Raw genomic sequence first — 62,093 nt, 5'->3', positions numbered from 1 at the left:
ATTCGTAAGCATCCGAAACCCCCCCCCCCCAAAAAAAAAAAACAGGAAAGGGTTCATTTGTAACCATTTTATTTTACATTATCAATAATTCCAACATGACTTCTGAATAAATGTAAAGAATGTTTACCCCTATGAATGAATTACTAAAGTAAAACTAAAAAGCATAGATTTGTGTTCATGTACCTGTAACCGCTGGTTTACCAGTTATATTATTTTCTGCTATCATGCTCTCTAAAGACTTTGAATTGGTATATTGATACAGCAACTCTGTAAGGTTGTGATATCACTTTGTAGGTGAACCATTCATTTTAAAATAACACTAGCTTTTTATGATGGCATAGATTGACCAAAAAGTCTTCATATGTTGCAGAACTACACATCCCATGATGCTTTGCCAGCCTTCAGGATGGTATATAATCATGTTAACAGTCCTAAAAGCATTGAAGGATCTATCTTTTGGTCAATGCTAGTTTAGAGCAGTATCGTGCTTAACGGGTTAAAGGATCAGAAATATTTAAGCTGAGTGGCATGTACATGTTCCTTCTGAGCTCCTCAGAGTTATGTCAATAAAAGAATATCGGTCATATTAGTCATTGGTCATATTGTGTCCAAAGACAGAGTCAGCTCGTTATTGTTCTTTTACAGAATAAGGCATTGTTAATTGTGCACTTGTGTCAAACTAACCTCAGACAGAAAAGTTTTAAGCCCTTATCTACGTTGCTTTCATTTTGGAAATCAAGAACAAATGACAACAGATTACTTTCTACCCAAAAATATATCCCTGATGTCCACATTAGGAGTTATTATGCAACTCCAACTACCAACTCGAGGTTGGATGTATCAAACAAGAACACAAATATACTTTTCAAAAAAAGTAAGATCCGACAGATGTTGCAATGTATCCAAATAGTTACCACAATTTATAACTTGATAATAATCTCCACAGAAATGAGTATCGATAGAAATTATTCTGAAATAAATCTTATTGGAAATAATACTGCGATTGTCCTGAGGCCACTTTTAGTCTGTTCATGGCCGTGGTGTGTCAATTAAAACTGTAACTGTCTGCACTCACAAACTCACTGAGAGAGGGATCGACCACTCCAAAAGAAAAGAACTTGCCTTAAATGAGAAAGAACCAGTCTGTGTGTATTTTCATCTGCTCCTGTAACAAACAAACTTTTCAGCCCTCAAACAATGCTTTTCAACGCATACACTGACCAGCAAAGGCGGCCCTCAACGTGTAGAGGGCACCGGATCCAGGGCGAGGCTGGCTCCATGAGTTTTAGTCCCCTGGAGGAGAAATCTACACCATTACAGGTGGGGCCTACTCCGGCGGTGAGTGGAGCGGTCGGCCGCTGCTCCAGTATCCTGCCTAACGGTGCTCGGAACCGAGAGGAACTTGCCCTTTCCCCCCCCCTCTGGACCGGTGGGGGTGATCCCAGTGCTCTCCCTGGGGCCCCAACTACAGCAATACATCCCAGGCCCAACTATGCCTCCATCCCGATCCGCAACCCAGGCACTTCACTCAAGATGGCGAAGGCCATGTGCGCCAGCGCTTAGGTCAGAGGGGTCGGAAGATATATCCCTGCACTCACAACAACCAGCGCGGAGAGCAGGCAAAGGCTGACCAGGTACCCACGACAGCCAGTTCTAAACAGGCACTCCAAAGCCACCACACAACACTTACCTCAGAGGCAGATCCAAAACAGGCGGGAGAAAGGGAGATACAGGAGACCAGTGCGAGCTAAACGGCACAGACCGCCAGAATTACACACGCGACACCCTACTCTCCAGATCCACCGGAGCTCCGGCTCCCCAAGCCAGAAGCCACACACCAATCTCGGGCTGTCATGCAGCCACCCCCAATCAGCCCTGCAGGAACCGCTGCACTCCCAGCCAATCGGACAGCAGCGGGAACACGCTATGCCCACAGAAGGCATAGGCTAAACAGGGACTTCCGAGGACACTTCCTCTGATATGACAACTCAACCATATAAATCCTACAAATGTGGAGCAGTGAGGGGTCCAGGGGTGAAAACCTAAATCAAAGACAAACTAGAAATGTTTTAATTAATGCCTTACCTAACCTAATATGTCATAGCAATGTATGCATGTCTACCTTACTCGGCTAATCCTTACACCTAACCCTAAGACACACTAGCAATGTTTAACTCAATGCCTTACCTAACCTACTATATGTCAAACTACTCTCACTATTCTCACGCTAAACTCGTTAGTAATACTACAAACGTTAATTTTTATACAGCAGTGAGTTACTAGATGCACCTACATATATTCTTACCAATTCTCTTGCAGATGATATAGGCAAATGTTATAAGCAAATGTTACAACTTTATTCCACCTTGCAAGACGCATTCCCATGTTTTCTGCTGCCCTGGTTAAGCTCCTATCTGCCTCTCAAAACACATCTCTCATAACACTGATCCCAGCAAGCTCTCATGGTATCTTTATGTCTTGAATTCATACACAGAGCTATATATGTCTGCTTAACCCTCGATAGATGCAGATAGCATAACAAAGAGCCAATAGGTACTAACAGGGAAAACGTATAATGCATGTTGAGTGTGCTGCAGTATCATTCTATAGACATAGCTACACTAGCATAATGCTTTGCTACGCCACATAAAACCACACTGTTAGATCAATAGCAATTGCCTGTCTACCTGACTAACGACGTATACCTGTAGATGTGTGCCTGTATCAATCGTGAGAAACTAACCTAACTCAAGCTCTGACCAAACATGTATGTAGTATAGGTGTAAACGTACAGTCGAACCTACGATGCTGACATGATGCTTATACTCTTAGACCATATTTATAATCTACTATGGTATTCGTATGCTTAAACCTGTTTATAATGTAAAATTGTGCATGTTACTCTTGTGCCCCGCATGTTCCGCGTGGGAAAAAGCTGGAGGACTGCCTTTGGGGAACCTCTCGCCTGTTTGTGTCACATCTATGCACTACAAAAAAAAAATAAAAAAAAAAATAAAAAAAATTCTAATATAGTGTGGATTTGCTATATCACTAAACCAAATTGCTATATTGTACCGGCTGTAAAATTAGCATGTTTAGGTTAATAAAATAAAATAGGCTCATGCAGTCAGATTATGTGGCAGAATACATTTCAATACATCCTCACTGTTTTTTTTTATGTTAAACAGAATGCCAGAGATGGAAGGCAGAGCTACTGCCAACGTTTTTATTTAAACTGTGTACGTGGTTATCCTGGCAACCAAATAGCTTTTTGCCCTTAAAGGGCAGTGTCACCTGAATATTATTGATCCATAAAATAGTTTACGAGAATAATGCAAATAGATCAATATTATTTTTTTATAAAAGCAAGGTATTGAACTTGGTGGAATTGACATTTCTTATTTGACATTTTATCAGTGTGGAAGCAGCCATCTTTAAATTTTGGAACCATTTTCAGTCCTTCAGTGACATTTACCAATAAACAGACAAGGCTGCAGAGAGCGTGTGATGTTGGCAGCCAGTCTGAACCTATGATTTGCAGAGTGCCTCCCAGTTCGCTGGCTTTTGTTTGTTTTTTTGAATTTTCTGGTAATTCTCTGATGATACCACAATTCCTAAGGTTAGTAGGATATCTATTAATTGAAATTTGTATTTAAAAAAAAAACAGCACAAGGACAGACAGTTTCTAAAATGCAATGCAATGATTTATAGACTTATTTTGATGATAACAAATATTTTATTAGGTTTTTTTAGGTGCTATGTACACACACACATATATGGATTACTGCACTGTTGCATTAATGCTATCAGCAAGGGAACAGGCACTCAGCACAAGATCAATAGAGTGGGGTCTACCACACCAGACAAGACCCAATGTGCAGACTATGCAAAGAGGCCTCTGAGATAGTCCAGCACATGGTATCCGGGTGCAAGATGTTAGCTGGAAAAGTATACACTGAGAGGCACAAACAAGTTGCTGCTCAGAATATGAACTGGACCTGCCTAAGTCCAGATAGGAGATACCAAAAAGGGTAGTTGTGAATTACAGGGCTAAGATCCTTGTGGTACTTATAAGTAGTACAGGAAAATTACAATTCAGGGTTGATAACCGATCAATCATTTTGTGACTTTTGTCCACAATTGCAAGGTAGTTTTAAAAGTAATTACAATCCAAAATTCATTTTTAGTATTGCCGCGGCGGTCCGAAATTCATTTGGTATCACAATATCACAAGTTTAATGACAAAAAAATTAAATTTGTGCCATTGTATGGTTTTATCACAGGCACAGCTTGTAAACAGCCAGGCGTATGAATGACGCTAGCAGGTGATAGGTGTGTGATTAATACATTATGTTGAGTGTGTGTTTATTTTTTGTAAGAGGATCGTGATCACAGAAACCCCTTAACCCCTTAAGGACCAAACTTCTGGAATAAAAGGGAATCATGACATGTCACACATGTCATGTGTCCATAAGGGGTTAATGTAAGATTTAGGGCCCTTTTTCACAGAACTGATAACGGCGAAAATAGTGCCCAAAGGTATAAAAATTGGTGTAATTGTGTATGCTTTGACATCTGACCATTGAAAGCCATTTTACCCATAATCTGAAAACATAAAATGTCATCACTGTCCTTCAATTGCTCAACATAAATAATGGCACTTCTCTACTTAGTATTTGTAACTGTCATTGTACGTTTTGTGATGCAATTTGTTTTTGTTTGTTTGTTATAATCTTATAATAATCTAACTGAACGGTGCAAAAAGGGACGATTGATCCAACATAACTTTGCACTATATTGTGCTTTCAAATTAACAACGGCTCAGGTCAGCCAAAAATTTTTTTTTTCTCTTCTTTCAACAATCTTTGCACCAAAAGTAGAATGTGAATGCCATACACACGTCCATTTCAACTACCAAGATTTAATATCCAATAGACTTGTTTTACTTTCAAATCAATTGCAAATTCAGAATTTTGGACCATTGAAGATTTGTCTAAAATTCCAAACTATATGGACAAATTATGAAACAAACAAAATTAACAAAAGACAAACTGTTTTGTTTGTTTAATAATTTGGAGTTCTCTCCTTAAAACCCTGAAAAATAGATGATGGATGAAAAAGATGATTGATAAGTAGGGGATAGCCGCTAAATGTTTTATTCACAGAGTAAGTGAGAACTGACCAACAGTGGAAAAATATGAAGGAGCAATATAAAATTCTATATTTAATAAATATATAATGCTTAAATATATTATAAATTAGCAAATTTAGTTTGTCCCCAATCGATTTTCCAAATTGTTTTCCCCAAACTGAAATACCATATGGACCAAACACGAATCCCCCAGAACAATTTTTTTCTCCGGACGAGTCAAATCAGACAAACACAATTTTTTCGTCATACATAATTTTAATATACACAGTTACAGAATTTCTCTCATTCTATGAATTTACAATTTTTTTTTTAACAATCAACAAATAGAACAGAATCAACCCAAAAATAAGAGTATTTAAAGAGCTTCCTCTTCATTTTCATTATTTGTTATGATTTCTTTTTAATTGTCTATAAATTTTGTTTTACTATTTCAGATTTTTTTTTACCTAGTTTCTCAATTGCCTTATTTCAGTACTAAACGCTGGCGCTTATAAAAGTACTGAGAATCTTTTAATGCATCAGCATATTTTTACATATTGTTCACATTCCATTAAAATGCAAGTTTCTTATAAAATCTTAAAACTGCCGGGAGCATTTTTTTTTTAACAATGTACATTTCAATTGTGGCCAACTACCATTTCTCCCTCTTCTCTTTACTTAATTGTTTCTCAACTTTAGGCAATTTTCGTCTAAAACCCTCTATTTTCTTACATACTTCAAGAATTTCATCATCATTAAAATATCGTAAGGCAGTGAGCGGTATCTACAAAACTCTTTAAAATCAATTGCTTGGCATATGAAATGCTAGCAATATGCTACACATGAACAAAAAAAAAATCAAAATTAAAACATTAAAATTGTTTACTTTAAGGTGATACAAGTTACTTTGAAGTGGAAGAGCTCAGCTACCACATTATATTAAACAGAATAAATACTGTGAAATATGTATGAAAAATAAAGTACACATAATGATTTGTAAAATATCATTTTAATTGGTTCTCAAGCTTCGATGTGTGTTCCTGGATCTTGTATCCACATAATTATATACTTCGGTTATGTTTTTGGTTAGTAAAGGTTAGGTGTAAACGATCGCTGGCCGGAGGTTGGGTTTTAAAATACCCATTTAGGAAAAAAACAACCGATTTTGGATTTAATTTTGATATTCATGTTATACAATAATGCTATATGGTGTGCAATATAAAACACAGGTTCATTTTTATGAATTCTCACAGCTTGCCTTAGAGCTGCCTTCTAACACACTAGTAGATTCTTAAAGGGACACTATAGTCACCAGAACAACTACAGCTTATTGAATTTGTTCTGGTGAGTAGAATAATTACCTTCAGGCTTTTTGCTGTAAACACTGTATTTTAAGAGAAAATGCAGTGTTTACGTTACAGACTAGTGATAACTTCACTGGCCACTCCTCAGATAGCTGTTAGAGATGCTTCCTGGGTCATGACTGACTAAAATGCATCGAAACATTCAGTATCTCCTCCCTCTGCATGCAGACACTGAACTTTCCTCATAGAGATTCATTGATTCAATTCATCTCTATGAGGAGATGCTGATTGGCCAGGGCTGTGTTTGAATCATGCTAGCTCTGCCCCTGATCTGCCTCCTTGTCAGTCTCAACCAATCCTATGGGGATGCATTGTGGTTGGATCAGGCCACCACTTCTGATGATGTCAGCAGACAGGTTTTGACTATTCTGAGTCAAACAGCATGCAGAGCAACAGCTTCAGGCTTAAATAAAAGTAAGATTTTGCTATTTTTAGGGAGGCATGAAGGGCCATGGTGGGGGTAGATGGTGGTTTTAACACTATAGGGTCAGGAATACATGTTTATGTTCCTGATCCTATAGTGATCCTTTAAAGGTTAACTTTACTTCCAATTCCATAGATATTACATTAGCCACTCCCACCACCGCAGCCACTTGCTTCCATATGTAATTATGTGATCCATCAAAATTAAGAATGAGAGATAAGCATACATTACATACCACCAAATATTTACAGATTAATCATACATTATTTTAACATACGATGTTTGTTTAAATCTCAGAAAGTGAAAGAGTGTATAAAAGCTACATTAAGAGATTTTTTTGTTTTATTTAAACCTGTACTTAGCTTATTAAAACATCACTGCGAGTTTAGCTGATCTTGGAGCCTGTTGCTAATTAAGGATGCGTGACTTGACAATTAATATGCATCGCAGCAGTTATACAATCTGAAAGGTACATACAGTACTGAACAATATGACACCGTACTTTAATTATAGTTGATGTGCCCCGATAAAATATAATTCAGAGGTATTTATAACCCTTGCAGAAGTATTTATACTCCCACAGAGATTTATGTAAATGTTATGAATATAAACCTTTAGAAATAAATATATATATATTTTTAATATTTACACTGCTCCTGTAACACTTTCAGATACAGTAAAGAAGGAAAAATTAAGCCCACCGCCATATTAATGTTCCATGGCTGACAACATATTCAAACAGCTTATGTAAAACTATCATTCCTTCTTATAAAATAAGTTTGTAATTAAGGGGGCAGTCTAGGTATCATAACTACTACATTCTGCTGTAGTGGTTATGGTTATGGTGCCCACAGCGCTCAGTGCTGTCACATTGTAAGTAGACAAGCCAAAAATGATTGGGGGAACACGTTCTGCAGTAATGGTGCTGCCTAATGACCAATATTCATATATAATACAAATTAAATTACAGCGCACACATAAAAATACACTTGTAAATCTTATCAGGCTTCTTAAGATCGCCTAATAAAACAAATATGGGGATTCAGTTCCACCATATGGCCATATTTAGCACTAGCACTTTTTTATTTGTCTCCCACATTAGTGTGGGACCCACCGATATTGGGGAACTGTGAAGTAGTGGTGGGCTCAGTGGCGGATCCAGGTGGGGACAATGGGGCACCCTTGACACACACCCTGCCCCCCATACAAATGCACTGCACCCCTCACACACACTACCTTCCATACACACACATGCACTGCCCCCATACACACACCTATTGCACCCATTATACACATTGCACCACACACCAACACACTACAGCCCTATCCTCTATTACTGCCCCTATCCTGGCCATCTTTAATAAAGAGAACTGGTGGAACCCTGTCCAGTCTGTGTCTCCAATAACAGACTCCCCAATACAGCTCAATGAGAAGTCTTTGCAAAGCAGGTGCTCTAGGCAGTTGCTACCTCTTGAGTTTAGTTCCACTAACATGACTGGCTGTCAAATTGACAGCATGGGGTGTAACAAGGTTAATTTATAAAAGTACCAATTTATATTGAAATGAGCACTTTTTGTAAAATAAAAAACAAAAAAAAGACACTCTTCATACATAAAGCACTTTAACAAGCAGTCCTTTAGGGGTCTGGGGTGTCCCTTTCACGTTAATATACTCGGAAAGGGCCACCAGTCATTGTATCATTTAGTTGTCCCTGTAACAGGTAAGCACTGGAAGAATTTCAGTCATTACAGAACCCAGCAAAAGTGACCTAAGCAAAATAATAAGGTTGGTGCAGTACCCAAACACCACATTATGTATACATTTGAAAAAAAGAAAAGCGATTGCATTGTTATAAACAATACATAAATTCCATCATTGTGTCTTTGAGTCCCGGGGCACAGTGTCCCAGTGAGTTTGAAATCGTGGGAATCAGCCATCTGGGGAACAGCTACAGGAAGTGATGAAATGTTGCAACATATTCTATGCCATCTGATATATATTAATGCTACTCTCAAATTATCCCGTTTGGTGGATTTATTTAGATAATGTTTTGGACTTTAAAAGTTATTTTAATCACTATCATCTGGTCTATTTTCTAAAGAAAAGGTTAAATTGTAGTATTTTGTCCCTTAAACGTGTATTTGTAATAAGTACACTCTGTTTATTAGCAAAAATAGAATACCTAAAAATAGAAAATTTTTTGGACACCGAATTTCGTAAGAAAGTCCATTCAGATCAGCAGAATATCTAAACTGAATCAGAACAAAAAAATGGTAAGAAAATAGGTCAGGGTGTAGTGAATATATATACATCATATGTATGTATTTTGCATTATGCTGGTAGGAGCATTTTCCTGCATGAATATAAGTAACCAAAATAGGGAAAAACAGGCAGAGCAAAAACAAATAAATCTATAATTATTAAAAATATATTTCCCTCTCTCTCTCACTTCTCACTTGATCTATGAATACAATCCCCATTTAGTGAATGCCTTCAAGCAATTAATCATCTTTTTTCCCCATCAATCATCTAATTGTTTGGCACAACTTAGAATCACTAACCGAAATGGACATGCTCGGCCGTTGCGCTAGTCGTTTGGTTTGTGATTCAGCACATTATGGTTTAGAGTTCAGAAATTCGACCGATCGCCCAATTGGCCCAAATCTACACTCCAGGGCATCTGTATAAACTCTCCAAAGACTAACTGTACCTTTACTAGTTAAACACTTTGATTAGGTTTTTTTTGCTGACTATTGAGACTTCACTTGGAATATCGTGTTCGGGAGACCCTTTCATCTGAAGGATATAAATAATTAAAAAGTCAAAGAGAGAATAGGAATTAGGAACGGGGTATTACAAACAAAATTTCCAATATTTTAACATATACTCCAGGAAGGAGAGATGGGAGTGAAGAGACGTAAAAGAATGATCTAAATGCATCAAGGGGTTAAATAAGGTTGAAGAAAGGAGCATTTGTAATGAATGGGAGGCAAACTTTTCAAAAGTGAAGACTAAGAAGTAGTTTGAATAATTATTACTTTACTGAAAGGTTCATGGAATGGATCACAAAGTTAAATAGTTAAATGCTTAGTATCAAGAAGCAGCATCCAATAGCTGAAAGCATTAAACGGCCTCCAAGAGCAATACTGCTACCTCCAATAGCAGAGAGTGGCTTCAAAGCAGAGAGATAGAGGGATTGCAGAGAGATAGATGAGACGTGTCTGTGAACTCTGAAGGAAATTGCATTGTAGGAGCAGTTATTGTATCACTTCCCAACTACCACTGCTAGCTGGATTCAGAAGAATGGAATGTCAGGTCACTCACACATCACTAGGTGGCAGCACCCGAAGAAGTCTTCAAAGAGGTCCAGGCAGCAGAATTAAAATATAAAAAGAGGGATTGGTTTAAAAAAATAAATACAAAAAATTCCGAAACAAAAATAAAAACAATCCGCGAACTACAGAGCTGTAAAAAAAAACAAAAAATAATGTATAACGTGTCTGCTGAATAATTATATGATAAGCAAAGGTAAAATAAACATACCTGCAAAATAAAAAGTTTTTAATGAGCGAAAAAATATTTTTTGCAATAAATTGCACTCGAGAAAGTAATAAATAATAAATTCCATATACTAAATTAGGCAATTGGAGCCTTTGCTCATTAAAAATTTTGTTTGTCATTTCTATAAAGTATTAGGTCAGGGACACTCATCGTGGGACGAGAATCTAATCGAGATGTATTCTAGAAAATATTGATCCTTTATGGAGACGGGTGAATGCCCCCATTTCATAACTTTAGCTACATTTGATGCCAAGAAGGATGCAGTTCCTTAGTAAAATTTTGACTAAACTTAGGGTAAGGTGTCTGGAATATGTAACATATCAGCTCACAGTGAAACATTTACTAAGGAAGACCTCAAATTGTTAAGTATAATTAACATGCTTGAACTGTTGAACATATAATGAATAATACTGTATTCACTAGAGTACAGTGTTAATATTGCACCATTGAGACGTGCATAGTTAGAGTGCAGATTCCAACAGTCTAACTGTAATCTCTGTGAATAGCATTATTACCTACAATCAAGCCCTAACCCAATTATTAACCTCCTACCCCCACAATGGACATGGGAATGTGGAATCTGTAACACCCATAACACCTAGAACATGCTCTGGCAGGCTGCGAATGGTGGGAAGCGACAGTTCAGTGCATCTTGAATACAGCGCCATGCCATTATGCTGAAGTGGTTATGGTGCTTAAAGTGACCTTTTAAATGTGATCTTTCTCCTTCAATCTGACCAAAAAGCCAGCATTAACTTATTTTTTGTTGGAAATATTCTCAATGTAGATAAAGTTATCAAAAATAATGTAAACATTTGTCGGACAGACTTTATTTTATACTCATTTTAATACCCTTGTCTATAAATTAACTTTATGGGGTGCCTTTAACAGGAATGGAAAAATCTTGCTGAGATTCAGCGCCCAGCACGGAAGGAACAAGTCACTAGTACAATCAGCTTTCTACTTTTAGAAATATGTCATAGTCTGCTCGTCTGATGGAACTTTAAGATCATCTTAGGTGGAAATTTGCAGCTCAGTCGTTCATTAGAGGAGTGATAAGGCTTTCATGGTATGCCACCCTATTGCTGATAGCCAGAATTTCCTACTTGAAACCAGCAAGTCTTAAAGGGACACTCCAGGCACCCAGACCACTTCTGCCCATTGGAGTGGTCTGGGTGCCAACTCCCACTATCTTTAACCCTGCAACTGTAAATCTTGCAGTTTTCATAAACTGCAATATTTACATTGCAGGGTTAACGCCTCCTCTAGTGGCTGTCAACTAGACAGCCACTAGAGGGCACTTCCTGGTTTATAGCACAGCTATAGCGTCGCTGGACGTCCTCATGCTATGTGAGGACCTCCAACGTTGCTGAAATCCCCATAGGAAAGCATCTTTAAATTGCCGCGCATGCGCATTAGGTCTCCCCCGCCGCCGGCCACGCATGCAAAATAGGTCTCACGCGCCGGATGACGTCGGCGGGGGAGGAGCGTGGGCGGACCCTTAACCAGTGCCAAGGGACATCGGTTTTAACCCCTTCAGCAACCTGGGATGCGGGGTAGGAGGGAGAGGGGAACTGCATTGCCAGGAAAACTGATTGTTTTCCTGGAACTGGAGTGTCCCTTTAACCCCTTAAGGACCAAACTTCTGGAATAAAAGGGAATCATGACATGTCACACATGTCATGTGTCCTTAAGGGGTTAAGCAAGGGAATTAACCAGAGTATGAAGGAATAAGAAAGCATGAATTGGCTACATCAAATTGAAATAGAAATTGATTGCATCAAATAAGGCAGTTCCCCTTTAAAGAGAAACACAGGTTAGTTTTTTTCTAGGGTTTTTGATTTTGTCTCCATCCTGTGAGCATATCATTGGCTTACTATGTAACTATGTATGAGTGTATAACAGAGCCCCAAAGCAATCATGCTCCCAGTAATGTGTCTTTAAACTACAATAAGTGTGTTTAGAAATCAGTCTGTGTAAATAGGATACATTGTTTGTGTTCTAGATTACATTTTGAATCAACTGTTATTAGTAAGTTACCTAAAATGTCTTTAATCAGCCCCCACCCCTGGCCACACACCCCTAAATTTAAAGTGTCCCTCTATCTCCAGTTGAAATGCAGGAAGCTACGCAACAGTCACGTAGTCCTCTGATAATATCACATTATTAAACTGAATGGATTGAGGGTGGCTGGAGTTAGACTTAGTAGATAGAATAAAAGACTTAGTAGATAGAGTTGCTCACAGTTGTTACAGCAGAGTCAGTGTTAATAAGGTTATGGTCACCTTGTCACAGGTCATAGGACAGTGATGACAACTCTGTTCTGCCATTAATTTATATGATAGACTGGTATATGACTGGTGGCATGTGTGCCAAATGCCCATTGATCTCACAATATTAATAATGAGCACAGATTCCTTGTGTAAAAAGAAAGGCTTATTATTACAAAAAAAGTCCTACAGTATAGCATTGATTTTATAATGATACTCCTGGCTGTATGTAAGCTGATTTGTAATGCATTATCTACATTAAAAATATATCGAAAGAAAAATACATAAAAAAAATAAAAAATACCACACACAAATTAGGCATGAAGCAAATCTGTTTGCAGCTTCTGTATTGTACTTTGTCCAGACCTGAAAATGGCTCAATCCATCAGAATGTTCAATGAAATTCGAACACTATATATACACACGTTATTTTAATTGTTATTGAACTTTACTTTTAGGTTGTTTTATTTTTCTTATTTAATCAGTGATTTATTCAGTTGTCTTGGTCTGCTAGGCTCAGACTAGTATATGCCACATATTATTGGCACCTTATTGCAAACTCACCTGTAAAAAGATATATATATACTGTTTAAACAGTTATGTATATATGTAAAAACTTACCTGGTAAGTCTAGAATCCAGACTCAAGAATGTTCATACGATTGCATTACCACTCTATCAGCGAACAGCTGGAAAGGCAACGACTTGAGGAAGAACAACAGCTACAACAGTTGTGAGAACCACTTCAGCAAGCATGATCAAGGTAACAGTCTGATACATCAAGTCCTATTATATATAACATATATATATATATATATATAACAATCTAACTCCTCATCTAGTGAAATATATATTGTATATTAGCAGGAGGTACAAGGATAACTAACAAATCGAACAAATTTTCACTACAAAACAAGACACGCAGAGCTACATTAAACATAACATTACACTTGAGACTTGTGCAACAATGAATTTAAGGTGGCACAAACATGTCAAATTTCTGTTAATCTAAGCCTGAACAAATCGATCCATACAGGATTTAACTGTAGAGTCTTATTCAATAAATAATAATTGTCTCCAAAAACACTATGGGTTGGTTGCACCATATCGTTCAGTTTTTAACTGTAGGGCCTGGGTAACTGTTATTTTTGTATAATTCTACAACAGAAAGTAGTGGGCCATCAAATACTGCAATTTCTTTTAGTAGTTAACCCCTTTGCGACCAGACCGTTTTTCAATTTTCAATTTTTTTTTTCAATTTTTTTCAATTTTCTTACCGTTAAGGACCAGGGCTCTTTTTACATTTCTGCGGTGTTTGTGTTTAGCTGTAATTTTCCTCTTACTCATTTACTGTACCCACACATATTTTATACCGTTTTCCTCGCCATTAAATCTCCTTAAAGATACCACTATTTTCATCATATGATATAATTTACTATAAAAAAAGATAAAATATGATGATTTTTTTTTTTAAACGCACGCATTTTCTAACTTTGACCCCCAAAATCTGTTACGCATCTACAACCGCCATAAAACACACCCATGCTAAATAGTTTCTACATTTTGCCTGAGTTTAGAAATACCTAACATGTTCTTAGCTTTTTTTTTGCAAGTTATAAGGCAATAAGTACAAGTAGCACTTTGCCATTTCCAAACCATTTATTTTTCAAAATTAACACTTATATCTGTCAGGAATCCCTGCATATGAATAGTGTCCAGTTGGATCCCCAAAGATTGCATGCTAGTGTCTGGACCCAAAGTCTTGTGCGGGGAGACCGGGATAGTGAGGGATTCAAACAGAGCCAACATGTTTTTTAAACTACTTGGGGGGAGTGTATTATTCTCAATCGTGAGGAAATCGTCCAGGTAGTGAATAACCGAAGGACATTTACACACATTAAGTAAAAACCAACACAAGGATTCTGCAAACGTGTCAAAAATTCTTGGGCTGCTTTTGGACCAAAAGTGAGACGGGTGAAGAAATAAAACAACCCCTGCCATTTAATGCTGTGTAGATGCCATAGGGAAGGGTGCATGGGAAGCAATTTGAAGGCATTTATCACGTCAGTTTTGCTTAGCCATGCCCCTGTGCCAGCCTTTAAAATGTCCCCTATGGCATGATCGATAGTGGCATAGTGTAATGAAAATTCTTCGGAAGGTATGAGTGAATTAAGGCTGGGGACAGTGGAGGAATGTGGTGCAGAGAGATCAATTATCAGTCTAGGTTTGAGTGAAGTCTTCCCTGTGACAACCCCTATGGGGTTGGTTCTCCAGGATGTGAAGGGAGGGGAAGAGAATGGACCCAACCAAAACCATTGTTTCACCTCGGTCATGATAAGTGTGTGAACTAACTGTGGATCATCTAATGTGGATTGTAGATTATCACATTCTAGTGTACCAGTAGGTAAGTGTACCGACCCGGTGTGAAATCCCTCAGTTAGTCCAGTAATAAGGTAGTCAACGAAATGGTGTGAATGATGTCATCATAACAGTGTGGTCAATAATGTGAGGTTTACGCACGTGTGGCATGGTTTTGGAAAAGCTTTATTTGGGCACATTGTCGTAGAATGGGCCCTGAAACAGTGGGAACACACATGCATCAGCCTACAGGAGCTGAAATACAATATCTCTACCCAGTTTGTCCTTCAAGCCTCTAGTAGGTCTTTGGAAAATTTGCTTACTAAATTAACATGTATAATTGTCCAAAAGCATACTTTGTAATAATTAAATTCCAACCAACCTAGAAAGAAAACACAATTTGATACAGATGTTAGTAATCACAATTTTTTGGAATCCGAAAGTATGCAATCCTTGGTATGCTATCAGTTTGTAACATCCAGTCTTCATCACCTATATATTAACCCCTTAGTGGAATTCAAATTACTGTAATATCATCTGTTACCAGCAGGGGCAGAAGTTAAATTGGCAAACTAGGTGAAATTCGTGCCTATATCATGAGTCTGGCTGTAATCACCGAAAGAAAAGAGGGATGCATGAACAGTTGAATCATACGAATGAATGCATCTCCTACGTGCCGTTCGAATACCGAAAAGATTAAACAGTAGTATGTGAACGAACGGTCGCGTCCGTGTAAATAAACGATGTGAAACATGCATACATAGACAGATATGCGTACGGGAATTAGCCGAACGGTGTGAGAGTATAAAATGCATGAAAGTATAAGCTGAACGCTCGTTTCAAACGAACGGAGCCCCACTGTGAAAGCTAGCGAGTTTGCGGCTGTTGCTTTACGGTGGGGCCAGACTTACGGTTTATCCCAGTGTTAGAGCCGAGAACAGTCTGTGCAGATGCCCGCGATGGTTGGCAGAAGCTGGGAAGCACCGGACCAGGAGACCACGAGGAATACAGGTAACTGAAAATCCAAAATGGCGGTCTGAACTGGAAGTAAACGTTTCAGACTCGCCAGGCCAGCAACGGTAAGGTGAGAGCGGATTAGCAGCCCTTTTAAAGGGGATTCAAGCCCCTCCCACAACTACAGGCCAAGACTTTAAATATATATATATATATATATATACACACACACACACATATAATACGTGTGTATGCAATATATATATATATATATATATATACACATACATACATACACACACACACACACACACTTTTATTTCATATATATGTAGAATATATTATAAAATAAAGTATTTGATAATATATAATGCATATATATATATATATATATGATTACATTATGAGTGTATTTTGAGATATATGTGTATATATTTGAAAGTACACTTATAATGAAATCATATATATGCATTATATATGTATAATATATTATAAAATGCTTTATTTTATAATATTTTTATTTTATTATTAACTTTTTAGGTGTCAGGGGGACTGCCTGACAGCTCCATAGACTCCTATTGTGGCCATGTGATCACATGACACTGGAGGACCGCGGCGGCCAGAGCTGCTGCAGTGGGACTGCTGGGGTCTCGGGCAGTCCCTCCCGACCAGGATCGCCGCTCCAGGTAAGTCCAGGGCTCCAGTTTGCAGCGGACGTACCAGGTACGTCCAAGGTCGTTAACTACCGTTTTTTGACGAACGTACCTGATATGTCGGCGGTTGAGAAGGGGTTAATACCGTGATATTTACAATGAAGACTATTTGCAAAGTAGCATTGCGCCTTTAATCATAAAGGGTTACTCCAAGCACCATAACCACTAGTTATTTTAAGTAGTCATAGTGCCTGGAGTCTGTAGGTGTAGCATTTCGCTTATCATTCATTGGCTGAGAACGTTTAGCCAGCAAGTGAATGAGCAGCAGGATCGCCAACTAGCTTTTGCAAAAGCTGGATGTCATTACAACTGTTGTCATTCAGGAGGAGAGGGCCCTCGTAGCTCTGCAGGACCATGTAAGGGCACAAAAACATTGCTAAATTGTTTGGAGTTAGGATACTCCTGACATAATTACTACAGGAGGCTAGACTATGCATTGTGCAGGCAATTCAGCTAGTAAACGTATGGATTGGGGGAAAAACTATTTAAAATAGGTCTATTTTTCAGCATAGACGCTACGCCGAAGAACTGATGGAGAAGGGAGAGCAGAAAAGACTTCTCACAGAAGTTCATTCTGCTCTCAACACATAGCAACCACAGCGCATGCACTTACTTATGTCAGGTCTGAGCAGTTGCATTCATTGGCTGAGATCTCCGACAATGAAAGGCCAGCTCTGCACAAGCTGGATGCATTTTACCAATAAATAAAAAGATTTCTAGAACTAGTTCAGAGTCTCTGTGGCAGCTCAGACTTCCCAAACCAGAGTCTCTTCCTTCTGGCCCAAGCCAAATATAGAAAGGGAATGCAGGAAAGCAGCGTCTTCACAAGTGTCCCCAACTCACATAAAGACAGAACGATATGCAAAACAAGAGGACAAATAAAACTGAATATGGTGTAGTATTTTTGATGTTGGTAACTATAAAAAAAGAAAGGAAATGCACTTACAATCTTCTGGAGTTTGAAATTAGTTCCAGACATATGCACTTGTGCGGTACAATCCCAGTCTGTGGATATGCTGATCTTTGTCTTAACCATATGTGGAAAGGTAGCCGTAGGCTGGTCAACGTTTGTAGAAGTTACATAGGCTAAAAAGAGACATGTGTCCATCAAGTTCAGCCTTCGTAACATTTGTTTTTTGCTGTTGATCCAAAATAAGGCAAAGAATTTTTTAAAGCACTTCCAATTTTGCAACAACCTAGGAATAAAACTCCTTCTGGACCCCAGAATGGCAGTCAGATTTATCCTTGGATCAAGAAACCCTACAGTTGAGAAACTATATCATTGAATATTCTGTTTTTGCAAGTATGCATCTAGTTATGGTTTAAATAGCTGTACAGACGCTGATAAAACCACTTCTTCAGGCATAGAATTCCACATCCTTATTGTTCTTACGGTAAAAAACAAAACAAAACACCTTTCCTTTGCCTTAGGCTAAATCTTCTTTCTTCCAGTCTAAACGCATAACCTTTTTTCCTATGTATAGTCCTGCTTGTGTATACATTTCCATTCAATAGTTTGTATTGACCCAATATATATTTGTATAATGTCATCATATCCCCTCTGAGTTGACGTTTTTCTAAACTACAGAGGTTTAACTTTGTTAACCTTTTTTCATAGCTAAAATGTTCCATTAATTTGGTAACCAGTCTCTGCACTTTTTCCAGTGCCAGAATATCCTTCTTTAGAACAGGTGCCAAGAATTGCACATTCAAGATGTGGTCTTACCATTGATTTATATAGAGGCAAAATAATATTCTCATCCTGAGAATTAATGCCCTTTTTTATACATGCCAATATCTTACCGGCCTTAGCCACTGCTGATTGACAGTGCGCATTGTTCCCTAGTTTGAGGTTTATAACAATTCCCAAATCCTTCTCGTGTGTTATCCCTAATTCACTACCATTTAGGGTATAAGTTGCTTGTGCATTCTTTACCCCGAAGTGAATAACTTTGCATTTTCTACAATAAATTGAATCTTCCATTTGAGTGCCCAGTCCCCCAAAATCCCTCTGCATCAAAGTAATATCTTGCTTACATTGTATTACTTTACAGGAGTTTAGTCACCTGCAAACACTAAAAATTGACTTCCAATGCTTATTTCAAGATCATTTATAAATATATGTTATATAGAAGCGGTCCCAGAACAGAACCCTGAGGGACACCACTTACCACCTCTGTCCAGTTTGAAAATTTACCATTAATGACAACTCTCTGTACTCTATTTTTTAAGTCAATGTTCTAGACCAATTTCTTTTAGTTTGAAGACTATCCTATTGTGAGGAACCGTATTAAACGCCTTGGCAAAATCCAAGTATATCACATCCACTGCACCACCCTGATCTATACTTCTACTTCTTCTGACATGACCTATGTTTCATAAAACCATGCTGATAACCATGTTCTTCTCCATTAATGCCTGCATATTAACCCCTAATAACTTTTTAAATACTTTCCCAACCAAAGAAGTAAAGCTCACAGGTGTATAATTTCCAGGCAAAGATTTTGAACCCTTTTTGAATATAGGAGCAACACCTGCCTTCCGCCAAGCCTTCCTGAACAATTTCTGAAAGAAAATAATCTTTTAGATTAAAAATAGTGGTTCACTTATTTCCACAATTAGTTCCTTATGTACTCGTGAATGAATGACGTCAGGGCCTTTAACTTTGTTTATTTTATTTTTTCTTTAGTTGCGGCAGCACCTTGTCTTAAGTCATCCAATTACAATTTTCCTGCATGTTTTTGTAGCAATGAATGCATATCTATATCCATGGGTTCTTCCTTAATATATATATTGAGGACAAATAGTTATTTAAAATGTCTGCCTTTTCCTGGTCTTCATTAACAAACACCCCCATCCCGGGTTTCAGTGTACCTACACTTTCATTTGTTTTGTTTTTTTTAGAATTTCTGTACATGAAAAATACTTTGGGGTTACTTTTGCTCTCTTTGGCTATCATTTGCACATTTTGTAGTTTAGCAAATCTAATCGCCTTTTTGCACACGTTATTGCCTTTATATCATATCTTTTATAGGATGCCTCTGATTTAAAGGCTTTAAAATACCTTTTCTTATTTTTAATTTCTTGATTTACTTTCCCACTAAGCCATATTGGTTTTGATTTGTTTATTTTACATACTGATAAATGTAGCTTTCTTATTTGAAGATGTTCCATTTATCCTCAGTGGTTTTTTTTTGACTAAAGAGTTTATGCCAGTCAATGTATTGTAAAGCTGCTATTATCTTACTGAAATTGGTCTTTTTAAAATTATATTATGAATCAGTATACCCCATGAGCTTTTGTTTTTTTGGGGTTTATTTATAAGGACACTATATTGTGATCGCTATTTCCCAAGTGTTCACCTTCTTGAATGCTGGTCAAAAGATCAACATTGTTTGTTAGAACCAGGTCCAGACAAGCGTCCTTTCTAGTTCATGCTTGTACAAATTGTGACATGAATGTGTAATTTAACAAGTTCAGGAACCCAATTCCCTTTGCTGAACTACAAGTCCCTCTGTCCCAATTTAGGTCCAGGTAAAGCCTCCAATAATGTTGCCCAGATTTGCAGCTCTCTCAATTTGCTCAAACAGCTGTTCTTCCTCACCAATATTAACATTGGGAGGTTTATAACATATCCCAACCAAAAACTGAATTCCCTTCTCTTGAATTCCCCAAACAGATATCTACCCATAAAGTTTCCACATCGCATTCCACTTGCTTGAGATTTGGCTTTAACTCATGATTGACATACAAACATACTCACACCACCTTTCCTGTTTTTCTATCCTTCCTAAGTAGTGTGTAACTATGTAAGTTAATTGCAAAGTCATGTTTCTCATCCCACCATGTTTCTGTTCTGCCTATTATGTCATATTGTTTTTTGTATGCAACTGCCTTGAGTTCCCCCATGTGATTATTTAGGCTCCTTGCATTAGTAAGCATACATTAAATATCACGAGTCACATGTATTTTATGTGAATTTTTATTACTATTACATACCTCCTCTTCTGATCTCAACACACCCTCTTGTACTGAGCTAAAGCCCATCTCTGTCCCATCTTCTTTTTTGCAGATTATTATTCTGCTCCCCCCCCCCAAAAAAAAAAATCTCCTCCAACCTTCGAGCCATACGGTCATTGGTACCAACATGAACCATGGCCCTCCCAATAATACATGCACTCTGTCAGCAACATGCCGGACCCAAGCACCCGGGAGACAGCAAACGGTCCAGTTGAGCCGATCAGAGCAGCAGATTGCCATATCTAGTCTCTTAATAATAGAGTCCCTTACCATCCAAACATGTCTAAGCCATCCTTTCATTCTGATCCCCACCCGTACTAAAAACAGCAAGGTTTGTTTAATCAAAATAATAAAACCAAAAAGTATAGTGTAACCTTCACACAGGTTTTTTCAAAGTGCATGTTACTGGTCATTAGTGAATTCTCTGTGCCTGGTGGGGACCCAGGTGAGAGTGCTAAGTGTCACAAAATGGTTTTACCAATTACTAGGATGAGGGCTAGGGTACTCCCAGCATCATAACCACCATAGCAGCCTGGTTTAACATTTTGACCCACTAAGCACATTTGCTCTAATCATCTACTATGCATAAACCACGTCACAAGCCAATTGTGATTTGCTTGACTTATTCTAAGTAAAGTTAATCTATGCTGGCTTTTGTCTTGCACGTTACTACACTATAAGTTAGCTGTGGTATTTGCTTTCCAAAGGGAAGCCTTTAGTCGTTATGGTCAGACTTACAGACCTACAGTACCAGATTTCCTCCATACAAATGCCTGAGCAGAATCTAAATAAAATAGTGTAATAAGACCGTTGCGCACCGACGGCCTCCCTCCATTTAATGGCTTCTTCCCCAATACTACATATATGAACAACTCATTGCCCTTACAAAGTATTACTTCATTCTGTAATATCCACATCACAGCAGGAGTTATAGGTTTCTGCAAGGATTAACATTGTGTACTATATGACGATTCTCAGATAAGCAGGGGTTAACATTGTCCTTTAGGGGACAGTACGGGTTAAAGGACCACTATAGGCACCCAGATCACTTCAGCTCAATGAAGTTGTCTGGGTGCCAGGTCCATCTAGGTTTAACCCTTTTTGCTGTAAACATAGCAGTTTCAGAGAAACTGCTATGTTTACACTAGGGTTAATCCAGGCTCTAGTGGCTGTCTCATTGACGGGTGGGGGCACCCTCAGGGGAGGAAAAATAGTTTGTTTTCCTGGCATATAGTGGTCCTTTAATGAGGACATTAAATGATCGATGCAGAGGTCAATACGGTTATCTGGATCACAGCTAGCAGCAGTGCAGGGGTTAACACTAGTTACTAGATGGACCCAGGCATTTTATGAGTTATGCCAAACTGCTCTTTTCCCAGCACAGCAGGTGTTACCGCGGACCATAAGATGGCAGACCCAGCTTTGAAGGGGTTAACGCGGTCCAATGCGAAGACAGACCCAGCATTGAAGGGGTTAATGCGCTCCATGAGACGACAGACCCAGCATTGAAGGGGATAACGCGGTCCAAGGCGAAGACAAACCCTGCATTTTAGAGGTTAATGTGCTCCATGAGCCGACGGACCCAGCATTGATGGGGTTGATACAGTATACTGGGTGACAGCTCACAGCTTAGTATGGGTTTATGTCGACCACCATTCTGGTTACCTAGGGTTAATGCCCCCCTCCCCGTGGTAATTGAGGGGTTAATGCCCCCCGTGGCCCAGTAGTTGAGGGGTTAATCTCCCCGTGGCCTGGCAGTTGAGAGGTTAATCCCTCCTGTGGCCTGGCAGTTGAGGGGTTAATCCCCCCCGGCCCGGCAGTTGAGGGGTTAATCCCCCCGGCCCGGCAGTTGAGGGGTTAATCCCCCCGGTGGCCCGGCAGTTGAGGGGTTAATCCCCCTGTGGCCCGGCAGTTGAGGGGTTAATCCCCCCCATGTGGCCCGGCAGTTGAGGGGTTAATCCCCCCGTGTGGCCCTGCAGTTGAGGGGTTAATCCCCCCGTGTGGCCCGGCAGTTGAGGGGTTAATCCCCCCCGTGTGGCCCGGCAGTTGAGGGGTTAATCCCCCCCCGGCCCGTGCCGGAGTCCTGCCGCCGGTAGTGCCGTCATTTCCGGTGCTGCTGGAGGAAGATGGCGCTCACAGCTGGCAGCGGCGGCGGGGAGACCAGGCGGGGGAGCCGGACCTGGCACTGAGCCCCCCCAGCCCAGCCCCGCCGGACCCCCGAGTCCGCTCCCCGGACACCCCGCGCCCGCCGCCAGGGGAGCCAGGTAGGTCCGGGCGCTGACAGGGGCCCCGGGGGAGGCGGGAGGCGGTGGCCGGGGGAGGGAGGGCTGGCCCGGGAGGGATATGGGGGGGCTCGCGGTGTACCCCGACATTCCGTCATGCCCGGGCCGGAGTATTGGGGGGCTCCCGGGAGGAGCAGCTAATCGCGGGAACGCGCATTGCTCCCCTCAGCCCTGCGCGCCCCCGCGGCCCTATTTCCCTCTCAGACAGTATAGCCTTGGCTAGCCCCGCCCCTCCCACTGACTGACACGAGCTGCGGCCTATAGAACGCTTGCAGATGGAGGGGCGGGGCTAGCGTGCTGGTCAGTGTGAATGGCTGTGGGCGGAGTGTAGTCAGGGGGCGTAGTTTCAGGCCAGGTGGGCTAAAACGGTGCAGCTGGAAGGGGTCTGGGAGTCAGGTTCCTGCTGTGTGAACTCTATCAGGCTATATATAGTAATACAGCCCATGTACCAGCCTGGCCTTATCAGTGAGCTCTATCAGGGTATATATATAGTAATACAGCACATGTACCAGCCTGTCCTTATCAGTGAGCTCTATCAGGCTATATATAGTAATACAGCACATGTACCAGCCTGGCCTTATCAGTGAGCACTATCAGGGTATATGTAGTAATACAGCACATATACCAGCCTGGCCTTATCAGTGAGCTCTATCAGGGTATATATAGTAATACAGCACATGTACCAGCCTGGCCTTATCCGTGAGCACTATCAGGGTATATATAGTCATACGGCACATGTACCAGCCTGGCCTTATCAGTGAGCTCTATCAGGGTATATATAGTAATACAGCACATGTACCAGCCTGTCCTTATCAGTGAGCTCTATCAGGCTATATATAGTAATACAGCACATGTACCAGCCTGGCCTTATCAGTGAGCTCTATCAGGGTATATATAGTAATACAGCACATGTACCAGCCTGTCCTTATCAGTGAGCTCTATCAGGCTATATATAGTAATACAGCACATGTACCAGCCTGGCTTTATCAGTGAGCTCTATCAGGGTATGTATAGTAATACAGCACATGTACCAGCCTGGCCTTATCAGTGAGCACTATCAGGGTATATATAGTAATACAGCACATGTACCAGCCTGGCCTTATCAGTGAGCACTATCAGGGTATATATAGTAATACAGCACATATACCAGCCTGGCCTTATCAGTGAGCACTATCAGGGTATATATAGTAATACAGCACATATACCAGCCTGGCCTTATCAGTGAGCTCTATCAGGGTATATATAGTAATACAGCACATGTACCAGCCTGTCCTTATCAGTAAACTCTATCAGGGTATATATAGTCATACGGCACATGTACCAGCCTGGCCTTATCCATGAGCACTATCAGGCTATATATAGTAATACAGCACATGTACCAGCCTGGCCTTATCAGTGAACACTATCAGGGTATATATAGTTATACTGCCTGGCAGCCACAGTACATGTAATAGTGAGCAGGGCACCACATCCAACTGTGCAATGTGAGCCAGCACCTGGCATTTACCTCAAGTGAGCCAGCCCCTGGCAGTAACCCCATAGAGAGCCAAGTCTTGGCATTAACCCATGGTTGGGCAGACTGGATGGGCCGAATGGTTCTTCTTTGCCGTCATAATCAATGTTTCTATGTTACTGAAGAGCCAAGGTCTGGCATTAGCCCATGAAGAGCCACAATTTGGCATTATCTCATGGAGAGACAATCTGTTATTTCTCACAAGAATGACAGCATAGCAAGTCCAGGGATTATTTAACCTGTTGCTTTGCATGATACAACATTATTGAATGCTGCTTAGAGTTGTCAGTTACACCAGGCTGATGATCCGGATATGTTTTTTTTGTTATATATAGCTTTCTATAAACATGCTGCAGGATTACTTTTTAATTATAACACTGATTTGCATTCTACATGCTGCAGGACTTTTTATAAGTGCAGCCCAGCAAGATATATATATGTAATATGGGTTCTGGAAAATATGTTTGACCTGTCAGTCATTTGTTTCTGAGTTTTAACCTGCGTGTATACTGTCACTTTTAATTCAGGAAGGTTTCCAAAGGTACATCACACAGGTTTTGTTTAGTTTTTGGTGAAATAAGATTTTTTTAATTTTTTTTTATGCTGACAAGCATCTAGTAACGTGCTATCCCAGCACATTGGGGGATATTTGTAAATATGACTATAGAAGTATGGTGTAAAGATCTAGCACAGGGGTGGAATGCCAAATCCACAACTTCACCTGCCAAAATGCTTCAACAGCTAGGTATCTATCCAGCCCCATTTCGCAAAGTTGAACAGTCACCACTGAAACAAAATGTTTTATTCGTTTCCAGGGTGATTGCACTAATCCTATAACTCACACTTTTCTCATATATTGTAAGTCTGATCAACCTGTCCGTTACTCTTAAAATGTATTTCTAGTGATTGGGTGACCTTTGGGAATGTATTGGCATCTGCGGATCTTCATGCGCCTTTTCTTGCGTGTACGATAAACTCACAGTGAGTTCACATTGAGTTCAGTGTGCAGCTCTCCAGAAGATTCCCTTGGTGTCATCCATCAAAGAGTAAAATATGGGTTAAAGGGCAGCAGCAAGGTGAGGTAGGAATTTTAATGTTTTTGACTTGTCTTGTTCAATGCTAGGAACAAAACCAGTTTGCCTTTTTAGAACTTTTAAATGAATTGGATTTTAAAAAATACTTTACGTGGTTTCCAATAAAGTATTCGAATTTAATAAAAAACTAAAAATGACAGGTGTGCTTTAAATCCACTTATCATAGCTGTTAACTTTATTAAATCTGGTAACATTTCTACAACTACATGCACCTTCATTGTATGACATCAGAGGTGCAGCATGAACTTGTGATGTCAGACGTGAAGTATAGCTTTTTGCTTTACTTGCATGGAATCTTTTGTGCTGTGTGACCTGTATAGAATCTCGTGTTCTCCGAGAGATCCTGTACAGCAGCTGTGTGACTGCAAGTAGCCCAATTAATGAAACATGTGAGCGAACCAACAATGCAACTTCAGTAGTTTCATTCATGCAACTCCATGAATAAAACTACCTACACATTGGATCATTTCCTGCTGTGGGATATGAACAGTGCTTCCAATGAAAACAAGGAGGGGTTAATGATTGACCGAGAGAGAGAGCATTTCCTGGTCCTTCCATTATTTATGGGAAATTGGCTATGAATACATTATCTTTTTATATTTGAAATGTGTATTTCACAAATTTTTCTAAGTATGTCAGGGTTTGTTTCCCCATTTCTGCTAATGTCCCCGATTATAGGCTCCATGTGAAATCGAACAGAAGTTCGTGCCGCTTTGGCCTTGTACCAACTCAACAGCTGTAAATTCTCCATATTTCGGGGGCTACGTGTATAGTGCTGTCTAGCAATATTTAGAATTAATGTGGTGCCATTAGTGATGTATTCATAATTGCAGTTTCTATGATATCCTGTTAAATTAAAGTGACTTCCACTTGAATCATAATTGTGTCCAGTCTTGCAGTACTGGCACAGTCAAGGCACACAGTGCATTGCAGAAGTAGAAATATTGGGGGAGATGTATCAGTGTTCTTTAAAAGGTCTTTTTTTTTGTGGTGGGTTAGACCTTAAACTCTTCATATTTACAAAATTGTTTGAAAAATGGTCTTGAAAGTTAACTTAAGTGCCACCATTTTTCAGAGAAATAGTCATTTCAGAAATACCCACCAAACCACAGATTTAAATTGTAGCATAAACAAAAAGCTAAGATTGCAAGATAATCAGGTGTGGATTTCTATATTTAATTTTATTTTCACATCTCACAAATAGATATATACTTAATAAAAGATCTTGGGAATGGACAAGTGTCCTCTAAAACGGGCTGAAAGTGTTTACTCTGCAAAGTCAACATTCAGACTCCGACGTCGCGACGTGTAATTCTAGTTTCTTCAAGCGGCTTCTCTCACCACCATAACATATCTGAGTATTTAATAAAGATAGAAGTGATTAATTTCGTTGGAATTTCATTGACAACCCAAAACAGTCAAAAGATATCAAGACAAAGTATTGACAAAACATTACAAAAAGTGGAGCTTCTGCCGTCTAGTTCTGTCAAAATCTCACAGGTGTCATACATACCTCCCAACATTTCAAAGAGGGACACATCCATTGTGGGGTGTGAGTGTGGATGTGGCCAGGAGCAAGGCTGCTCTGAGACATTTTAGGTGACTTATAAACAGTTTATACAACTAAAATGTATTTTAGAAACAGAAAGATGTATCTTATTTAAACAGACTGATTTCTAAGCACATTTATTGTAGTTTAAAGACACATTACTGGGAGTATTATTGCTGTGGAGCTCTGTGATACACTCAGACACATTACTGGGAGTATTATTGCTGTGGAGCTCTGTTATACACAGATACATTACTGGGAGTGTTATTGCTGTGGAGCTCTGTTATACACTCAGACACATTACTGGGAGTATTATTGGTGTGGGGCTCTGTTATACACTCAGACACATTACTGGGAGTATTATTGCTGTGGAGCTCTGTTATACACACAGACAGAAAAGAGTACAAGTTCCTATAAAATAGAGACCGAGTGATATGGGTCAAAAATAGGGACTGTCCCTCCTGAAGAGGGACCATTGGAAGGTATGTGTCACTAGTAATCATGACTGTGCGAAGCGGCATATTTCTGCGCAATGCACAAGTTGGGCTGCGTAGTATATTGATTTCAGTCTTGCAGAATCCGCCAACAGTGACGTGAGATCGTGAAAGATAAGTGCTGCTTCATGTAAGCATGAACAATTCATCTGCAACCCCTGGGGCCGCCACACTCCTAGTGGGGATGTTCCTTCAGTGGCCGTAGCAAAATATGCACACATAAAAACCCCCAAAAGTTGACAAAGCTGCTTTAAAAATTTAATTTATTACTTAAAAATGTTGTTTAAACATATTTAAAATTTGGTAACAGACAAAAATAATAAAATGTTATCTGTTTTGCTAATAAGGTTTGTTGTGCTTTGAACAGTCACCTGCTTGTGACATCATACAAAGATACAGCACAGTACTTATATTAATCGTAGATTTGCTATATATTGAACAGAAACAGGACCAATATGACAACTTACTATGAGAACCTTAGAAAAAAAAAAAATAACAGCAGATTTAAATTCGGAATATTTTATTATTTTTAGGTAGCATTTTAAACCAAACCTTTTCCTTTAAGGAAAAAGTGCTCCGCAGCCCTGCATTTTTTTCAAATGCAAATATAATCCGTAAACTGACATATAGCTGAGCGTCTGGGCCTGCCTATACATTTTTAATAAGAGTCTGTTATGGATGGAAGATTTTTCTGCAGAGAAACATGGAAAGAGAATATTTTAAATTATACATGTGACTCATCTGAAGCCATTTGCAACATTTTGCAGCAATCTGTATCTGATGTTCAAGGTGTCTTAAACGGACACTATAGTCACCAGAACAACTACAGCTTAATGTAGTTGTTCTGGTGAGTATAATGGCTTCCGTCAGGCATTTTCATGCAAACACTGCCTTTTCAGAGAAAAGGCAGTGTTTACATTGCCCATAGGGACACCTCCAAGTGTCCACTCCTCAGATGGCCACTGGAGGGGCTTCCTTGCTCAGGGTTGCACAGTAAACAGCTCTGCCGTTCAGCGTCTCCACGCTCTGCATGGAGACGCTGAATTTTCCTCATAGAGATGCATTCTTTTAAGTCCTGATTTGCCAAACTTCCCCTATGGGAAAACATTGGGTTTGCTAAAAATCGGCCATTTTGATGAAATAAGGGGAGTTTAAAAATAGGGGGGGGGGGGGCAAGCCACTTAAATGGTGGATTTAGCATTATAGGGTCAGGAATACATGTTTGTGTTCCTGACCATATAGTGAACCTTTAAAATAAAATAAATACTAAAGGAAAATAAGCTTTAAACAGCAATATCGTACATAGTGTCATAGTTTGATACGTCTGTTGTAGTTTCTCAGCATGTATTTCATCATTTTACCGTTCCAGTCTAGTCCTCTTATTGTTGAAAAGAGAGACTAGACTAAACACTAAAGTGTATCTGTGAAGCATAACATGTCTTGGATGTCTCTCTAAGTAGCATAGAACTGAATCTGTGTATTCTGCTAGAACCCAATATAGTTAACTGTAGTGGTTACAATGTTTGGAATGTCCCTTTAATTTATCCTAAACTAGGCATGTGCTCGATGTTCATATTTGGACCTAGATCTTAGTCTGGAGAAAACATTGTATTAGAAAGTTAACGTTTGGATTCAAAGGGACACTATAGTCACCAGAACAACCACAGCTTATTTTAGTTGTTCTGGTGAGTATAGTCAGTCCCTGCAGGCTTTTTGATGTAAACACTGCCCTTTAACCCCTTAAGGACACATGACGTGTCTGACATGTCATGATTCCCTTTTATTCAAGAAGTTTGGTCCTTAAGGGGTTAAGAGAAAATACAGTGTTTACATTCCTTACTAAGAACAGTTCAGTGATCACTCCTCAGACAGTCACTAGAGATGCTTCCTGACCTCTAGTCATGCTTTGCATGCAGATACTGAACTTTCCCAATAGAGATGCATTGATTCAATGCTTCTCTTAGAGGAGATGCTGATCGGCCAAGGTGGCATTTGGATCTGCCTCTGCCACACCCCCTTGGCTGTGATCATCAGAATTTTCTATCTCATCAAGCTTTCTTTTGGGATCATCAATTAAAAGGAGGCTGATCGGGGGTGGAGCCAGCGCCAGCAGACCTGCATGGCTCTGGAAATAAGGTGAGTTTTCTAGTTATTTAAAGGGTGTCAGAATATTTATATCGGCAGACATTTTGTGCTAAGATAGAAATTCAAAGTGTATATTGCCAGAGTCACTCAGAACAGAGCGGACTCCATTTTGGATTTCCTGAGCTAAGGAATGCATTATATAAACAAGCCAAGTGATAAGCAATGAAGCAGGGGGATGGAAGGCTCTGTCTAAATGTTAATAGAACAGAAATAATTTTAAACACAGACACTAGTGACAGAGAAGACTAAGTAATTCATTTTACTTTCTAAATTTTACAAGGTCCCATCGTAAGTAAGGGGTGAAATTGAGTTTAGACATGTCAATCCTAGAAATTCCGATCAAAGTCGTTGCCACAAAGACTGAGGAAAGCTCTTTGAACTGACAGCAAATTTAAGTTAGGGTAGTCGTTTTAGATAAGCCAGATGATGTCAAAGTCGTCAGCAGGAAAAGTTAACTCTTTCCTGGATAGGAAAGTTTAATTAGGCAATTGCGCCCTCTATGGACGAACAATTTAAATTGTGATCTGCAGGTTGACCACACCTTCAGTATCCTATTGGTTCTACCAACCTAATGACGTACAGAGAGTCTGGCCCTTTAAAAAGTTAGGATGAAGGGAAGAGAGGGGTTAGTTTAGGCATTCAGATTCGGACATTCAGAGATATTCAGGACACAACTCAAGAAACACTCCTTGACACTTAGAATTTTACTCTTACTTTCTAACCAACATCACTTTTCTCTATTACTTACACACCTCCATACAACCAATCATACTCGCATTCAAGTTCCTGGGACTACCTACTCATCTGATGAGAACATCTACAAAACTGGTAATTATGCTGGTTTTATTTAATTAATCTAAATTAACTAAAATCTAATAGCATGATATATGACTGGATAAATCACGGTCAGATTTCAATATTTAGAAATCTTAGTTAACTAAAGAATATATAGTTATAAACATTCCATTCTGCAGGTGGAATTAAGAATAATGATATATTAATGTGATATTATAACGTGTTGGCATACCGCTGTTTTTATCCAGGTGTATTGATTTGCTCTAAAATAAGATAAGATATCTTTTTAGGCAAATTAAAATTCTGCTTTTGTAAAATCTGGTAGATTATTCTTATTGGATGGGTCCAGGAAATGATTAATGAGCTGGTTTGAATGTTATTTTAATTGAAAATTACATGAGAATAGGATACTATATGCCTAGGAGGATCTAGCCAGCATTGAAAGGGTTATTCAGTTGATCTAACTGTTAGCCAAGGTTTTACGACTTTTCGCTGTGCTGTGTGAAGTTTAGCTTTTAGTGTCTGTGAAGTACCCTCATAAATCAGTTGATGCTGTAGCTTTGTACTATGTTTAGCCATTACCATTGTATACGACGTTATACAAAAAATATTCACTGATTATTATCATCCATGTTGCCTAATATTATTATTATTTTATTTGTCACAATAAATTATAGCTATTTTTATAACAAATTGTGATTCTATTTGTATGGAATACATTTCACTTACATGATAACGATCTAAGATAATTGAAATAGTGGGCAATTCCCAACTGTATAATATTATCATCCCATAAATATCCCCACAAGGGACACTCCAGGCACCCAGACCACTTCTTCCCATTGGAGTGGTTTGGGTGCCAACTCCCACCACCCTTAACCCTGCAAGCGTAATTATTGCAGTTTTCATAAACTGCAATAATTACCTTGCAGGGTTAAGTCCTCCTCTAGTGGCTGTCTATCAGACAGCCACTAGAGGGACTTCTGGGTTCTTAGAACATGAAAAGTGTTTTAAATGATGCTGGACGTCCTCACGCTATGCAAGAGGACCTCCAGCGTCGCCAGAATCCCCATAGGAAAGCATTGAATAATGCTTTCCCATGGGGAGGTCTAATGCCCGCGCGACCATTGCGGCGCATGCGCATTAGGTCTCCCTCACCGGCTGACGCCCCTGACGTTTTAACCCCTTCAGCAACATGGGATAGGGTGGTGGGAGGTGGAGGGGCACTGCAGGTTCCTGCAGTGCCAGGAAAACAGATATGTTTTCCTAGCACTGGAGAGTCCTTTAAGGTTTTTTTTTAACACTATAGGTTCAGGAATACACGTTTGTGTTCTTGACCCTGTAGTATTCCTTTAATCTCATTTAATTTCAGCCATTCCCAAATTGCATAGGTATATACCCAGGGATGTCAGTCGGCTTTGCAAGACCTTTTCATCCTGTGTTAATAAGGGAGATAACGGTATACTGTAAAGGTTCATGGAGAACTAGTTGGCTAAATAATAGGTTACTCTGAGTTAATATATCAATTGAGTCTCGTAACAAAATATGTAACCTAATGGTAGGTCTGCGGTTTTTATTTTTAATTGTAACAAAAACGAGTAGAAAAGTAACAGAGCAATAGTAATGTTTTTACCTATACAGTTTTTGTATAGCAGTTTGCAAAAAGTATCACACATGTAAGATGGGGTTAAAACTGGTAAAACTTTTTTCCCAGGAAAAATCTGTTCAAGAATGAATTAATTTTTTTTATATCCATTTTTATTTTTTCAAGTGTTTTTTTTTACTTAGGGATTGTGTGATATGCAAATAAAATATTGTGTACATAAAGGTAAATGTCACCTTTATATTGCAGACACAGTGAAATGTAAAGTGCTGAGTAGAGGTTTTTTATTGTATATTTCTTTGCAAGGTTGATGGTCCCTGAAGTATGAATTGTTCATTTCATACTCATGTTAATTTTTGGCCAAACTAGTCAAATTAAAATATTCTCCAAATCTGCTATGTGCTTGAGTTTGAAGGGAGACGGCCTTGGTCTCCATAGATTAGATGAATAATGGCTCTCCCCGACTGTCCTTAGTTCACTTTTTGTGGAGTACATTTTGAATAATGCTCTTTCCGTCTGTAGGTCCTCCTATAAATATAGCTTATACGTTTACGACTAATTCCAGGCGTATGCAGACAATATTTCCCAGGATGATTAGCTGTTTCACAGAAAGACCAAAGCATCGATTTAGTTAACGTCAACGTGCTCCACCTTCCCATGTACTATCATGGTTAATACAATCTCCACCTTTTACAATATTTGACCAAATGTCCCCACATGCATAAGCAGTGGTCCCCATTGGTTTGATGTGTTTTGCTTAATTTTCGAATTTCACTGTAATTGTAATAAAATGTGTATAAGACTATATTTCTGTAAAAAAAAAAAAAAAAAGAGAAATGAGGCCGTAATAACTTATTTTACACAATTACTCAAAATTTAAAGAAAAAAGCAAAATCAATTTCCTTTTGCAAAAAAATAACCTTTGAAAGTGTTATGTGTGAAATATATTGACTACTAGGGTCTCGGTTAAAATAACTTGTAATATTTTATAACCAAAAAAAAAAAAACCTGCAATACTAAATTGTAAAAAAATACTTAATTGTCTGAAAAGGAAAGCTAAATTGTTGTTTTCGGCAAATAAATCTTGAACTTAATAATAAGCAGGTGTGACACATTTTTATTCGCTACACTTTCTATATATGAGTAAAATATTATATAATGGTCACACTGGCTATAATTTTCCTTCCTGACTAGTAAATGTCCCCCAAGTGGCAGAGTCTCGGTGCTAAAGGTACATGCCAGGACCCAGAATACAAGCAGTAACACATGGCTGTGGTGGGGTCAGGAAGTAGTGAAGGTGTTGATATACTGAAAGCATCCTGTGTGAATTTGCTCTGCATTGTCAGAATCATTTGTACAGGAAGGGGGCTGTGCGTGTACCTCTGTTTGGTGTAACGGGGGGTCCCTACAAACAAACATTTCATTCACTCTACACTTATTGAAACAGATTCCAATAATTGGTGCCCTCAGGAAAGCAAGGTATTGTGGGAGTGAGAATTTCTATAGATAGGTTCTAGAATCTAGAGACTTGGCTTTTGAGGAACAGATAGTAGAACAGTTAGAGTAGAATGCAAGAGATCAGATACAAACAGCACTGTGTATAGGGAAAATGTACTTTTGATAAGTTGTGCAATATCTTACTTTCTGCTACTTTGTGAAGTTGAAATGGCCATAGCCTTTTAGTATAAAATATATTGGGATGTAGTATTTTCCCTCCCTCCAGTGTGAGTATGCTACAGACAGCAGTTAATGTCTCTATCCCCTTAGTATAACATGTATTGTGGTTTTGGTTAATTGCCTTACCTTCAGTGTGCGCTACTAGGTACCTTTCTACAGACAGCACTCTAAGCTCGTTGTAGTTGTTATGGTGCCCTGGCACCTTTCCCAATGTGTAAGGAACCAAACCGTTTTTGAATGGTTTTCTTCTTACGTGGAGTCTACTACATTACATCCGACAATAAGCCATAGGTTTCTGCTTGGGTGTTTTAGTTAGACTCAATATACTCCATCCCAATAAAGAATAACAGCTCAATTGTTTCACATTATTATTATGGGATTTATATAGCGCCAACAGATTTCGTAGCACTTTGCAATATTATAGCTGGAGGACGGGGGGATTTAGCTATAAATAGGACAATTACAAAAAATTACAGGAACTAGGTTAATGAAGACCCTGCTCAAAGCTTACAGTCTATGGCAAGCACGTCAGACTCGCGGCCCGCGGGTCACATGCGGCCCACAATTAATATTTTTGCTGCCCGCGAGCTTGACATGCTTACTAAAGCAGAGTAAGCACCTGCTCTCTCCACATTGCAGGTGCCTACTCTGCTCATTTACCTGGCCGGGGGAGAGGTCTCTGGAGGCAGCAAAGGAGCTTAGTCTTCTTGCTCCTCACTGCTTCTTGCGTGCGCCATCTGAAGTGAAGACGGGTGCCGGAATATGACGTCATTCCGGCATCACTAAACTGTGCGTGCGGGAGCAGGGGAGCAGTGAGGAGCAAGAACGCTGTGCTACCAAGAGAAGATCAGGGAGAGCTCCCACACCAGCTCCCAAAGGTAGGGAGCAATAAATAAAATGATGTGAATGTGTGCAAGAATTTTGAAGTGTGTGTGTGTGTATGTGTCTGTCTGTCAGTGTGTGTGTGTGAGACTGTCAGTGTATGTATCTGTCAGTGTGTGTGTCTGTCTATCAGTGTTTGTGACTAACTGTGTGTGTGTCTGTCTGTCAGTGTGTGTATTTTTGTGTCTGTCAGAGAGAGTGTGTGTGTGTGTGTGTGTATGTCAGAGAGTGTGTGTGTGTCTGTCAGTGTGTGTTGGTCAGTGTTGCGTTGGCCGCGGCTAGACAGTGGAGAACCTGGCAGGGCACGCAACGCCACATTCTGACGTGACGTTAACGTGCTCCACCTTCACAGGTTTTCAAGGAGTAGCAGGAGGATCCGTTTGGCACAGGATGCGGACGGCGCCATTGAGGGGTATACCAGAGGTTGGACTCCGGAGTCGCATACTGGCAGCGGCAATGTGAGTGGAGTCAGCTTGTTGGCCAATATATTTTTTTTTAAAAAAACAAGTGCTGGGGTTTACTAGAGGGGAGAGTGCTGGGATTTAGTACAGAGGGGGGACTGTGAATTAGTACAGAGGGTGGGCTGTGAATTCGTATAGAGAGGGGACTGGTATTTAGTACAGGGGGATGCTGTTTTTTTTATACTGTACTTTTTACACAAACCTACGTTTCTATGAAAATGTAAGGTTTGGGTTTTTTTTTGCGTCCCACATAAACGTAAACCTTGTTTATGTGGCCCGTGCTAGCCTTTGAGTTTGACATGCTTGGTCTATGGGATAAACTGGGCTCTCTTGGGACCTGTTGTCCGTCCCCTCCTTGGCCACATGGATCATGACTACTTAACATTTTAATTTCATCCAACCTGGACACTGATGATTGGCTTGGAGGCTAGGGAGTAGGCTAACCCAATTCTTAAAGCTAATCCATGCTGTCCAGATTGGACGGAATTAAAGTTGGTAACACAGTGTCAATTAAACATTATCATTGCGGCCAGTCTCCAAGGGGTAGGAGAAGCCCTGGTTTATGCAAACTTTTTCTACACAGTGGGGTGATACCAGGACACTGAAAAAGTTTTAGTGGTTGTTGTTGCTTAACCCCTTAAGGACACATGACATTTGTGACATGTCATGATTCCATTTTATTCCAGAAGTTTGGTCCTTAAGGGGTTAAAGTGCACCATTTAATTAAAGCCAGCATTTTGTTGGTTAATGATGTGTTTTGGCAGCTGCAATAGAAGGAGTTTGTGGAGATCAGAGCTAGTGGTTGAAAAATTAAGAAGACAGCCTTTCTACTGTGTACTTTCTATGGCTTAAAAAAAAAAATACATAATTGGAACTATTGCAAAGTATGCTGATGCTGTACAGTGTGTGTGTAGTGCTTATTTTTATAGAAGAGTTGGATTCACTGCATTCGATTGGCTGATTGCAGAAACTGCATCAAGAAACATCTGATTGGTTATAAATAATCATGATTGATGACTTCACTGTAGGATGATTGGTTACTGCAAAGAGACTGTCCTGGTGTGGGATAAAGGAAAGTTTGATGGCTTTGTTAATTAATTAAAAAATCAAACAAGGTGCCCAGTACTCTCCAAAGGTTAAAGAGGACTTCTAATCAAACATGATCTGCCAATCTCTGGTTATGCCGGCCACTATCACCTTGTGGTTCCCAACCCAGTCCTCAAGTACCCCCCAACAGTCCAGGATTTAGGGATTACCCAGTTGTGTCCATGGTGTTTTTATTAAAAAACAAAAACAAAAAAACATTGTAGACACAACAGGGTAATCCCCAAATCCTGGACTTCTAGGTGATACTTGAGGACTGGCTTGGGAACCCCTGACCTAGACTAAAGTAAAAATGGTACCATGAGATAATATCAGCTGCTTCTCAAAACATACTCAAAAACCATCAGCAGCACAGAAATTAAAGATAACCCATCTCTTTTTTTCCAATAGTAATGGGACCACCTGCAGGTATTCTGTAACTATACCCCACTTCTCTTAGAGTGTAAGCTTATTTGAGCAGGACCCCCATCATCTTCTGTCCTATACATGCAACCTGTCTTCTTGCAACTTTTTTTCTAGTCCATTTATTAAACTGGGCTGTAGAATATGTTGGTGCGGTATGAATAATATGGCCTTCTTCACCTCTTGTCACTGTTATACTCTGTAAGTAAGTATGCCCATTTAATAACTGTGAAGCGCTGCGGAATGTGTAGACGCTATATAAATGTGAATTATAATAATGCCGCCGCTTCCCTTTGACATGGCTATACTGACATCTTTCCCCTTGATTTGCTTGTCAAGCAAACACATTGAATGAGCAGACCGATTAGTTTGCAGGAGGTGGGGTGTTGGGGGGAAATAGGAATAGACTTGGTTGCTGGAGAGGCAAGTTCAGAACTGTTTGCAAAGGAAGCAAAGCATTCCTAAGCTTTGTGAAACAAGAAACAGCCAATGCTACATACCATAATCTGTCCGTAACCTCTGTTCACATCTTGCTTATGGCTAAAGCACACCTTCTGTATCTCAGGTTTATTTTTGTATTTTTAGAAAGAAAAATGTGTAAAACCATCATGAGACTGTTGAACACCTGCTTTACAAGTGGCCACTTACATCATTTGTAAGTTGAGTTACATTTTAACATAGATGCATTTCTTTCTCTTGCGTCCAGGGCACAATGAGTGAAGCTAGCAAGGAGTGTCGGGTGGCCTTCGGCCCTTCTCTTGGGGACATCGTGAGGGTGAAGAGAGAAGTTGGCTCCCCTGTTGGAGAGCAGAGTTACAGCCAGCTCTGGTGAGACTGGTCACATGAACTGTCCCTTTAAGAATGCATTAACTCAGGGCCATACAAACTGCTTTTAGATATATGAAAGGCATGAAAGAGTTCTTCCCCCCAACTTTAAAGTGTAAAAAACCACCCACAAGTTTTTCTTTAATGTTTTCAAGAATTTATTGAATGCATTTGTAAACTGTATGTTAGAAAGAGTTCCCTTAAGGCCCCATTAGAAACTACAGTGGAGTCTAATAATGGTTCCTGGGGAGGGTTCTCTCTAACACTCTAGCCCCCATTCACAATATAGTATTATAGCATAGCTTTCTGCTTAATTACTGCTGCTGGCAGGCTGGATGCTGTGGCAAGCTGGCTTCCTGCAGTTGCTGGTTGGCAGGTTTGCTGCTTTGGCTGGTTGTCAGGCAGGCTGGCTGCTGTGGCTGGTCAGCTGGCAGGCCTCTTTCTTCTCCCAGCAGACATCTGTTTCTCTCCCAACCCCTTTGTGTGTCTCGTTTTCCTCTCCCCCTCTGTGTGTCTCATCCTATAGCCCTTCTTTGTCCCCCCCAGCACCTATGTGTGTCTTTCGTCCCCCAGCCCATTTGTCCGTCTTTCTCCTCAACCCCTTTGTGTGTCTAGTTTTCCCCTTCCCCGCCCCTCTATGTGCCTTTGTACCTCTCGTGTGTCTTTGTGCCCCCAAGGCCCTCTTTGTGTCCCCCAGTCCCTCTGTGTGTCTTTATGCCCCCAGCCCCCTGGTGTGTCTCTTTGTGCTCCTTCTTTTGCCCCCCTCCTGTGCCCTTCTTCTACCCCCTCCCCTCCTGTGCCCTTCTTTTATCCCCTCCCCTCCTGTGCTCTTCTTTTACCCTTGTGCACTTCTTATGCCCCTTTTACTCCTGTGCCCTTTTTTTGTTCCCTCCACTCCTGAGCCCTTATTTAGACCCATTCCCTACTGTACCTTCTTTAGCCCTACTCCTCTACTTCACTTTTATTTAGCCCCCTCTCCTCCTGGGCCTTTTTAAGCCCCCCTGCCCTTCTGTGCTTTTATTTAATCCCCCTCCCCTCCTGTGCCCTTTTTAGCCTACCCTCCCCTCCAGTGTTTTTATTTAGGCCACCTGCCCTGTGCCTGCTCAGACTTACCTGGGTCCGCATTGGAGGAGCCTCGGTTCCCTGTACCTGGTCTGAGAGGTAACAGTTCTCTGCTCTCTGTGAGCAATTCCTGTCAGACTTAGTAGGGGAACAGAAGCTCCTCTACCGCTGCCTGCCTTCTCTGCCTAGCTACTCGCTCTTACTGGCAGGAAGGGAACGCTAGGCAGTGTGCTCTCCGGGTTACCGGGAGATCATATCCTCCTGGCACACCCCAAGCAGTGGCACCCGGGACGGACCTCCCTCACCCTGCTTAGTACGCCACTGGTTCTCAATGCTTAATTCTCAATTTAGGAGTTAAATCACTTTGTTTGTACAGCCCTAGTCATAATTCCCTGCGCATGACTTACACAGCCTTCCTAAACACTTTGTGTAAAGAGTCATCTAATGTTTATACTTCCTTTATTGCAAATTATATTTAATTTAGAAATTCTTATCCACTGCTCTGTTAAACAGCTTTCTAGACCCTGCAGGAGCCTCCTGTGTGTGATTAAAGTTCTATTTATAGAGCAGGAGAAGAAAACTTTGAGAGTATGTCATTGAAAATGAAACAATTTTTTAAATGCAGTCTGTGTCAGTCACAGCTAGGGGAGGCGTGGCTAGGGCTGCATAAACAGAAATAAAAGTAATTTAACTCCTAAATGGCAGCGAATTGAGCAGTGAGACTTCAGAGGCATGGTCTACACACAAAAACTGTTTTATTAAGCTAAAGTTGATTTGGTGACTATAGTGTCCCTTTAAGTGTACAGTAGTTCCTATTAAATTATTGTGTCTCCGCTCACTTCTCCCATTAACGGGAACATTCACCATTATTTGTATCATGTTCTGATATCTATATCTCCTCTGGGGCAGTCCAGTCCCAAAAATGCAATTTCAGTCCCATCTGAACACATTTTTAATCTCCCCCTTAGCAAGTCAGTGAAAAAATCTACAATTTATCTATTTTCCATTTCCATTCTGGAATAAAATGTACAATTCCCTTATCAGTTAACAAAAATCCAGTGGATAAGCCGCAGGCTATTTTAAAGTGGGTATGTCACCTCAAACTTTTTTCTCCTACTGTTTAACACTCTGTTTTTCTTTTCTTCTTTTCTGATCTATTTCTCAGACATAAGAGTGGAGATTAAGGCTTAAGAAAAGCCCCACTTCTATGAGAGAGCCTTGCTACCTTACTGTCTCTTTCCAATCTGTTTTATGCCTTGCCCATTTCATAGCTAAATCCCATCCCACCAGAACGATTCATCAAGATGGGTACATCAGACCAAAGTTTTCAGGCAAACTTTAGGTTACCTAAAAAAAGCCTCTACTAATAATGATATTTTTTTGGTCATCCTTAGCTCTGTGGGGTCCAACTCTCGCTGCATGGACCTCGAACATAAAAGGGCGAAGGAGAAAAGAGGAACTGCTTTGTCCAAAAGCCTTCAACAGGTGGATTTCTGGTGTAAGTCAATCTGGCCTGTTAATTAAATGAGACATCTTAGGAGAAAGCCACAGCCACAAATCAAATGTCCTTAATAATTCTGAACCTGTATAATATAAATTATATTAAACTGCATGTGCTACTCTTTCAGTATAACAGGGGAACCGATTCTTGTTTGCATGGCTGTGGCCTCTTGATCAGGAAGAAGATGAATTATAGTAAAGCTATTTCTTCTTTCAGTTGAAAACTGCATCCAATAAAAATGGATAGTCATGGAGAAATAACTTAGACTTTCTAGTTTGATAAATTCACACTAGTTTGTCTCCATGCAGATGCAGTATTTTTAAGGGGCACTATAGGCACCCAGACCACATTAGCTCATTGAAGTGGTCTGGGTGCAGCGTCCCTGTCCCCTTAAGCCTGCCATGGTAATTATTGCAGTTTCTGAAAAACTGCAGAAATTACCTTGCAGGGTTAAGACTGCCTCTAGTGGCTGTCAATCAGACTTTTGGTGATCACATCCATCATCTATTCATTTCCCATATGGGGAGGGCCTAATGCGCTTGAAGTGTTCGCCGCGAATATGCATTACTCGCTGTCGGGTGACGCTTGGGGGAGAGCAAGGTAGCTATAGTGCTAGGAATGCAACTATGTACAGTTGCAAGAAAAAGTATGTGAACCCTTTGGAATGATGTGGATTTCTGCACAAATTGGTCATAAAATGTGATCTGATCATCATCTAAGTCACAACAATAGACAATCACAGTCTGCTTAAACTAATAACACACAAAGAATGAAATGTTTCCATGTTTTTATTGAACACACCATGTAAACATTCACAGTGCAGGTGGAAAAAGTATGTGAACCCCTAGACTAATGACATCTCCTAGAGCTAATTGGAGTGAGATGTCAGCCAACTGGAGTCCAATCAATGAGATGAGATTGGAGGTGTTGGTTACAGCTGCCCTGCCCTATAAAAAACACACACCAGTTCTGGGTTTGCTTTTCACAAGAAGCATTGCCTGATGTGAATGATGCCTCGCACAAAAGAGCTCTCAGAAGACCTACGATTAAGAATTGTTGACTTGCATAAAGCTGGAAAGGGTTATAAAAGTATCTCCAAAAGCCTTGCTGTTCATCAGTCCACTGTAAGACAAATTGTCTATAAATGGAGAAAGTTCAGCACTGCTGCTACTCTCCCTAGGAGTGGCCGTCCTGTAAAGATGACTGCAAGAGCACAGCGCAGACTGCTCAATGAGGTGAAGAAGAACCCTAGAGTGTCAGCTAAAGACTTACAAAAGTCACTGGCAAATGCTAACATCCCTGTTAGCGAAACTACAATACGTAAAACACTAAACAAGAATGGATTTCATGGGAGGATATCACAGAGGAAGCCACTGCTGTCCAAACAAAACATTGCTGCACATTTACAGTTTGCACAAGAGCACCTGGATGTTCCACAGCAGTACTGGCAAAATATTCTGTGGACAGATGAAACCAAAGTTGAGTTGTTTGGAAGACACACACAACACTATGTGTGGCGAAAAAGAGGCACAGCACACCAACATCAAAACCTCATCCCAACTGTGAAGTATGGTGGTGGGGGCATCATGGTTTGGGGCTGCTTTGCTGCGTCTGGGCCTGGACGGATTGCTATCATCGAAGGAAAAATGAATTCCCAAGTTTATCAAGACATTTTGCAGGAGAACTTAAGGCCATCTGTCTACCAGCTGAAGCTCAACAGAAGATGGGTGTTGCAACAGGACAATGACCCAAAGTGTACAAGTAAATCAACAACAGAATGGCTTAAACAAAAGAAAATACGCCCTCTGAAGTGGCCCAGTCAGAGTCCTGACCTCAACCCGATTGAGATGCTGTGGCATGACCTCAAGAAAGCGATTCACACCAGACATCCCAAGAATATTGCTGAACTGAAACAGTTCTGTAAAGAGGAATGGTCAAGAATTACTCCTGACCGTTGTGCACGTCTGATCTGCAACTACAGGAAACGTTTGGTTGAAGTTATTGCTGCCAAAGGAGGTTCAACCAGTTATTAAATCCAAGGATTCACATACTTTTTCCACCTGCACTGTGAATGTTTACATGGTGTGTTCAATAAAAACATGGCAACATTTCATTCTTTGTGTGTTATTAGTTTAAGCAGACTGTGATTGTCTATTGTTGTGACTTAGATGATGATCAGATCACATTTTATGACCAATTTGTGCAGAAATCCATATCATTCCAAAGGGTTCACATACTTTTTCTTGCAACTGTATTTCTAGCACTATAATATTCCTTTAACCCCTTAAGGACCAAACTTCTGGAATAAAAGGGAATCATGACGTGTCACACATGTCATGTGTCCTTAAGGTGTTAATGATAAATACTTAATATAATTTGTGTTCCCAGTTATTTTACTTCTTGGAACAGAAGTTCCTCTTTAAGGAACAAAATTAGCAGTGATGCAATTCAAAAGACCAACTACTTTTGTTCATCTATACTTTTTTTTCTTTTTGAAATGGCTGTATAGATGAAAAGACATTTTAACATTTGTGTATAGATCTCTATAGCTCTTGGCATACCTACACATATTCCTTCTGTGCTGGTAATACATTTGTGAGACTGCCTTGACAACGCAAAGCCACATTACATTGTGGTATTTGTAGACATGAGGTCTAGTCACCAAACAACGTACTGTAGTAAATTTAAAACCGAATTGTGCGTTATTTTAATGGACAAAATGGATGATATAGAAAAATTCTTCAGCTCCACTAGAGACGCAACATGGCTAATTTAACCTGATTTGCAATTCCGTTTTGAGTTCACCACCATTAACTGTTAAGTTAATAAACTCTTAAATGTTTCAGTCGTTTTCATGCCTTTCTTTACTTTTGTTTTTGTATGCCATAGTATAGCTGTATTATTTTAAATATGCAATGTATATTCAGTCAAGACTATATTTTTCTTCTCCAGTATAAAAGTTTTTTATTTTATTTTTTTGTATTGAATGCGTAGCTGTCCTGGCACGGCCAGAGCATGCCATTCAAATTAATTTAATCGTCACTGTGGTGACGTGTTCGTACAGTATTTCTCTTTATGTTGCTCCCAGGGCATGATGTGAAGATGATGTCATTGTAGACTCAAATGCACTTGTTTTTTCTTACCTCCCATGTACTTTGACCTCTTCAGTAGCATTTATTGGTGTGAGGGATTGAGGAAATGTTACTGAGAACTGATATTTCCTTTTGTAATTATTTTAGTTAAAAAAAACAAAAAAAAAACGGAAATTAATTTAAAATATGAATACTGATGGAACCTTTTATTGGACTCCTGGGCAGGTATTGGTGACTCTCCTCTCTTTCTTTTTGTTCATCAGTCTGCGAATCATGCCAGGAATACTTTGTGGATGAGTGTCCCACGCATGGACCTCCGATCTTTGTACCTGACACACAAGTTCCCATTGGCATGACGGATCGGGCAGTTATGACTGCACCACGTGGTATCGAAGTGGTAAAGGACACCAGTGGTGAAAGTGAAGTACGTTGCATCAACGAGATCATTCCCAAGGGCCACGTCTTTGGGCCATACGAAGGGCAGATTGCCACCCAAGACAAATCTTCAGGCTTCTTCTCATGGCTGGTATGTACCTACTGTACAATGACATTAGTTTTCTCATTGGTCATTTTCATCTCTATTATAAACAAATACAATCTGGAGTGCGGCTGGGGTGTGCAAAGCTTCCTGCTCTAGCTTCTAATTCCAATAAGGTGTCTTATGTAGATGTCATAAATGTATCATTGACCTCTTGCTGTGTTGTACAATTTTAATGTGCACCTAAGCAAAAGCTCTGTTTTGGACTAGGCTGATGTCTCTGTGCTATATAGTGTTCATTTAGCAGATTTTTAAGACCTTTAAGCAGTGCCACATTCCGACAAAATGTGAGTCTCCAGCCACTGTCGACCTATTCTGAAGTGCTGGTTCTGCCACATTTTGCTCTTCCTTCCTAAAATCAGGCATCTGAATAATTTATTTGAAAAGTAGTGTATTTTTTTTTCTTTTATTGTGATATATTATGAATAGCTCTGGCTTTGGCTGTAACTAATCCACAGTAAGTATCTTTCTTTTCTTTCTTTTTGTAGATTGTGGATAATGACAACCGGTATAAATCTATCGATGGGACAGATGAGGCGTGTGCTAATTGGATGAGGTAAGATTCTGTTGCACAATTTAACCAATGACATTTTGTGGCTCCTCAATCCATGTGTCTCTAATCTGTTTTTATTTAACTTGAGGGTGTGTGCAGGTGATTAATAATAAAATGACAATCCATTCCAGTTGAACAAGAGAATAAAATATGTCGCACAGGATAAACATTAGCTGACCTGCCAGCACATCCTGGAGACCCACAATCCAGTCTTGGCAATGGGACAGGAACAAATAGAAGAAACCCAGTCACCCGGTCACAGTATGAACAAGTGGACTTGGAATATTTTGAAACTTCAAGTATGTCTTTGTCCAGCCCAGATAGGCAAAAATACACTTAAAGGATTTGAAACATGCCTTCTATTTGGTGGAACCTTGAATAACCATGTTCACACTGAGGCCTAGCTACTGGACTCCTTCTAGTTTGTTGTTGACTGGGGAGCTTGTGAATTAAAGTCCTTATCTCATGCACCAGCTGCAGGGAAATTCCTGCATAGAGCATAGTGCTCTTAGTGTCTGGCTTAGTACACAGACCTCTGAGCCGGAAAGTAATTGTGCTGCGTGCCTGATCACCCCGTACAGGTAATTGTATGGCTCAGTGGGAGGACCTACACTTCCTCACATTATGTCAGTGGGAAGAGGGTGGAGCCTGAGTTCTGGACCTGATGAGGAAGACGGCAAAACAATGAGAATTTAAAAGGTACGTTTTAAAGGACCGTATCTTCTTAGCACTATGACTATTAAAATACATTTTTACTCGTACTTCTTAAAGTTTTGCAAACTATAAAAAAAAAAATAAGTGGAGACGAACATGTGGTATATAAGGAGCTTCTAATAAAACACAAAGATAGTACAGATTTCACACCATTATATTGAGAACCGTTGTACTGAAAGACAATTGCTGAATAAATACTGTCTAGCTTCCTCTTACACGGGCAGTGTGGGCCAGGGTAAAAAATGTTTGTAAATAATGTCAACCAGCGCTTGCTTTTCCTGGCATTATATTTAGTTTTTTTTCTTTGTATGTATATGGTTGTGTTTGTGAATGTGTGGGTGTAGGTAGAAGTGTGTTTGTGAATGTGTGGGTGTAGGTAGCAGCATGTGTTGTAATCTGTGTAATAGTACGGGTAGCACTGTGTGTCTGACAGTGTGGGTATTAGTGTCTGTGATAGTGTGGATGTGGGTATTAGTGGATGTGTGTGTAGCAGTGTGAATGTGTTTAACTGCGTGTTTGTAACAGTCTAGGTCATTATGCATGTGTCCAATGTGAGAAGCAGTGTGTGTAATAGTGGTGGCACTGTGTGTAGCAGTGAGAATGTATATGTACATGTCATGCTTTATTGAGGTGCTCATTTTAGCCACAGTGCTCTTCCCTCTCTCCCTCTGCTCTGCTCTGGGAACAATACAGAGACCAGGCTCCCTCAGAACTCAGTGATCCCAGATCCTGCATTTTCAGCTAATGCAAAGCACCACTGGCAGAGTAACCGGCAGCGTAGGAACCTATGGCACTATTAGGCATGCGCTTGTAGGCAGGTACCTGGAAATCCAGCTCTGTCACCAAGACTGAAATAATCAAATGGTAAAGGTTCAAACAAGCTTGAGACCTAAATGAGATTGTTTGTTTATTCTCAGTGCTCTCTCTCAGCATTTTTGTTGTTAATTTGCATAAAAATACAGCCAGCTCCAGTCTGGCTTCTCCGTTTAAAAGCTTATAAAAAATATAGATTATTAAAATGATCCCTTATCAGTTCAGATAGACTTACTATTCGGAGTCCAAATATTGACTTTACAGAGTAAACACTTTCAGTCTTTTTTAGAGGGCACTTGTAAATTACCAAAATGTTTTCTTAAAGCGTTATTATAGGCACCAAAACAATTCTAGCTTAATGAAGCCGTTTTGGTGTATGGATCATGCTCCTGCAGTCTCACTATTAAATTCCCTGCCGTTTATGAGTTAAATCTTTAGAATTTCATATCTGCTGCTCTGTTAATAGATTTCCAGGCCATGCAGGAGCCTCTTGTGTGTACTGTATTTTTCGCTCTATAAGACGCATCTGACCATAAGACGTACCTAGTTTTTAGAGTAGAAAAAACAAGGGGAAAAAAAGTGTTCCTTACCACACACTCCCCTTCCCTGTCCCATAGTGTTCCTTATCACCCACTCCCCTTTCCCACAGTGTTACTTATCACCCACTCTCCCCCCTCCCCTTTACCTACACCCCCCTCCCTCCCCTATAGTGTTCCTTCACCCACTCCCCCCCCCCCCCCCCCTCCACCTTTCCCTTAGTGCCCCTCTCTCTCCACCCCCTTGGTCCCCGGTAGGTCTCCTACCTTTATGTAGCGTGGCCGAGCGGAGCAGTGCGCACAGGGAACCCGGCCGGGGGGAAAGGAAGTGAGCACTTAGTGCTCACTACCTTTCAGTCCGGCCAGGTACAGGAAATGTTGGTTACATATAAGCCTTCTATATACAGAATTTAACTTTCATGTATATTTAATATTTGGCTCAAATTTGTTTTTGTGTGCTGTTACGAGTCCATGCACGATCAGAGATTACCTTAGTTAATCTCAATGTTACCACAAACAATTCCATTCTATGTAACTTGCATGTGGTCTGTGAGTATAACATTGGGTGGTTTGAATTCAGTCCAGAGCAGCGATTGAGGCCTCGCAGGGTCATAATGAGGGGAATGCCTAAATATAATCCAGATTAGCTCCCCAGACAATTTAGAAATTGGAATCATCCTTGATATCATCTCAAACTGGCAGAATCCCCAGACCTGCTGGCCTTCCTTACTGTATTGGAAAGCATTTCTACTTCCTACAACCTTTCAACTCTATGACCTCGATTTAACAAGCTTTCCAAATGATCTAATACTGTTAGAAAAGATTCCAAGAGATTCATTTTCAGATGTCGCCAATAAAGTGTATGGGAACCTTTTGTAAATAAATTATTTTTAAATTGGTCTAACGGTGTCAAATCATTTTAAAAGGTTACTTAATTAAGGCCAACTTACACCCACAGATTTGTGTCAACACAGGCACCTAACCAAACGTTCCACCCGCAGACCTGTGCAAACACGGGCACCTACCTTTTTAACAATTTTCTATAGAATCTAATAAGATAACCTATTTAGACAGAGAATTCCAAATCTTTATTGTTCTTACTGTAAAGGCCTTTTCCTTTGCTGTTGTGGCGGAACCTACCTCGCCACTGGGCATTGGAGGGGCCTGGCTGCCTGCCTCTTACCTGCTGACTATGGCCCCTGGAAAATTGGTACAGTTAAAGATTTATATTTGGGCATATTGTACTGTATATTGCTGCTACTGGCCCTTTTAACAGCATCTATGGACACATTGGGACTTTTGGGACTACTGTCCCTTTAAGACTGTGAAGCATGTTCTAGTGTGCTGCCTGTAATATTGTATATGTATTCATGTGTTAAGTTTAACCTGGGTGATATGTATGCAGCATTCATCTGATTGTTCGGTAGAATCACTCCATTCATTATATTGAGTGAAACTACCGAACAACCAGACCACCCAGGAATAAGTGTGCCTCCAATTACAGTTTGCAACAATGTTGCAAACGGGTAATTGGCAATCATTGTAATATATTCTTTGTCCTCTGGGTGGCCGCCATTCGGGAAACAAACACGTGGCGGCGGCCATCTTAAACTACCGAACAGCGGTGTTTTGCCGTCGAGTGTCTGGAACTAAAATCGGACACTTGACTAGGCAAACACCGCTGAGACCTCCATACTCCCAGGAATTCGTATAGAAACTACCGAATGACCCGCCGTTCGGTAGAAAGAACCCCACAAACAAGGGAATTCATTCAAACCCTCTCTAGGCTCTATAACACAGGCAATTCGTCTGTTTTCATTCCCTTGTTTGTGACCGACCGCAGGGCCAAAATGCATGGAACTGTTTTCGGATACTTTACCCATGCGGTCGGTCAAATCTTTGGAAACCCATATCTGCCGAACCATTCATCCGAATGACTTGAATTTTGAGTATGTTGTCCCCCTGAATAAGGGCTATCCAGCGATGCTGGATTTAAAGGTGTACCCCTTGTTTTTGGGGTACATCCAGGAATTGGGGAAAAGTGTGTACTGTATAATTGGGTTAAGTGTTAATCTAAGGGGAGGAAATGTGTGGGAGGTACATCCATGTGATTGGTCAATTTCATCCTCCCCTTGGGAGTGTCCTGTATGTACCTGTTTGTGAATAAAAGCCAGGCTGGATGAGCCAGTCCAGAGTTCCTGTTTTAACCTCAAAGTGATGTGTCGTCTCATTATTGGGGGAAGGATTTATTGTATGCTGTTCCAGTTGACTGCTAGGGGTACAAGCCTATTCGTATGGTTCCTATTCAATGGTCTACAGCATTCATACGCTTGGGAGAATTTAAAGGTTTCTCGGATTCGGTGATTATGGTGTCTGCCAGAGTGCTTGGAGTCCTCAGGAAGCACTAGGAGCATCCATTAACGGAGGTACCAAGTCGGGGTGCCAGGCGATCCGTTACAGCTGTAAGTGAAAATACTTTTCTTCCAGTTTCAATGGATCACCTCTTGTCTGTTTTATATTCCTGCTTATGAACAGCAGTTTGTTTTGACCCTGTATATATTTACAGATTACAAAGTGCTATCATATCCCCTCTGAGGTGCCTTTTTTCTAGGGAAAACAAATCCAGTTTTGTAGCCATTCCTCATAATTAATGTTTTTCATGCCCCTTGCTAATTTTGTAGCTCGCCTACAGAGGTACCCTTCCACCCACAGCCCTGTGCAAAAACTCGCACCTATAAACCGTTTCACCTACAGCCATGGCCAAAAACACAGCCATCAACTACCCACAGATGTGCAAGCACAGGCACACCTTAATCCTTCCATCCACAGACACTTCCATCCAACCAGAAACATCTGCACTCACCAACACAGACATACATGCACACACTGACAAGCCTACCCTAACAAAAAATACAGCCTCCACATTCCTTTCATTCCTCTGCTCCTTTCATGACATTAACCTGCTGCTAAAACCTTTTAGTTCTGTCGGCTCTTACAGTCTCATGTAGTGAGATGCCTTGGAAATAGTTGCCACATGCAGTTTTGTTTGTTTTAGATTTGTCTACCAGATGGATTCCATGTGGAAGTCTTTTGGTCCTGGCAGTATGGAAACTCGTAGACAGGCTAAGTGTTGCTTCATAGAAAGGATTAGATTTGGGGACGTGTACATTTTTTCTTTCTATAGAAATGTCCTAGAGTGCTCTGAAAATAATGGAATTGTAATAATATTTTAGATTCAATGCTCCTTTAAAACAAACTCACGGGGGGGGTTGGGCCTAGCAGCCGAGCTGGCCAGACGTGTGTGTGTGTCTCTGTGTCTCTGATAAAACTAAGCTAAAACTTGGCAATTACTGGCCATAATCGTGAATTCTACAGCCCTGCACCATGACTGATTATTACTGAACCGAGTGGGAGCTTGTGGATACAAGCACTGAATACTTCTGAAGAGATAAACCACGCTCCTCACATGCGGCCTAGCACAGAAGGCGACCTCATGACAGGGAGAGGCGGCCAACCTCCCAACATGTGGACCACTTTGAGCAGTGGCCCTGCTGATACCCCGCATCCCCCCCCTCTGGACCGGTGGGGGTTATCCCGGTCCCCACTGGGGAAACCTCCATATCTACAGCACTCCGAACCGCTGCCGGAGCGAAGCCTGCAGGCCGAGCCCAAGATGGCCGCCGAATCCCAACCTGAGCAATCTCGAGTGGGGTCAGACATCCAAGCATGGAAAAAGAGCTTCGAGGCCCGATTTAATCAAATCTGTCAAGACTTCTGGAGGCGTTTGGAACGCAGACCAACCCCCCAGGACTTACCTGCTACACAGAAGATTGCAGCTGAAACTGCTGTCCGCAGATCCGACGCCGGAGCGCACCCGCCATGCCGAAAGTCACACCGGAGGTCTTACAAGGCGCCGGAGAGGAGAACAACATAACACCACAGTAAGACTGCCTTGCCGTCCCACCCCTACTTGCTGGCTAGGCGCCCTGGGGAAAGCGGAAAACACTTGACTAAGCCGCTCCGTCGGGTGATTCCCACCTGGCAGCGCAGACCAGGAGCCCAGAGAGGACTCAGAGGCCTTAGCCAGATATCTGAACTGAGTTGCTCGACGGCCGGGACAGTATGGGAGCTCATTCGAGGGCTGGCCGTATGGAGTGATGGACTTGGGTGTCTCAGTCCTAGCAGCCCGCCATTAATGGGCATCGGATAAGCAGCCCCACACGAAGAGCAAAGAGCCCTTGGAGTACAGCCTGCTCTCAGTGCCGAACGGGCTTGATTACAGGGGAACTTTTAATTTTAATTTACCAACTCTTATGTTTATATGCCAGTTAATATTAAATGCTACTCTCTACACCTAACTACTGATGGCAAATATGCAATATTACCTGTGTGAGACGAGCCTGAAGGTCTTAATCCATAAGATATGACTGCCTAAACATCCCTTTTGCAGCGAAACTATGCCCCACTGTTGAAATGTAGTGCTCCTTACTTTTCTCCCACAGCATGACTAGAGCTTAGCTCGTACACACTGGGAAACACTAGCCAGATTGATCAAGGCGAGATACCTCCCTAGGAGGCAAACATCCCAGAGCACACCGGCCTAACCGACAGCTTCCCCTCCCGCAGCCGCCGATCCATCTAAGCTCGGTGTGGGCATGCTATTTCAATCCACAACCCACAAATTGCTTCTTAAACATGCTCCATCCCTAGAACTAGTACCCGGCAGATATTAAGCGACAGAACAAACTAAAGATTAACGTGTTACACTGGAATCATATTTTGTCTGACGGTATTAAGTTCAGCCTACCCAGTATGCCTTGATAATGCCTGATGCCTTTGCATTGTCAGACATAACTTGTTTTAGCCTGTTTACCCGAGCTCATGGTTAACCTTATAAGCTACTCACCTCAGCTAGACTTACCTGGCATAACCCTAGTGTATTTTGTGTTCAACTCAACATATATACCGTAAGTTGTTATGTACACTCATGTTAAGCCTGTTCAATTATCACAAAAAACACTGATTCACCTGCATACTACGCGCACGCTGTCGTGGCGTTTGTTTATACAATGTACTTACCTGCACAACAAAAAATAAAGAATAAAAAATTTTTTTTCCAAAAAACAAAAACTCACAGGAAGCAAAATAGACTATCTGGGACAAGAAAAGTTACTAATCCATCCAATGTTATGTCTACAGAAGGGCAGACTTTTTTGTTGCTTTGTGTTTGTCTGCATAGACGAGCCAGCACATTGCAAATTATCTGTGCAGAGACTGTAATTTGTAATCTCAGGGAGAAGCCTACAAACTCCAGATTTGAAGTATCTGCTGCTTTGATCATCAGTATCACTCACTCCACTTTATAAAAATGATCTATTATCGGCATACTGTCGAAGCACGTCTCCATTTAAACACAGTAGCAATGACACAATTTGCCTCACATTGGAAACCGTTTTTTATACCATTTAGGGATTTCAAAGTCTTAATCTGATTTGCTCCTACTGGGATACAAAGCAGTAAAATAATCTTACAATTCTTCGATGAAAACAGGAAACAAGTAGTCTGAATAGACACTGGTATATGCAATACAATACAATGTATATATGAATACAAACTTTTTAAACTGCAAGAATACTTTTTAGGGCTTACTGTAATTTTTGCTCATTCTGTCTTGAAAGGTGTTTTATAGATTTAGAATGGCTGATGTAGACTACAGAATAAATGAAAGAAGTATTCTAAGCTAGCATGGTGCTTATGCTGCCAATCGTTTCTGGGGCACCAGTTTGACAAAAAAACACGGCTCTTCCTGACACCCAGACTGACACCCAACTGCCTTCTCAAACGGATTGATAATGCAGACTGTAAACTTTAAACATTTTCGATTTAAATTTCATATAAACAGGATGGTAGTGAGTTGCTGATAGTTAAATCTATATTAATATTGCATAGGTGTAAATACTGCTTTAGTATTGAATCCGAGGAGTGGGTGTACTCTGGGTGCCCAGGATGAGCAAGTTTTTTTTTTTTTTTTTTGTAAAACAGCTTAAAAAACATTTGACAAAGAACTGGGAAGTTGAACTCGGAGACATGTGGCAGCATAGCCGCTAATTTAAGTCGTAGCGGTTATGTTGTTTAGATTGTTGCAGTGTTACATATGTGTTGAAACTTGCCGTTTTAAAAACAGGTTTGTGCCTGGATATAGCTGAGATTTTGACCTCGTTTGATGAACGTGCAATGCTGCCCTGTAGAAGCAAGAAACCATTGACAGAGCTTTTTAGTAGTTGTGAGGATCATGCTTTATGTTTGCTGTGCTTGCTTTTTACTTTTTCTATGGCAATATGGGTGAATTACCTTGAAATGCCATCAGATAGCTACATTTCAAAGTGCTTTAGATAATGTGATGCATGGTTGGGTGTACAGGCCGACAGGCAGATTTATTTGTGAAATCTTTGTTGATTCAAATTTCTTATTTTTCCTATCGGCTGCTTAGAGCAGTGGTAATGTCACTAGAATCGGGAAGCTCATGTTTGAATCCAAGTGTGCCTGGACAAGACACCTAGCGATATATACCTACCTACATTCATTGCCTCTTCCCCTTTTTTATACTGTAAGTTTAACATGCTGTAGAATTTCTCTCCGCTATATAGTATAATAATAATGGCAAAAATGGCACAGTCAATGGTGGATTTATAGCTGGTATTGGACAATGTGTCAGGCAGAAGATGATGGGCATTGACTGCACTGTGCAATCTTGTATTTGTGCAGACGTGGTGGATATTATTTAATGTCTTTCAAACTGAGCTTTTAAAACTTTTGTCAAATTTGTGAGAGGTATTAGGACTGTCTCACATGGACTGTCTTCTGTCCGTTTGACTGATCAGTTTGCATGAGATTCTAAAATCCTAAAGAGGGGCAATTGGGAAACCCCCATATGACTTCCAGAATCCACTAGACAACCTGCAAACATTCTGAGACTACTTCTAGAGAGCACTGTTAGTTTTTCTTTTTTGAATTTGCCATTTATGCAAAGTAAGCCATTATCTTCATCTGTAAGAATTTTTATATCTTAGCGTATCTCGTCTTTTCTAACTCTTAGGTATGTGGTGATCTCCAGAGAGGAGAGGGACCAGAATTTAAAGGCTTTTCAGCACAGTGAGAAGATCTACTTCCGTGCTTGCCGTGACATCCAGCCCGGGGAGAAGCTGCGAGTGTGGTACAGCGCTGATTACATGAAGCGACTGCACAGTATGTCTCAGGAGACCATCAACCGGAATCTCACCAGAGGTATCTAGCATCTTTCTGTCTACTTAAGCTGTTAACTCAAATTCTCCATCACTGCTAATACTTTGTGTATGTGGTTCAAAAAAGCCACATTCGTTGGGACATTCATTATTGTATCTCTATCTTTCTACGAGCCTTATTTTTCCCAAGAATCTTTACAACTGAATTAGTGTTTATGCACCATGTGTTCCCAGCTATTTTTCTATATAGGTGTTTTTTGTTTTTGTTTTTTTGCATGTATATTTCCGAACACTTCTTAAATTATTGCAAAGTTCAACATAGGTTAAGGAAGTTCATACACAGAAAAGTCAGCTCCTTAAAGGAAAACCATCAACTCCTGCGGTCATTTAAATAATCCGGTCTGGAGCAGCACTTAGCAGACTGAAGATCGCTCTGCTCTCCCTAACACAGTGTATGTGCCTGGCGATGACAGCTGATGTCATCACAATGTGAAATATCTATGCAACAAAGCAGCGTAACTCTCGGTCAAGCAAGCTCTGCTCCTGAGCGAGAATTACTTTAATGGTCGCGCTTAGGGGAGGAAACGCCGCAGGAGATTCCAGTTTTCCTTTAAATGCAATAGAGCTGGGCATTGCATGTAAAGGGGTCTATTTAATAAACACTGATTTACAGTGAAACGGTTCTTCAAGTTGAAAAATGTTGTCCAAGTAAAAAAAAAAGTTAAACTTTTTCAGAGTTTGTGATATTGTAAAAATAATGTTTACATTTTATTTATTTATGAATTCTTCAGTTTAGCTTTTTTTGCCTAATTTTAGGAACGTGGTTATTTTCTCACGACAATTCAATGTCTAGTAAAAAAAATAATAATTCATTAATAAAAATAATAAATACATGTGTTTAGGCCCAGTCCCAGTTTACTCCTATAATTTGTTCCGTAAATGTAAACTTTGATTTTTGAGCCTGAAAGTTGTATATAACATATTCCTGTTGATAAAAATATTTAGTTTAAAAGGGGAGGGATTAGAGCATGTAGTGGAATCATCTTTTTCGTAGTGAAGTTTTGTTACATTGGACCGTTTTTGTCTACGTGTATCAGTCAGTAGACAGAGTGCACTGCAAGGTATCTCCAGAACGACATCTTATAGTATACAATTCTGCTACAAATGGACATTTGCATTTCAGCATAAAAGATATTTACTGCTTTGCAATCTTACTATAGGTATATCTCCTGCAATTCCAGGTAGATATATCTGTTGCATCTTAATCCACATCTTTAGGTCTGGTAAGAAACGTAAGATCGTCATTCAATGCACAAAGCATAGAAACATAAAATGTGACGGCAGATAAGAACCATTCGGCCCATCTAGTCTGCCCAATTTTCTAAATACTTTCATTAGTCCCTGCATGAGCTCTCAACAGCAACAGCATGTATCAGGGCTAAAGAACACAAAATGAGGAGGTTGGTGCAAATCACAACTCTGAAACATCATGCACTTAAACAGCAGAGCAACTGAAGACCATATTAGACTTTGGAACAATCTGAACATGTGACCCTTTTCCAGAGCCTCCTCCTTTAACCTTTCAAATTGATCTTCTTCTATATTTTCCTTAAAGTCCCCTCTTTTTGTTTTTATACTTTTATTTTTTTTGTACAGATTCCCAGTACTTGCCCTGTATATGCTGCATAAATCCACAGATTGCATCGTATTGTTTTTCCCTAATTCCCCAGACTCTGAGGCATCACATTTACTTTTGTTTTCTTTAATAGCAGTAATTATGTGTTTGATATTAAACAAAAAAAAACTGAAACTAGGACTGTTTGTTAACGTGCCACATGGTAGCTCAGAGCTGATGTAGTTCACTTTGCAGCTAAAAGTTTATCTTCTGAACTGAACATATTTTTGCGTAGGTGCAAGTTCTAACCTTCAAGTGAATTATGCACGTTGTTCCAACACAATCTGTTCTTATATTTAAGAGTATTTTTATAATATCCAGAAACATTTACATCAAAGCCTGAGTTATCTAGAAAAGTGTGGCCTCTAGAATATGTAGACACTGCTTTTCAACGTGGTGGGCAAAGCTCTACATTTACGAGAAGAATACACTGTGTCAAAGCCAGTGCTTGGATGTTTGTTGTTTTTTACCACTGGTACTGGTTATTTGGTTACCATGTGTGTGGCTATTTGAACGTAACTCAGAAACCCAAAAGGACAAAGACGCGTAGTCGTGTGTCATTGATGAACATGGAAATACAGCCTATGTGAACAATGAAATCTGCCCTATAAACTGTGATTAAGAAACAAAGTGAAGATTCATTAAGCAGCCATGCTCATTATGGACTTCTAAACCTGGAGTTAAATATATTGAAACAAAATCTCAGCTTTTTAGGGCCTTTATCTGTCTAATGTATAATACATTAGTATGAAATGGGTTAATGCAGGGGCATTGACTACTAGTTTTCTGTTGTAGCGTACAACGGAACATTGGAGCTGTAGGTGTCCATAGTTATTCTTCTGTGTTTGAGCTATGTCTACATTTTCCATTTTGTAGAATAATTGTGACCAGGTTGCGTATTTGTTACTGAGATGAGCGATGAGCTGCCCAGGTCTTAATGGGAGTATCATGCGGATGAGCCTACTGGTCACAGTGGAAGCCACATACTAACAAGCTACCCAGACCACAGAGAGCTGCATAGTGATGGTTTCCTACCATAATATCCACAGCCACTGAGGGAGGACCATATACAATCTGGAAACAGTGTATTCGTTGGTGCCATGGGCCACATAAGAGCTGGTACATTGTATCTGTTTTGTTTGAATAGCACATTATTGGTTGCTTCCTGTAATATTTGTCAATGGAATATATATATATATGTCGTTTGGAATGGTGCGGTAAGCTTAACTGAAAATTCCCTATTGGAATGGTGGTATCCTATTTGTGAACCTGCTGATTTAATACTGGCTAGCTTTCACCAACTTTCTAGAATGATGGGGCTTTCAGCACCATTTCCAGAATGTACTTGTTTTGGGGCTCAAAAACAGATATGCAGCTATTCAGTTCCCTTTATGTGTATTAGGTTACAGTTTTTGAAAAAGTACAAAATGATTATTATTCTAAAATATATTACCCATAATTTATAGATAATCCCGTCCTCCCCCCAGGGCAAGGTTTTCCAAAGCCTCCTGTGTGCCACATTTACTATGATAACTTGACCAGGATGTGAGGTCTATTCTTTTGGACCCAAATACACTGACACACCTCCACAGATATGTTTGGCCACCAAATTACTGCTTACCTACTGTAGTACTCCTTGTCCAGCATTGGAAGGCAGAAACATAATGAATACTTTTCTGGAAATTCAGAAACCTGTTTAGGCCTCTATGGTGGCACTCCCCTGCATTGTCATTGGCTGGGACTAGTTTAAGCCAATCACATTGCAGCTATAACAAACCTCTGCGTGCCTTTTAAGATGTTTGCTAATTCAAGAGGTGTTGATATCTCCACCTCTAGTCGCATAGGAGTCCTGGGGACCTCAATGACATTTTTCAAGTGATAGGATTTGTTTTAGAGGAAGGACTTCACTCATTGAGCAGATGGAATAAATCGGGCAAAAATGCTATCGGTTCCTTTAAAAAAAAGATAAACATAAAAGAAAAACTACTTAACGTATTTTAGCAGCCTGCATGTTTACTTAAAAAAAGGGAATTACCTCCGCCTGTCTTCTTTCACAACAAAGGTATGTATATATATATTTTTTCTTGCTAAGTTTCCTGAATACTATATTATAGAGGAAAATGTGCCACGTTGTCAGCCATATAAAACTGGCCCGAGAATGAATACCAGTACTTCCGTTACAGTGTAGTTATATATTTTAAATTCTGGGCTGATAGCAAGAAGGGCTATCTAATTCATATGCCATTTTTCCTTCTGATCTGTGCACCTATTAGCAGAAAACATAGGCAGATTTCTAAGCTGTACATTCTTGTCATAACTTTTAAGATAGTTTTTTTTTTTTTCTTTTTCATTTGATTCAAGTGCCCATTTTAAGTGTGTATTTTTTTTTTTAAATCTTACTACGGTGTGTAGGAAATTTAAATGACAATCTTAAACACTATGTCAGTTCCTAATGTTTTCTTTTTCCCGGGGATCATGTGTCAAACTGGTAACACACCTAATTTTCCTTTCTAGGAGAAAAAAGGGTGTTTATTGAAAAAAATGACAAACTTTTGGAAAACCAAGAAGACGTGAAAGGCACCTTTCCGTTGACAAGCTTTAAACAAGGGAAGAGCCTTTACAAGCGGAGTTATGAGGAGGGAGACATACACCCTCAGACCAAAAAGAAAAAAATTGACCTTATCTTCAAAGATGTCCTCGAGGCTTCTCTGGAGTCTGCCAAAATGGAAGAGTGTCCTTTGATGACCAGTAGCCCCATCACAGTAAAAAGGTCTTCTAAGTACCAATATGAAGACCATGGCGAGAGGTGCAAAGGAAACAAACAGTGTTCTCCTACCCCAAATCAGACACGGACCCAGATGGAGTGGAAAATTCCCCAAGCTTCCACTCTAGGTCTCGAGAGGGAAGCCAGTCTGCCAGATGATGATGGGGAAAATCATTTGTCCATTAAAGCAGAAAGTCCTGCTGAATCTTCCACAGTAGGTGATCTAGAAGAGATCCCTTCCACCTCTTTCTGTCCAAACTGTATAAGGTTGAAGAAGAAGATAAGAGACCTTCAGGCTGAGCTGGAAATATTAAGGTCTGGCAGGGTCCCAGAAACTCCCCCATTGCCCCATCATATAACTGAGGTCCCAGAGCTTTCTGATATATCAGGTAAGAGAAACCAGAATGAAAGATAGAAATTAATTATTAACACTAGCTTGGTGACACAAGTAATCTAAAGTTTACTCTGTTCATGTATTACAAATAAAACTTAAACGTGTTAATCTTGGTCCTGTGGTTTGCATATCTATATTAAGAATTGAATGTATAGAATTGAGAGCAGCATTTTATTATATAACTTATATTAAATGTAATTTAGAAACATTTGCAGATGGAACTGATTCTGAAACTGATTGTGATGTCTGAACTGCTAACAGGAGCATCACAGTACAGTGGTGTCTGGCTCTTTAAGATAAAAACTGTTGATTTAAAAAAATATTTTTTTTCCTTATATTCAACTTTATGTATGTCTTTTTTTGTTTTGTTTTTTTTTTGTTTTTGTTTTTTATTATTGTTAAATTATTACTAAGCTATGTGTTAAAAAGTGAACGCAGCTTGTTACAGATTGTTCAAAATTTGATAAACCAAACGCAAACATAGTTTCTTGCTCTGTAGGGTCACATGGTGCATAAATGTAGCTGTGCACACGCCTTTCTGTCTTCTATCACATTCTCTTGTTTGCTATTCAGCATTTTATTTAAATGTTGATGTTTGAAGTCTTTTTAAAAAAATTCCCCATTTGTTTTTTTTTTTGTTTTTTTCCCAGTTCCAGAAAACATGGTCATAGCTCCCACCATGATGGAAGATGATGACCAGGAAGTAGACTCCGCTGATGAATCGGTTTCCAATGATATGATAGCCGCTACTGATGAGCCTTCCAAGATTTCAGCTGCCACTGGCAGGCGAATACGTAGATTCAAACAAGAATGGCTGAAAAAGTTCTGGTTTTTGAGGTACTCGTCCACATTGAACGAAATGTGGTGCCATGTATGCAGGCAATACACCGTGCAGTCGTCTCGGACTTCTGCTTTTATTATCGGTTCAAAGCAATTTAAGATACACACCATCAAACTCCACAGCCAAAGCAATCTCCACAAAAAGTGTTTGCAGCTCTACAAGTTGAGAATGCACCCGGAAAAGACAGAGGAGATGTGCAGAAACATGACTCTTCTTTTCAACACTGCATACCACTTAGCAATGGAAGGTAGGCCTTACTATGATTTCAGGCCCCTGGCTGAGCTATTGAGAAAATGTGAACTCCGAGTAGTTGACCAGTACATGAACGAGGGTGATTGTCAAATCCTGATCCATCATATTGCCAGAGCACTTCGTGAAGACTTGATAGAACGTATTCGACAATCACCATTCCTGAGCATCATCTTGGATGGACAAAGCGAAGACCTGCTCACTGATACAGTGGCGGTATATGTCCAATATACTAGCAGCGACGGACCACCTGCAACAGAGTTCCTTTCTATTCAAGAGCTAGGCTTACCTACGACTGAGAATTATCTCCAAGGAATTGACAGAGCTTTCTCAGCCCTTGGGATCAGACTGCAAGATGAGAGGCCAACGGTAGGCTTGGGTGTTGATGGTGCCAATATCACTGCTGGGCTTAGAGCAAATATGTATATGACAATCAGAAAAACCTTGCCTTGGTTACTGTGTTTGCCTTTTATGGTACACCGACCTCACCTAGAAATTTTAGATGCAATTAGCGGAAAAGAGCTTCCATGCCTCGAAGAATTAGAGAATAATTTGAAGCAGTTACTTAGTTTCTACCGGTACTCTCCTCGACTTATGTGTGAGCTACGACTCACAGCTGCAACCCTTTGTGAAGAGACTGAGTTTTTGGGTGACATCCGTGCTGTAAAATGGATCATAGGTGAGCAGAATGTCCTAAATGCGTTGATTAAGGACTACCTGGAAGTAGTGGCACATTTGAAAGATGTCAGTGGACAGACTCAAAGAGCAGATGCTTCTGCTATAGCACTTGCCCTGTTACAGTTTCTCATGGATTATCAGTCAATTAAGCTTATCTACTTCCTGTTGGATGTGATTGCGGTTTTGTCACGCCTTGCCTATGTCTTCCAAGGTGAATACCTTCTTGTGTCCCAAGTGGACGAGAAGGTGGAGGAGGCTATTCAAGAAATCAGTAGGCTGACTGATTCTCCTGGCGAGTACCTTCAGGAATTTGAAGAAAATTTCCGTGAAAGCTTCAACGGTATCGCTTTGAAAAACCTACGTGTGGCAGAAGCTAAATTTCAGTCCATTCGGGAGAAAATTTGCCAGAAAACCCAGCTCACATTGGCCCAACGGTTTGATTCCCGCAGCCGACTGTTTGTTAAATGCTGCCAAGTGTTTGATTTATCTGCATGGCCCAGGAGCACAGAGGAGCTCATAAGCTACGGTGAGGAGGAAATGTTACAGATATATAACCACCTAGAGAGTATACCTTCATTTCTCACAGATTTGCCCAGGGAAGCCTCTGATCCAAGGGGAAGTATGTTGATGGAATGGCGAGAGCTCAAAGCAGATTACTGTATAAAAAATGGTTTCAAAGATCTGATCGGTCACATTTGTAAGTACAGGCATAGATTTCTGCTTTTAAATAAAATCGTTCAGATCTTAAAAGTCCTTCCGACTTCAACAGCCTGCTGTGAAAAGGGACGCAATGCTTTGCAGCGGCTACGCAAAAACAACCGTTCAAGGCTGACGTTGGATCAGCTAAGTGATCTCTTGACCATAGCAGTGAACGGTCCCCCCATTGCCAACTTTGATGCCAAGAGAGCTCTGGACAGCTGGTTCGAGGAAAAGTCTGGAAACAGTTATTCTTTATCGGCAGAGATGCTCAGTAAGATGTCTTCTATTGACCAGAAGCCCATGCTTCAAACAATGGAAGTTGGATCAGAGTATTATCAGGACATTTAGGGTTCTGCAGCCCTGAACTGTAGTATACTTTTTTCTATCTATACTCTTAAGTTTTGGTATATTATTAAAAAAAAAATTATATAAATATATAAATATATATATATAAATATATTAAAAAAAATATATAACACATATATGTTACTAAATATATATATGTTATATATGTATATTCCCACTAAAGATTAAACATGACTGAGCCTTTTTGAAAACCTCCCAAAGAAAAGGTATCATATTCCTCACTTCACACACGGCAGCTAGGTAGGCAGTAGGTGCACGATGTCTGTCTGGCAGAGCAGGAACCCCCTTTCACTCCCCCAACCCCCATTCTCTAAGCTTCCTCAATGCATGTACAGTATACCAGATCAAGGTACCTATTTTTCATTGAGCTGTCACCTAGCACTTGTTTGCAATAGTCTTTGTAGTCTGGAAATAAATTATGTGGTCCTTCTTCAGCAGTTCGACACGTTCCAGAAGCCATTGAGGGTTCTAAATATTTAATCAATGTTACCATTTTATTTTTGCTAAATTGTTTTACTATGTTCAACAGTGGTTTCATTTTAATTTTGCTAAATTGTTATGTTCAACAGAAACAGTTGTTTGCTATAGTATTTTTTTTTTTAAACCTAGACAAGATGGATAGTCTTGGTGGTCCAGATGTTTCCGAGCCTTGTATACAAAGTTGCTAAGCCAGCATTAATTCAGACTTGCCACTTTGTATTTTTGGACCCCCCCCCCCCCCACCCCCTCCTCCCAGTGAAGTCTCATAGCAAGCTGG

At 40.2% G+C, this 62,093-nt stretch overlaps 1 protein-coding gene across 2 annotated transcripts; it reads left to right on the top strand.

Annotated features, from left to right (window-relative positions):
• The first annotated feature begins 22,923 nt into the window (after nucleotides 1–22,923).
• On the top strand, nucleotides 22,924–61,378 carry PRDM11 (PR/SET domain 11). 2 transcript variants are annotated; one of them, XM_063437259.1, is made up of 8 exons: nucleotides 22,924–23,058; nucleotides 37,502–37,623; nucleotides 40,077–40,180; nucleotides 43,539–43,801; nucleotides 44,302–44,369; nucleotides 53,526–53,713; nucleotides 57,860–58,498; nucleotides 59,154–61,378. In XM_063437259.1, exons 2-8 carry the CDS (start codon nucleotides 37,508–37,510, stop codon nucleotides 61,316–61,318), a joined length of 3,543 nt encoding a protein of 1,180 aa, XP_063293329.1. In that variant the 5' UTR covers nucleotides 22,924–23,058; nucleotides 37,502–37,507; the 3' UTR covers nucleotides 61,319–61,378. The 2 variants fall into 2 exon arrangements, with proteins under 2 accessions (XP_063293329.1, XP_063293330.1); XM_063437260.1 differs by lacking the exon at nucleotides 57,860–58,498.
• Nucleotides 61,379–62,093: the final 715 nt, after the last annotated feature.

The sequence above is a fragment of the Pelobates fuscus genome, chromosome 12, assembly GCF_036172605.1.
Source record: "Pelobates fuscus isolate aPelFus1 chromosome 12, aPelFus1.pri, whole genome shotgun sequence".
Taxonomy (NCBI): Eukaryota; Metazoa; Chordata; class Amphibia; order Anura; family Pelobatidae; genus Pelobates; species Pelobates fuscus.
The sequence above is the reverse complement of the archived record's forward strand: the minus strand, read 5'-3'. Positions and strand labels throughout refer to the sequence as shown.

Excerpts from the sequence above, each read along its gene's own strand:
- PRDM11 (XM_063437259.1), top strand. The coding sequence starts at position 37,508 with ATGAGTGAAGCTAGCAAGGAGTGTCGGGTGGCCTTCGGCCCTTCTCTT. Across the intron at positions 43,802-44,301 it reads CAGGCTTCTTCTCATGGCTG|ATTGTGGATAATGACAACCG; the intron begins GTATGTACCTAC and ends TTCTTTTTGTAG. Across the intron at positions 58,499-59,153 it reads AGAGCTTTCTGATATATCAG|TTCCAGAAAACATGGTCATA; the intron begins GTAAGAGAAACC and ends TTTTTTTCCCAG.